The 72,089-nt window shown below is 30.2% G+C and overlaps 5 protein-coding genes across 5 annotated transcripts in view; 3 read left to right on the forward strand and 2 right to left on the reverse strand.

Annotated features, from left to right (window-relative positions):
• The window catches only part of LOC110650257 (peptidyl-prolyl cis-trans isomerase FKBP15-1), a 3,313-nt gene extending 1,500 nt beyond the window's left edge, over positions 1-1,813 (forward strand). Inside the window, exons 4-6 of the mRNA XM_021805143.2 lie at positions 171-261; positions 440-544; positions 1,507-1,813. Of these exons, the coding sequence (XP_021660835.2) occupies positions 171-261; positions 440-544; positions 1,507-1,595 (285 nt within the window). The 3' untranslated portion in view covers positions 1,596-1,813. The remainder of the gene's footprint in view (positions 1-170; positions 262-439; positions 545-1,506) is intronic.
• Positions 1,814-4,134: 2,321 nt separating this feature from the next.
• Positions 4,135-9,124, forward strand: LOC110650255 (peptidyl-prolyl cis-trans isomerase FKBP62). Its single transcript, XM_021805142.2, has 12 exons — positions 4,135-4,485; positions 4,615-4,701; positions 6,499-6,759; positions 6,857-6,931; positions 7,017-7,097; positions 7,186-7,380; positions 7,469-7,561; positions 7,663-7,961; positions 8,060-8,206; positions 8,300-8,427; positions 8,584-8,704; positions 8,917-9,124. The coding sequence occupies exons 1-12, from the start codon at positions 4,302-4,304 to the stop codon at positions 8,929-8,931; spliced, it is 1,686 nt and encodes a 561-aa protein (XP_021660834.2). The 5' UTR covers positions 4,135-4,301; the 3' UTR covers positions 8,932-9,124.
• Positions 9,125-25,111: 15,987 nt separating this feature from the next.
• LOC110651782 (40S ribosomal protein S8) lies at positions 25,112-27,697 on the forward strand. Its single transcript, XM_021807191.2, has 5 exons — positions 25,112-25,244; positions 25,339-25,411; positions 25,942-26,272; positions 26,996-27,168; positions 27,257-27,697. The coding sequence occupies exons 1-5, from the start codon at positions 25,241-25,243 to the stop codon at positions 27,336-27,338; spliced, it is 663 nt and encodes a 220-aa protein (XP_021662883.2). The 5' UTR covers positions 25,112-25,240; the 3' UTR covers positions 27,339-27,697.
• Positions 27,698-28,890: 1,193 nt separating this feature from the next.
• LOC110652308 (probable xyloglucan glycosyltransferase 6) lies at positions 28,891-37,269 on the reverse strand. The gene is made up of 5 exons (XM_021807874.2): positions 36,361-37,269; positions 33,885-34,193; positions 32,636-32,926; positions 32,006-32,119; positions 28,891-29,996 (listed from the first exon to the last, which is right to left on the reverse strand). Exons 1-5 carry the CDS (start codon positions 37,033-37,035, stop codon positions 29,361-29,363), a joined length of 2,025 nt encoding a protein of 674 aa, XP_021663566.2. The 5' UTR covers positions 37,036-37,269; the 3' UTR covers positions 28,891-29,360.
• Positions 37,270-50,598: 13,329 nt separating this feature from the next.
• Positions 50,599-53,875, reverse strand: LOC110652595 (transcription factor bHLH78). The gene is made up of 8 exons (XM_021808209.2): positions 52,364-53,875; positions 52,034-52,258; positions 51,865-51,930; positions 51,715-51,783; positions 51,534-51,605; positions 51,187-51,414; positions 50,992-51,082; positions 50,599-50,898 (listed from the first exon to the last, which is right to left on the reverse strand). Exons 1-8 carry the CDS (start codon positions 53,300-53,302, stop codon positions 50,861-50,863), a joined length of 1,728 nt encoding a protein of 575 aa, XP_021663901.1. The 5' UTR covers positions 53,303-53,875; the 3' UTR covers positions 50,599-50,860.
• Positions 53,876-72,089: the final 18,214 nt, after the last annotated feature.

Consider the following 72,089-nt stretch of genomic DNA (forward strand, 5'->3'; position numbering starts at 1 on the left):
ATTTGTTTGTTATACACTCAAGCGCAAATATTTCCTATCTTTGTACTTCATTTTCCTTTTTTTTATTCATTTTCATATCATAAACCCTATCTATATAATTCTTATTCTTGGTGTAAACAATTTTCATATCAATTTCTTGATTTACATGATAAATTGTTGTGTATTTACAGGGAAAACTCACAGATGGAACTGTTTTCGATTCCAGCTTTGAAAGGGGTGATCCAATTGAATTTGAGCTTGGCAGTGGTCAAGTTATCAAAGGTTTGTGGTGTACTAACAAGTAAACACTGTTCACTGCTTTCATGTATTCTTGATTTCTTTATCCATGCACAAGTATATTATTAATGAGATTTTTGGTAAAAGTCCACTACCCAGTTATGGTTCCTTCAAAGTGGTATCATGAAAGACTATTGACACTTGGAATATTTCCTTCTTGCAGGATGGGACCAAGGACTTTTAGGAATGTGTGTAGGCGAGAAGCGTAAGTTGAAAATACCTGCAAAACTTGGTTACGGGACTCAGGGTTCCCCACCTAAGATCCCAGGTAATACATTTCATGATAATATCATCTAAACTTATTAGGCAATGTAGTCAGTGTGTTACAGAGGTATCTTTATCAAATGTGATGATTAGATGACTCTCCATGATACTTGATAAGCGAAACAGTGTAGTCTTCATGTTTGAAGATTATATGTATTTGGTTCTACTCATTGTAAAGCAGCCACTGAATTGATGCTCACTTAAAATACTGAATTTCAGATCTTGGATTGGGTACTCGTTATATTATTGATTTGTGACACTGTCACTTGTATTTCTAGACTTAGATGGATGAAACTTGCCTAGTTTTAAATTATTATTGCTTTTAGATGCTAAATTATCTTGTATGTTATTCTAGTATCATAAATCTTACAGAAGCTGCATTGGAAATATATCAAGTTCCATTTAGTTGCTGACATTAGTTGTCTTATGAAATGGGTAATTATCACACGAGTATTTTCACAAGAGTCATTGAACTTTAATTTCTTTCATAAAACTCACTGAACTTTAATTTGATTTTATAAAGGTCACTGTGACCTGAAATTAAAGTTTTCAAACTAACCTGCTAATCTGTCAACTATTTTACAAATAAAATTACCTAATCAGTAGTTGCTGGAAGAAAAAAAATAGAGAAAGGAGAGGATTTGACGGCGAGAGGGTAGGTGGATGCCTTTTATGAATCCTATTTTCTTTTTTTTTTTTTTTACGAAACTAATAAAATAAAGTAATTTTATTTGTAAAATAATTGACAGGTTAGCAGGTTAACCTAGAAACCTTTAATTTTTGGTCACAATGATTTTTATGAAATAAAATTGAAATTTAGTGAGTTTTATAAAAGAAATTAAAATTCAGTGATTTTTATGAAAATAAATTACGTGTGATATTTACCCCTTATGAAATACAATCCTGTCTGGTGCATTAGAAACATATTTGTAATGAAAGTAACACATGGTTCTTAAACAATTTCAGGTGGAGCAACCCTAATATTTGACACACAGCTTGTTGCAGTGAATGGAAAAACATCAAGCGGAGGGAAAGCAAGTGATAGTGAGCTATAGTCACTAGACAGAGCAGCTGGTCCTTTTTGTTTTTCATATTTTTCCTGGTAGCTTTTTCTGATTGGTCAAAACATTGTCACTGATACTAAACAAGCCAGACAATAGTTGGATGTTTCATTGTTGAGATAACTACTTTTCTGGCCACATAACTAGGCTGTTGTTTTTTAATTAGAACCTTCATGCAGTTCAGAACTGAAGTGGTGATATTGGTTTTTTTACCTGGTTACCCTCTTGAAAAAGAATAAAAGATGTTCGAACCAACTGCCTGATATTAGAGAAAGGAAGTTGTTTTACGTAGGGGGTGGCAATTTTGGACACAACCCGCGAATACGATACGAACACGATACGAAAATATAGGGTTTGGATTAAGTTTATTCGTGTCGAATTCGTGTCGAATTCGTGTCGACTCATTTATAACACGGTTATAATCGTGTCGTGTCACGGGTTAACCCGTTAATCCGACTTAACACGTTTATGATATGATTTAATATTAATGTCACGTGTTGACCTGTGACCCACTAATCCATTTGACCATCTATGATCCATGAACCTACTTATGTAGCTTGTTAAATGGGTTAAGTCATGTCAAACACAAACCGTGTTAAATGGGTTATTTTGTGTTAAATGGATCGTGTCGTATTGAATACACATAATGCAATTTAATATTAATCGTGTCGTGTCATGTAACCCGTATAATAAAAGGGTTGTATTCGTATTTAAATTTTTGATACTATTTATTAATCGTGTCGTGTTCGTGTCGACTTTAATCGTATTCGTGTCGCGTGTTGACACGATACGAACACGTCTCATTAACCCGAATTGTCACCCCTAATTTTATGGTTAATCATTGCTAGGATCTGCTTGCATGTTCTTTTATTGGATACAAATTTACCAAAGTATAGGGTTTTTTTTTTTTTTAATGATAAATTCCATTAGAAAAAGGGATTAATATAAAGCTAACCCAACCTTGCAGCCCCTTGACAACTGAGTTGCAACACAGAAAGAGCTCCAACAATAACTAGCGCTTAACCAGACAAGTAGCCCATAGGCCCATAACCACACCCTAGAGCTAACAGAAGGAAGAAGTTGGATAAAGCATCTTAATTAGTGCTGCTAAAAGCAGGAGAAAGCCATTGCAAGCCATGGGGCCATTCTTCCAGAACAATAGCTAGGCCTCGGCCTCCACAAAACGATCTTGGACGGAATTCAGTAATTGGCGGAAAGAGTCAACCGGCGGAGCTCATCAGCATTTTCGCTTTTGACTCTTTTTTTTTTCTTTACTCAATGTGGAACTCCAACAACCCAAAATCCGGTAAACTTAACAGCTAAAAATGCCTACCAAATTTGCCTTGAGACAACATAAGCCATAACATGTGTTTACTTTTTTAAAATTTTGAATTAAAAAAAAAACTTAAATTTAAATTTGTATTTTCATTAAGATTATATTTAGCAGGAGTTAATAATTTTGTGGATTCTCTAAATTGAGTAAATGCGTCTGGATAAAAATTTTGATTTTTTTTAATAAAATAAAATTTGAATTTAAATAGAAAAACAACCAAATAAGTTAAATTCAAAAATTTTAAAATAATAATTTTTTATATTATTTTTAAAAATTCAAAATTAAGGACAATTTATCATTATCAAATTTAATTATATACTTTTTATTATTTCATTATTCCATCTTCCAATTTACATATATTATAAAATAACAAAAATTTAAAGTTTACAGTTTAAATAATTTATAGTGTTATAAATTTAAAAAAAATATTGCATTAAAGTAATTTTCTTTTTTTATTAAAATCAAATAATAACAAAATAAATTGTTTTCTTTAAAAAAAATCATAAATATATTATTTATTCAAGATAAATGAACATTATATTATTTAGTTATTTATAATTAATATATAAATCTTAAAATAAATGTAAAAAAAATTTGATAGAGATTATTTCATGAGTGGTTTACCAACTATGAAAAGTTGTATGATAATTTTCAATCAGACGTATAAGATGTAAATTGTTGTGTTGGATCAATCTAATGTCTAAGTGATAGAAAGTCAAATTCATACACATTTTCTTATAAGAACATCATATAAGATTGTATAAGAAGAATTATCAGAAGGTGTTGAAGATAGAACCTTTTGTAATTTTTTTTTTCATATTTACAATTCATCTTATGAAGAGTTGATTTTTAGAACAATTAAAAAAAAAATACATTTTCCACTGTGTCTCGGTGTATTTTATGATTATATTATACATTTTTTGTTTTATTTATTATTAATTTAAATTATATTTTATTAATTCATTAAATTAAATTTTACTTTATGAAGAATAAAATTATATAGAAACTCGAACTTTCATTAGAGTTGAGAATTTCATTTTACAATCACAGCCGTCCACTACGCGAATCCGTGATGAGAAACACCCAATCACGTACTCCCTCCACACGAACGTCGATGGAAGTAAAAAACACGCTCGCGGGTGCTCGTGTCTGTGGAAGCATCCTGACCCTTTAAACAGGACAAAGCCCTTAACCCTGGTGGAACTCTCTAGAACTTGGGCTCTTTCCCCTCTAACTAGCCCCATTATAAACTCCTCTCTTTTTCACTCCCTACCTCAAATCAGAACTTGTTCTCTCTCTAGATTCTTCCAAAGTCTTTTCTCCTTCCATCTGCTTAGATCGCTCTTGATTGTTTTACGAGCATCGACATGGAAGAGGATTTCGATCTTCCAGCCGGAGACGGGATGATGAACGAGGACATGGATCTTCCCGACGAGAGCCCCATTTTGAAGGTGGGCGAGGAGAAGGAGATTGGGAAGCAAGGATTGAAGAAGAAACTTCTCAAGGAAGGTGAAGGTTGGGACACTCCTGAAAACGGCGATGAGGTTGAAGGTAGCTGCAGCTCACTACTTTGATTCATTTTTGCTGATTAATTGTAAATGAGCTATTTCTTTTTTTTTTTTTTTTTTGGTTCCCGATTGTTTTCTGTTTTGATTGTGAAGAGAATTATTTGTGTTTCAGTTCATTACACGGGGACGTTGCTGGATGGGACTCAGTTCGATTCCAGTCGAGATAAAGGGACGCCATTCAAGTTTACTCTTGGTCAAGGTGAGGCAATTTTATCCTTTTGTGAGAAGATTTAGCGCTTGGGTTATATCTGGATATTTGAGCTGTTATGACTATTGATTGTTTCGAAGCTGACGTTTGTAGACTTTTAGTCAGTTATCAGTGTAGTGCTGTAGAATAGTATAGCTATCATTCTCTCTTACTCAGGATGTGTCAGTGCTCAGTTTATGGAAACCATGTGATTGTAATTAATGCAAACTCTAGGGATGGAAATATCGGGGTAGGTCTGCATCTTTGAATGGCATTTCATTTTCAATTGCGTTTTAGCTTTTGAACCATTTTATGATCTTTGAACGTATTCTTTCTGTTTAACCCTTTTTTTTTTTGGTTCCTACTTGTGTCTAAGAAGGGAAAATACACATTGGTCAACAGATCATTCAAAGTCTGGTCACTGAATTAATCCTAAAATGCACAATGTTGTCATTGATCTTATTCCATATGATGATTGAGTCCTTTTGTGCAATTGGATTGTGTTGCTGCTGTAGTTTTGGAATCTTTTGTGCCAATGCAGGAGAATGAATTTTGCTGGTGCATTTATGTCTAGAGATTGGGTTAGAATTGTTAAAAAAAAAAGAAGAAGAAGAAGAAGAAGAAAAGGAATACTGCATCTAATTACTCTGTTTATTTCTTTTTCTATTTATCAGTAATTTATTGCTTTGTTTCCATTATTTCATCATGTAGGCATAAAATGCATTAATACATCTAGATCCTGGATGCCTCAATAGTTACAGTGCCAATGTGCCATGTATACTTTATTTCATAAATTCACTTACAAATAACTATTAGAAGAGAGACTAAGGGCCTAATGACGTATAGAAAATTGTGATAGTTTCCTAAACAAGAAAACCGGAAAATAGAGTTTTGTGGAATTGTGTTTAAATGTGCTAGTATTCTGAATGAAGAATTGGAAAATAGTTTTTCAATTTTTCAAAATTTAACTGAGATTTGAAAAATAGTTTTAAGTTGTTTTTAACTGTTTTTCTTTGTAACAAAAATTCTATTGTTCTACTTTTTTCAAATAGAAAATAATGGATTTTCTGTAATTAAAATTATACTACAATTTTTCATAATTAAAATTGAATAATTATTTAGGAAAACATTTATTTATAATGATAAACATATTAAAAAAATTTTAGAAGTAAAATAAGTTGTTAAATGTGTTTTATAATGATTTATTTTTCAATCATGAAACATATGTATTTTTTAAAAATTTTTTGAATTAGAAAACTATTTTCTATTTTTGATTTTTAAACACTTTCCTCATAATTTTTCCTTTTTTTTTTTTTAGAAAATGAAAATTAGAAAATAGAAAACTGTTTTCCAAGCCTCTAAGTGTTGCATTTGGAATAATTTTGTACATATTGAAAGGATATTAGAGAATAACAAAGATAGTTTCGAAGGTGGCGCTTTTTTAATTTTTGGGATGGTTACACAGACAACTTTGAGGTTGGATGTAAATTTAAAATGAATTTACTAGGAAAGTGTAGTTGTAATCTTTGTAGGGGAGCAAAGACTAACTGAAATTGAAGATTTAAATTTAATGTGTATGGAAAATTGTCTCCCATTGATTTTTCAAACAATATAATATGTGAGATGCAGGGACCAATCTATGATTGTCATTTTTCCCTTTTGGCCTCTCCATTTTCAGCGTGAAAGGATGTGAAAGAGAAATATTTATGTGTATTTTGTCTTTTATATCAATGATGATGATGATGATGATATCATTAAGGTGGAGAATAATTTTACTTGGTATATTTATCTATTTGTCTACGACTGCAGGCCAAGTGATTAAAGGGTGGGACCAAGGTATTAAAACAATGAAGAAAGGGGAAAATGCTATTTTCACCATTCCACCTGAGCTGGCTTATGGTGCTTCTGGGTCACCACCTACCATTCCTCCCAATGCCACACTTCAGTTTGATGTTGAATTGCTGTCTTGGACTAGTGTCAAGGATATCTGCAAGGATGGTGGGATATTTAAGAAGATTCTTGTTGAAGGAGAGAAATGGGAGAATCCCAAGGATCTTGATGAAGTTACAGGTATTCTAGTTACTCAACTTTACATTTTTTTCACCAATGATGATAGTGACTTCATAAAACTAGTATATTAACTGCATTCCTTGCTTCATTAATGCAGTTAAATATGAAGCTCTGCTTGAGGATGGAACAGTTGTTGCCAAATCTGATGGAGTAGAGTTTACTGTCAAAGAGGGTTAGTATTACATGTTCTTGTCTAATGATGGTGTTAGAACTTGAGTTCTTTTAGGGTTTCTAAAATTTTTTTCATCAATATGCAGGTCATTTTTGTCCTGCATTGTCAAGGGCTGTCAAGACAATGAAGAAGGGAGAGAAGGTTCTTCTAACGGTGAAGCCTCAATGTAATGTATCTTGTCTTGTGGTTGGTTCTATTTAAGCAACATTGTTAATTTCACTCTTCTCATTTTATTGTTCATTTGCTTTATTCAGATGGGTTTGGGGAGAAGGGTAAGCCAGCATCTGCTGATGAAGGCGCTGTTCCACCCAATGCCACACTCCAAATAACACTGGAGTTGATTTCATGGAAGACAGTGTCAGAGGTGACTGATGACAAGAAGGTTATAAAGAAAATCCTGAAGGAGGGCGAGGGATATGAGCGTCCAAATGATGGAGCTGTTGTCAAGTGTGAGTGTTGAATCACATAGATGGAAATTTGTGTTTTTCCTTTGCAGATTATAAGTATCTAATGGGTTCTACTGCTTGCATCATGCAGTGAAATTGATTGGGAAGTTGCAAGATGGTACAGTATTTCTGAAGAAGGGCCATGATAATGAGGATGAAGTATTTGAGTTCAAGACAGATGAGGGTAAAAGATATGGTTTCTATTTCTGTTTCCCTTTTTTTAATTGGTTGAATCTGTTTTTAATGTTGGGGCTTTTTTTTTTTTTTTTTTTTCTCTCTTGACAGAGCAAGTAATTGAGGGGCTTGATAGAGCTGTGATGACAATGAAGAAGGGTGAGGTGGCACTGTTAACAATTGCAGCAGAGTATGCATTTGGTTCATCTGAATCACAGCAGGAGTTGGCTGTTGTTCCTCCCAACTCGACTGTATACTATGAGGTTGAGCTGGTGTCTTTTGTCAAAGAAAAGGAATCATGGGACATGAACACCCAAGAAAAAATTGAAGCTGCTGGTAAGAAGAAGGAAGAAGGCAATGTTTTGTTCAAAGCTGGAAAATATGCTAAAGCGTCTAAGAGATATGAGAAGGTCATTTTTGCATAGATCTTGCATTTTTACATTCATAGATCTGGCTTGTAATAGTTCTTTAAATGTACTTTTTTTTTTTTTTTTGGCTCTTTTAACAGGCAGTCAAATACATAGAATATGATTCTTCTTTTGGTGAGGAGGAAAAAAAGCAGGCCAAGGCATTAAAGGTTGCTTCTAACCTAAATAATGCTGCATGTAAATTAAAATTGAAGGATTACAAACAGGCAGAAAAGCTGTGCACGAAGGTGAGAACTGGGATTATTTTCCTGTACCTTGTTTGTTATTTAATGGCTCTATGCCATAGCACAAGTATAATCTGTGCTATTGGTTGTATGCAGGTGTTAGAGATGGAGAGTAGAAATGTGAAGGCTCTTTATAGGAGAGCTCAGGCATATATCCAGTTGGCAGATTTAGACGTGGCTGAGTTTGATGTTAAAAAGGCCCTTGAAATTGACCCTGAGAACAGGTATGTCATATCTGTTAGTCTTGGCCAACAGTTCATTATAGCTTTGAAACATGGAATAATAGGTTCTGAATGTTCGATAGAAAACCATTGAATTCTAGATTTTGTTGAAGATATGTAATATTTTGATCTTTTGAACCTTACGCATGATAAAAACAGGGATGTCAAGCTAGAGTATAAAACTTTGAAGGAAAAGATGAGGGAGTATAACAAGAAAGAAGCCAAGTTTTATGGCAACATGTTTTCAAAGATGAATAAACTGGGCCCTGTTGACTCTAATGTAAGTATTCCCTTGTTTATGGAGAACTAGGAAATCTTTAACCCAGGTAATCTCGTTTGCATGAACCAAGATTCAAGTGCTGGAGCATTCTTCCTAGGATATTTGTTGTCATAAGATTGTTTTAATAGTGTTTTTTTATCATATTTAAATAGTGTTTTTTTATCATATTTAACCTTTTATATTGATGTGCTGATTTGGTTTTTCATCTACAGAAATCCGTAAGCTGATAAGGCTAAGCCAATGAGCATAGAAAGCAGGGCATAATGGGGAGGAAAGTGGATGATCAACTAGAACACGAATGAGCAAAATCCCCTAGGTTTTTTTTTTTTTTTTAAAATGGATTTCTAGGATTTTTTTTGTGGTTTTGCATTATGTGATGAGAACTCCCAAATGGATTCTTCTAACAAAGAATTGGGTGAATGGATAGCAACATAAAGAAACTTATCACGAAGGTTTCCTTTCTGGCTTTGCATGCCATTATCCCTTTTGACGATTGTCTAGTTGAAATATTTATATTTACCAATTGTCACTTGCACATTTATGTTTTTGGTTAGTCCAATTCTTGGATATGGTTTGTTAGGACCAGGCTGGGAGTTCAAATGGACGGCCATAGGTCAAATTTAACCTTTTTTTAAAAAAAAAAAAAAAAAAAGAATAAACTGGAATTCATAAATGGAAGGGAAGCAGAATCTCTGCACAGATAACTGGATGAGAACTTCCTGTATCCTGAGGCTCTTAGAAACACGCGTGTGCCACGCTACACGAAGAAGGAAGCTAACGCTACATAAGTTTTGATTCTTCTCAACACTTCATTAAACGCTACAAGTTTTGTCTCGAATTTTCAGAGCCATAAATACGAAGTTTTTGTATATGCTGTGGGGGAAAAACTATTGTTTAGGTTCGACATAAGGGATATCACGAGACAATGTGTGTGAAAATCATCTAATTTTGGTCAAAAAATATTTTTTTTATTATTATTATTTCAAGTGAGTTCTTATAATTTATTTATCTCGAAGTGAGTCACACTAGTTTTCCTGCAAATAAAAAATCAGAATTAAGATCCATCTTTGTCAAACATGAAAAATATATATTTGATTATTATGGAGTTGCACGGTAATCTGTAGAACATTATGTTTTCACTTTATTTTTCTTTTTCTAATCGAACCAAAATAATAGTCCCCATGGATTCCCTCTTCCCATCAAAATCCAAACGAAAACTCACTTACACTAGTAGCAGTAAGCTTTTTTAAGATAAGTTTGTTTATGATTTTTGGATGGCGGCCTCTATTTCCTGTGAAGATCACAATCAATTTAATTAATAAAAATTATATAAACTATGGTATAATCTTACCGGTGGGCTTCCATTATTTTTTTTTTTTAGTTTTTTTAATTTTTATTATTTTAATTTCAGATTATTGATAGTGTGTCAAAACCTTCATAAACATGAGAGGAAATGTTTCTACTAGTGGAGGATTGATCATTTGCCGCCATAATTTTTTTTACCTTTTTATTATTTGTCTTAATAAAATTTGATAATTTTTTAAATTATTTATAATGATATAAACATATACTTTTGCTTTAAATTCATTGATATTTTTAATTTTTAACTTGTTTGATTTTATATTACTTTAAAAGATTGAAATTTAGTAATTATGATGTGATTCTAGATGCTATATGTGCTACAATTAGGTCAACAAATGCTCATTTTAAACCTACAATGAGATATATTAATTAATATAAAATTTTTTAGACACAACTCGTTAAAGTGAAAAATAAATTAACTAAAAAGAGAATTTATAGCACTTATGTACAAATTAACTAACCAAAATGAAATTACATACTTTTGAATTATAATAATAACAAACTGTAATTATTGGAGATAGCACTACAAAGTGAGTAAGTGGTTGAAATTACATAAAATTATGAAAACACGTTTTCCTGTTTATTTTATGAAAAATATTTTTCCGTAGTAAGTCTAACTATTCCTCAACCCATGATCAGACCCACAATTAAAGCCCAATATGCATATAAAATAATTAAATTTTGGGCCAATTTTAGCCCAGCAATTATCCGAAACTAAAATTAGTAGAGCCCAGCTCAACCCTGTTACATCATTTACAAACTATTCAAGACTCATAAAAAAATTTTTATTTGTTAATACAAAAACTTAAATTTGTGCAGTCCCTGATAGGATTAATGCTACTACTAGTACATGCGAAATTCTAAATTTCGAATTTAGATATTAATAATACAGTTAAGAAATTTTTATTTTCACAACCTGCGGGGAAAAGAACAGGTTATTCTGAAAAAGGTCTTCTCCTATAGTCTGAAAAAATATGGTGAACATGAGTGAGCGTTCGACTCAGAGAGTAAAATATCAATTTTAACCATAATCTCTATAACTATCTAAAGCTAATGCTGACTGTAAAGTGAAATATAACATCGTCAATATTTTCACATCATAACAGCAAAAAGATAATTTGGAACACTCACACACCCAACACTGTCAAACAATACATATATGGGAGCTGATCGCCTATACAGCTCTATTAATCCAACCTCTGCCAGCGAAGAACTCAAGCCGGACTTTCGCTTAATAAATCAATACGGGGTCCTAGCGAAGAACTCAAGCCGTGTCTACCCCGAAGGACCAGGTCCCAGCGAAGATCTCAAACCGTGTCTACCCGTCCTGTCCATATCCAACACTATACTATACGCACGCCAACGCACGCACACTGCTCCAAATTACCACAACAACATCCATGGCACTTCAACATTTATGAATGCAATGTAAAACGTGCCTATTGTTTAACTACATAGATACATACATATAAGTGATGCATGGACATGCTTGAATATATAATAATATCGAAATTACAATTAAAATTAATATTTTACTCACAGTACACCGAGGACTATTGTGGCTGCTGGATGGAGGAAAATAGCTGACATCGATCATCTAATAATTAAATTATAAATTTATTAGTACTAAGTCAAAATAAAACTCTAAAGAGGCAACAGACAGTCTAATTCATGCCGGAAATCTGGCAGAATTTTTCCTATACCTAGGACCTACTCAACCTGAAAAAGGCTTCAAAATACACTTCTATATCTGCCAATCACACAATCACAACTCAATCACATCATAAGGCCCCTCCTGGGCCCACCCAAACAATCAATAATCCACAATATGAAAAATTACAATTTACTCTCTATAACTAGTCCTTTTGCAAAAACTACTCAAATGAGCTCTAAAAATTCTAAAAATTTTTCTCGCGGTCCTTAATAATATTATAAGGCTATTGCAAAAAAAATTATAATTTTCTGATCATCCACGAATATTTTATGAAATTTTATTCTAAATCGGTATTAGCCGAAAATGAGCAACTTGAAATTCGGGTTTACCTATGTCAATTCTGACACCTGAAACGCGTCCAGAACGTTTGAAAATGCTAGTATTGACTATAATATCGACCACGTTCTGAGACGGGCAGCCGAGTAGCTGGATCTAGCTGAAAATGCGATCCCGACACCGGTGAACTATCCTCGATCCGATTGCACCTAAATTAAGTTCAAATTTTGTTAATAATTATTATAAAATTATTTTTAAATTTTGGGAATTGAAAAAGTTCAAAAATCTCACCAAACGATCTGGACCGTCCGATTATCGCTTTTTTCAAACGGTGTTCAATCGAAACGGGACCAATCTTATCTCAAAGATCTTGTCGTCCTGAGTTCATCGATGGCCTCAAATTTTCGATCCGATGATCGGATCGCTAGAAAAGTGACCGGAAACTGAGAAACCCATATAATTTTCTTTCAAATTTCCATCGCCGTTTCTCTTTCCTCCGGCCACCAAACGGGGTGTCACTGGTGGTCTCATCTGAAAGTTCATCATCTTGGGAGTCCGTGGCACTTGAAATCACCTGGAATGGCTGCCGGAGTCGACCGGGGTGACGCCGCAAAGTCGGGCCCCTGTCGCGCGCGCTCTCCTCTCTCCTTCTCTCTCTTTCTGCTGCCTCCTGCTCAATGTTGCCGTCGTCTGGTGGTTATTCCGACACGAAGGAAGGATGGCGGTACTTCGCTGGCACTAATGCTGGCCGGCCGGACGGAAATGGGGGAGGGAGAGAGTAGAGTCGGGGAGAGAGAGTGTGGAGGGGGGGGGGCTGCTGCGCTTTAAATTTTTGGGTTTTTTTTTTAACTTCTAATTACACTATTAGTCCCTCAAGTTTCATGAGTTATTCACTTAAGTCCAAATTTTTAATTCTTTGAAATTTTAGCTTTCAATTTAAAACAACAATGATAATAATAATAATAATAATATATGAAAAACAAAATGATAACTATTTAACAAAAATTACAATTGTGAAAATATTAATTTAAATTCATAAATAAAATATCAATAGATTATCAGGTCAATAAAAGAAAAATAAAATATATTTTATTAGAAAAATTGGATTGTTACAGAAAGTATATTGAAATTTAAAATATATATATATTATCAATCCACTCAATTTGGTGGGTTGAAAAATGAAAATTCTCCATAAAATATTTAGATATAATGGGATATAAAGTTTTTTTTTTTTTTTTTCAAAAGGATATATGAATATTAAAGCCTCCTCTCAAAATATAATTTTAGTTTCCTCTTCCGGTTGCTTCAATAGAATTTTCTTTGGTTCTATTTCAACAAAAATTCATTTAAATTTTCACTTGATTAGAATTGATTCGAGTTGTCAATGGTGCAACCCAACTTTTAATCCCCCATAATTCCCCACATCATGCTTCATAATTAATGACACAATTTATTAATCAACGCTAATTAATTTTGACATTATATAGGATCTAATAACAATTTATTCTAAAAAAATTATATTTTAATCATTAATATTTCACATATTCTCAAAATATAAAATTTCACGTTGATATTGTTTATTAAACTATGTTTTTTTTTTCTTTTTTGGAAATATGAAAATCTATACATATTTAAATAGCTTGTCGCGTGGAACTTACAAGATTAAAAATCATGGTGAAGATATAGATTTCTCACCAGAGACTCCGATAATTAGTCCAATGTAATGATAATTCAGTGATTAAACAACTCGTTTCAAAAAATTTCTTGTAAAAATCTTCTAAAGCTTTATGTAATATCAGAGGTTAATTAATTTCTCATATCCCCAACCAAATGACAATAGGGTTTAACCTTCCCCTCAGCATTATGGGGATTTAGAAATTGTTTCTCTTGCCTCCCTCAATCAATATTAATTAAGTTGATCACCCAAGATCTCTCTCTCTCTCTCTCTCTCTCTCTCTCTCTCTCTCTCTCTCTCTATATATATATATATATATATATATAAGTTAAGCTTTAAAAAGATTTTATAAGAATGTGCCACATAAACAAATAAAAATGCTTAAAGAATTATCATGTGGTATCTCTTTTTATATTTATTTTTAAATTTATATATAAAAATTAGCTTATTATATTAAATATTAATTTCTAACTAAATATTTAAATTTCAACTATTAAAACCTAAAATTCTACATATTTTAAGAATTTTAAAATTTTCTTAAGTTTACAAATTGAAACATTATAAAACTATACTTATCATATTATATATCCTTAAAATTAATTATTTTTTAATTAAATTTTTAATATATAAAAATTAATTATTTTTTAATTAAATTTTTAATTATATATTAAAAATTATTTAAAATATTTAAATATATATTTTTAAAAAAATTTATTATATTTAAAATATAAGAATTTTAATAGTGATACTTAAAAATTTTCAAGTGGTGTATATATATATATATTTTTTTATCCTTTTACTGGAATATATCAAATAATTTAAAAAATATTAAAAAGTAATCAATCTGTAACAACTCAAAAATTTAAAAATAATAATAATAAATAAATAAATTTAAAATTAAATTAAACATTTAAAAAAAACGAGAAATTTTCGCAGCATAAACACCCCCCCCCCCCCCATTTCACCTCCCTCACTCACTTTCTCTCACCTCTCCCTACCTCGTCCTTTTTTTTTCCAGCAAACCACCACTGCCGGCGACACCCACCAACACGGCACAACTCCGGCGACCCTCCAGCGGCGGCCAAAACCATCAGAAATGGCGGCAAGAGTCGGAGAAGAGAGAGAAAACACGCGCACAGTGGGCAGTGTTAGTAGTATGCCATAGAGCATATCATTTAGTATGTATCTTGTACATATTTTTATTAATAAAAGGCATTTCCACTTTTCCGTTTACATAATATATTTATGTGTAATAGAAAAGATCAATTGATATTTTGTTAGAAATATTATTCTTAAGTTGTTAAGAATATGAGTGACAATATTTTTAGCACAAAGTATCATAAATAGGTTCACAATCGAGGATACTTCATAATAAGGACATGACTTATCCAGAAAGATTGTATTCATATTTGTTCTCAAGTTATTTATATGAGATATAAATAAGATGGAATGGTGAGTCTCATGCCATATAACAAACATGATAGGCACTTATAAATGATAAGTAGGCCGAACCAGTGACACTTTTGACAAGCACATGGAGTTTACTCTTGTCAATGTTTTGTCATAAATTATATCAGTGCATATAATCTTTAGACCTGAGATAGCACAGTTATCTTGTATATAGGTAGTTTGAGTTTGATACTGCTTTCATACTTGTACTATGTATAGGTATATGGTCATGTGTTGGCTCCTACTAGTTATATATGGAGGTAGGTGTTGATCAAGATCGAATCTGTTCCTCTAAGTAAATAGAGATAAAATCCTATGTTCATTTAATTGTTCTTGATGTTTCAAGTTCCTAGCCAGGACAGATAGATTTATTCAGAAAAGAGTTTCTGATGAGAAAATCTTTTAATCAAGAACTGGAATTAAAAGAGAACGTAATATTCATAGCAAATGGAGTTTGACATAAACCATGACTCCAGTTGAGTTGGGATTTTGTAACAGAGAGATTCTAGTGCATGGTAACATATGATTATAGGTTCATTTAAGGTAAATCTTATTACTAATTGGGTGGCCATGGCATGCTATGCTAGGTGTTAACCATAGTCTATGAGGTGCATAAAATGATTTAGAGAAATCATTTATGGTAAGAAAGAGTTCTGATGATATTAAGAGTTGATATCATGTCTCATTGCCAATTAGTGATGAGCCTAGTAAGTCACACACATACACAAGTTATCACCTATTTAAATATGATTTAATTAATTAATTAATTAATTAAAGAGTTTAATCGATTAATTAAATAGGTTTGATTTGCAATTAAATTGCAAAGTCCCTAGCATGACTTGAAACCAAATCTAAATTATTGGATGTGTAGTATAAATTAAATTTATATTTAAAGTGTTTAAATATGAATTTAATAAATGAGAAATTAATTAATAGAGATTAATTAATTAATTTATATTTGATATAAATTAATTAGAAGAAGAAAAATAATTATTTTGGGTTAAGAACTCAAAATTAAGACACAGGGGCATTTTGGTCATTTCACAGTGTGACACGTGGCACCATGAGATGGTGACACATGGGATTACACATAAACTTGCCAAATGTTTTTTAATCATGTAAGATGATTAAAATCAAGATTAAATATAGGTTTGACACTTGGCACAATGTATTGGGTCACTTAAACCTAGAGCTAATCAAAGGGTGACATATGGCAAGGGTTTAATGTGTTAACCTAGCTATTTAAGTGTGGTCATAAAAAGAAAAATAACCAGCAGCCACTCCTCTCCTTTGTCACGTCACGTCACTTTGAGGTTTTTCATCTATTCTTCTTCATCTCTCATCAATTCAAAGAGATTAGCCATCAATCTCTTGAATTAAGAATACTAGAAATTGTTTCTAGTGTCCTGTTTACATCTCTAATCTCTTAAAAGGCTGAACTTGAATTTCTAATTAATAGAAAAAGCTTTAGAAGCTGTTCAAGGTATGCCATAGGTGTTCTTGGTGTGGACAAGCTAGAGAGACAATATCTGGTGTCCTGAAAACGAATCTCAAAGGCGCAGACACGCTGCAGTGCATCAAGAGGTTAGTGTAATCGTTCTTGATTTAATTTAGGGTTCTAAAATTAATCTGATTAATTTTAAAATCTTAAATGGCAAATACAGATCCAAAAACATATTAAAAGAGTTTTAATATGTTGTTTATCATTGAAATCAAATAGATAAAAATAAATCTTGCATGATGCATGTGACCCTAGGTGAAAATTTTTTAATTCAATGGTATAAACTTATGTTTTTCACGCTTCCGTTCCTTCAGGCAGCGGCTTTCCGGGCCGATTCCGGCTTCGTCCGACATCCGATCGAGGCGATTTAGGTGGCGTTGGAAAGCTTGTTTTAAGAGCTTTCTTTTGATACTAATTTTGCAGCAAATGGAGGTCGGATGAGTGAGATATGGAGGAGAGAAATTTCGGGTTTTTTAAGCTTTTTCGTCAGATCTAGGACGATCTGACCGTTGGATCGACGATTCGAGACCACCTATGGACTGAGGGAGAGGAGAGGAACATGATGGTATGATCATATCCAGCAAATGTCGCCGGCGGCCAGCCACCGTGCGTGGTGGTTCCGGCGGTGGCTCCGGTGGGCTATGGAGATGATTCAACTTTCAGAGGCTTCCTCATAAATTTTTTAAATTTTTGAGACAGATAAACTTCGGGTAAGACTATTTTCATTATTTCTCTGTCTGTGGAGCATAAATACAATGTTTCTTAAACAGGAAAAATTAGAGAAAAATTCTAAGAAAAATATATGATGAAAGTAAAATTATTTGGAGATATTCTATTGTGTTTGTTGAATTTTTGAGTGATTGTAGAATATTTTTGAAAAATATAGATAGATTTTAGTTAGATTTTTAGCATATAGGCATATAAGATTATTTGAAATTAAGATATTTAAATTTTATATGATTGGTTAAAGCTTGAGGATGGAGGTTTAAATATGTGAATATTGAATTGGGTTGAATTAAGAATATGTTAGCTGTTGGAAACTTATGGAATTGAGTAAAATTCTTGAATAAAATATTCATGGGTGATTAGAAAATTACAATTCATTTTGCAATAGCCTTATAATATTATTAAGGACCGCGGGGCAAAATTTTAGAATTTTTAGAGCTTGTTTGAGTAGATTTTTACAAAATGTCAATTATAGGGACTAAAACGTAATTTTTAAGGTTTTGAATATTGCTTGGTTTGGAGGGCCCATGAGGGGTCATATAATGATAATGAAATATGAGTTGAATTTAGAAGTGTTAGTTGAGCTTTTTTACAGGTTGGGTAGGTCTCAGGTATAGGGGAAACTCTATCAGATTTTCAGCATAAATTAGGCTATCTATTGCCTCTTTAGAGTTTTATTCTAACTTAGTACTAATAAATTTATAATTTAATTATTAGGTGATCGAGGTCAGCTATTTTCCTGCATCCAGCAGCCACAATAGTCATCGGTGTACTGTGAGTAAAATATTAATTTTAATTATAATTTTGATATTATTATATGTTCAAGCATGTCCATGCATCACTTATAAATATGTATCTATGTAGTTAAACACTATGCACGTTTTATGTTGCTTTCATAATTGTTAAAGTGCCATAGATATTATTGTGGTAATTTGGAGCAGTATGCGTGAGTTAGCGTGCGTGCGTGTGGTGTGGTGTTGGCTATAGACAGGACGGGTAGACACGGCTTGAGATCTTCGTTGGGACCCAGTTTGGATTAAGAGGGCTGTATAAGGGATCAGCTCCCATATATGTATTGTTTGACATTATCGGGTGTGTGAGTGCTCCAAATTACCTTTTTGCTGTTATGATGTGAAAATATTGCTGAAATTGCATTTCACTCTATAGGGTGCATTAGCTTTAGATAGTTATAGAGATTATGGTTAAAATTGATATTTAACTCTCTGAGTCGAACGCTCACACTTGTTCACCTATTTTTTCAGGCTACAGGAGGAGTTCTTTTACAGAGCAACATGCTTTCTTCCTTATAGGTTTAACGTCGGTTATTTAATTGTTTTATTATTTTTCTAAATTTGAAATCTAGAACTTCGCATGTGTTAGTAATAGTGTGGACCTTGCTAGAAATCGTGTTAATTTAAATTTTTGAGATTAATAAATGATTAAACAATTTGTAAGTTATGGTAACAGGGTTGAGCGGGGCTCCCCTGACTTCAATTTTTTATGGTTATCGGGTTGGGTTGTCCCGAATAAAAATATTTTAAATTATTTTATATGCATATTGGGCCTAAATTTTGGGACTTGGCTATGGATTTGAGAACAGTAGGCTTACTACGGGCCTCGGGGGCTTTAGGCTGGCTCAGGTCCTAGTGCCGGTCCGGCCCATAGGTTGAGTCGTGACAAAGTTGGTATCAGAGCTTAGGCTCTAGATTCATGGGAAATAATATAATTGGGAGTGTAAAAAGGAGTCTTGTTAGGATGTTACATGCGGAGTATAGGATTCTATTTTGTCTTTTTCTGTAATTCTTTGTTTCTAGATTCTACGTTATACCTCGGGAAATATAAGAGTACCTCAGTTAGTGTCTTGATTTTCGTGGAGTACATAGAAATGTGAAATAGATTTAGCAGACGTATTGAGGTCTACCATGGAAACGTGTACTCCAAGAAATATTATGTTTCTGTTAGTATGGGTTTAAGTGTCGTGCCTATATGGTTTAAGGCACGAGTACATAAAGGTGAGTCTTGAAAGTACAGTTGCCCTAGATAAGGATGAGGATACCACTGCTGGCAGTCATCAATGGATGACCTAGTCAGAGTAAGTTTATGATAATAGTAGATTCCAGAGAGATAAGAGATCAGGAGACCTAGTCGGTCAAGACGTATTGTAGTAACTATACAATGTTCTCGATGTCTGCTCTGTAAGCTACAGATTACAGTACCGACATGAGATTATTGTGTAGAGCTTCGTGCATCCCCGTGGTGCTCCATAATGAGGGTGTTTGCGGATTGCCTCTGTTTTGGTACAGTTATGCCAAAACAGAGTTCTATATCTGCAGAGTAGTTGGAAACTTCTGGTTAAGAGTCTAGAGTTAGAATATTAAAAGGTCACAGTTGGGTGATAACTAGAGTCAATGACTCGGTTACCCTAGCATGAGCTAAAATTACATCAAGAGTTACCATCAGACCAGAGGTTGTGGATTAGTTGCAAGTAAAGGTGACATCTATAGAGTGAGACCATCTGGTCTTTGGTATGGAATTTTGGATGGATTTTGTAATACGACAGACATTTTGCTTAGAGCTTAGTGAGAATAGTATACCTTGTGTGTATTAGCAAGGTGTAAAGTACAACCCTACTACCTAGAGAAGTTCGAAACTGTGAATTGATGATTTACAGAGCTATGATATGATAAGAGAGTCATTAATTTGACATGGTTTTGGCAAGGTGGTAAATGTAGTACATTTTTCACAGTCAATTATGATGTAAAGTGGTCTTATTTTTTCAAGAGGGATAGGGATTTATTACTAATATGGTGACCAACAAAATAGTACCCCAGATGGGACTGTAGAGTGTGGTAGAGAGTAGTTAGCTCGGGTATTCTAGAGATTGATACAAGTTCCATTATAGGAATCATATATAATCAGATCATGATGGATGTAAATCCTTTGAATGGGATGACGGGTTTGGGTGCTCGGTATCTTAAGTTTTGACTAATTGAGTAAACATAGAAAAAATAAAATAAAATAAAATAAAATAATAATAATAATAATAATAATAATAATAATAACAAATAAATAAAATTTCTGCAGAATCAGTTCTCGAGGTAGTAAGGGTATTATGTAAGCTAAAGGATAAGAATAGAGATCATACAATAAAAGTATGACTGTAATTTCCTGAGTTCCTTTCTGACTTCATATTATTCAAACAGTAGTATAATCTAATTATAATAGTGTTGAGAGTAATAAATTAGCGAAGATAAATCACAGAAGGCTAGTATATAGAGAAAGTGTAGAATGAAAATTTGGATAATTGATTGCAGATGCAATATAATCTAAATGCCAGTGGAAGTACTAGCTAGAGTGGTCAAAGGACCAAAGCTGAGTAGCACAGATATGTGATAACGTGGTAGAGACTTCGAAAGATATAGTTAGCAAGTACAGCTGTCATGTTAGGAAGAATAATGGAACCAGGGATAGAATAGTCAAGTTCTATTTTGGGTAAGACAAAAGAAATAAATGAAAGGACAGCCTGAAGGGCACATAATAAAAGGAACAAAGTTATAGGGTAGGCTAAGTGTTATTCTTAGCAAGGTAAATGACAAGGACAGAAAACCCAAAATGAGACCACATTAGTGAGAATAGTGATGGAGATATGGAATCTAGTAATGTGATACTCATAGCATGATGTAGTTGAGGTAGTGCCAGGGGCTAAAATATAGAGCTTGGAGTTACATGATCAGATCATACTTTATCTATTCCCTATTCCTAAAGTGAAGTGAATAGCAATGGGGCAAGATTCTTTTAACTTGTTAACAGTATCAAGAAGATTAGGCAAGAAATACAATAATAATGAGCAAAAGCTAAAAAGTGTGCGATGGTATTGCGGACTATCTAATTAGGCAAAGAAAAAGAAGTTAGTAAGTAGTAAGTTGAATAAAAATCAATCTAAGGGATCAAATAGGTATGATGAGTGAAAAGAATTATAGATAATGACACATAGGCTTTAGGTTAGACCTTTGAGATAGTGAGAAGGTAGTTAGAGGTTTGTTATGAATGTCAGGCAAACATTTTTTGTGTGATCAACATAATCACTTTGTAGTGAAGCAATAACGACAGAACAACAGTAGGGTTAGAACAAAAAGTGACAAGTCTGGGTGGTTATAAATCACTAGAACGTTCAAGGATCAAATTAATGACCATAGATAAGGGTGGAATTAGTGCTGGAAGAATCTATTAGTGAGAGAAATCTTTCAGGATTCAATAAAGGTTAAGGGCATAATATAAATGATGATTGATATGAATCATAGGTCGAGTATAAGTAAAGTTAATAAATTAAAAAGTATTATGTCAAGAAGGACAATGGTATGGTAAAGGGTTCATGCAGATGATACTTTATAGGTAGAGCACAATTGTGCTATGAGATGATGAAATTTGAAAAGAAAGACCAAGAAACATATGTTAAACGTTATTATATGGACAATCGGGCGTAGTTGAATATAAGAGGATATTTTTCTTTCTTTTCAAGTTTAGCTTGTGCTTTTGGTTCTAAAGGGTTATATAAGGAACAGAGACTAAATCAAGGAGACCTAGTTATTTGAGAGTTTGGTAGGCACCAATTCATACACAATTTCCTGATATGAGAATGACAGTAAGTGCATACCTAGTGTTAAGAATGAAAGGACGATCAGAGTAATGATAGGAGTTAAATTGAGTTAGCTACTAAGGCTTGCAATTGTTTTAAACTATGAGCTGGAGGAAATACTAATTGTGGATGAGTTTCAATAGATGAAATTGTTGCTGATGGGTAATTTGAGGTTGAAGTTTGGAAAGTTGTGGGTAGTATATGTGATTATATTAAGGAGAATAAACACGTGAAGTATCTTGTTTAGAATTAAGGCATGGCACACATTTCTCACAGCCATGTTAGTTCAGATGGAACTTATAGTTTCTGAAGCTCCTATCCATCTGGATGACCAATTTCCTACTAAGGCTGGTAGGGAATGATAATGTTCTGATAGGTAAGTTGGGAAAAGGAGATACAAAAAGAAATTTCTATGGGTAATTATAAGTGTTACATAAGGTGAAGAATATGCTGGTAGGAGTAAATTTTAATATTAGAATTCTCGAAGTAACGGAACTAGTAAATCAAGATAAGACTAAGAAATAAAAAGAAAATTAAAGTTGATGATATGATGGACATCCTTGAAGGAAAAAGGTGTAAGGGTGAAATAGGACTAAAATTAAGGAATAATTACAGCAAGTTGAAAAGATATCAACAATACCAGAAATTTAAAAAAAAAAAAAAGTGGATAAGATCCAAAGAACAGGAATAAAGCTCAGTAGAGCTAGTTAAAATGATGAGGATAAGAAGGAATAGGTATGCTAGGAACACATTAAGAGATGTTTGAAATCGGTTATTATGAGATGATTTATTAAAGGAGTAGTGGAGCCTTGATCTGAGTGCCAATATGTCAGAAGTAGGCCACATACTAAGAAGCTTTAGGAAGAAGTCTAGATATTCTCATTCCAGAGGAGGAGTGAGAATTGATAAAGTCACATGGATTGAGTTGTCAGAGAATATAAACACTTTTGTTATATAAGAGAAGAGACCCAGTTCACTTTCTAATATTGATAAATGGTACACTTAGCCCTTGGAGGGAACTCTACTTAACTAGTTACATAAGATGGGCAAAGGTTAGTCTAAAGACCTTAGTAATGACACAAAAGAGATTGAAAATTTTAAAGTATCATGGAAGTGAGAAGATTTATAGGTATTGACCACTGAGGTCATAAGAAGAGTGAAGATCTCGAACAAGATGCCTAGATTAGGTGCTACAGGAAAGCTACTCATAGGATGCCTTAGGATAAGGAACATAAGTCATGTTTTGGGGAAACGGAGATTATTGAAACAAAGAAATGAGGACTGAAACTACCAAGAGACACGTTAGGACGTAATAAAAGTGAGATAAGCACCAAAGTTAATTAAAGTTATCAGATATCAAGTTGAGAGTAGTGGAGGTATAGTGAATACTTGAGATGTCAGAAAAATGGTCAATGAATAGCCAAGAGATAAGAGCATCTCTAGAAAGAGATGATGACAAATAGGACACTATAGTAGAATCAGAGAGCAGTAGAATGTCATATATAATATACGAGGAGTTTGAAGAATAAATGTTTTACCAATCTCTGCATAGCCGAAGGAGTAATAATTGTACTTGTTCTAATAATCTTCTTTTCCTTATCTCTTGTTTATTCGAAAATTTGAGGACGAATTTTTCTTAAGGGATGAAGAATATAACAACCCAAAAATTTAATAATAATAATAATAATAATAATAATAAATAAATAAATAAATAAATAAATAAATAAATTTAAAATTAAATTAAACATTTAAAAAAAAAACCAGAAATTTTCGCAAGCATAAACACCCCCCCCCCCCATTTCACCTCCCTCACTCACTTTCTCTCACCTCTCCCTACCTCTTCCTTTTTTTTCCGGCAAACCACCATTGCTGGCGACACCCACTAACACGGCACAACTCTGGCGACCCTCCAGCGGCGGTCAGAACCACCAGAAACGGCGGCAAGAGAGGGAGAAGAGAGAGAAAACGCGCGCACAGTGTGCAGCGGCTTTCCGGGCCGATTCCGTCTAAATTTTCATTTTTTTATACAAAATATATTAATATTAAATTTAATTTCATAAAAGTTATTGTGATAAAAAAATTGAAAGTTTTAATATTAATTTATTGCATTGTAAACTATTTTATAAATAAATTATTTTATTTTATTAATTTTTTAAAAAATAAAAAAATATAATATAAAGTACACGTAGCTACCTTAATATAACTAATTAGATATTTTTATTTATAAAATAATTAATAGGTTAACAGATTAACTTAAAAATTTTAAATTTTTGATAACAACAACTTTTTATAAAATTAAATTAAAATTTAATAAATTTTATAAAAAAAATTAAAATTAAAGAAGTTTTATAAAAATATTTATGAAATTAAGTGATTGTGTGACTATTACCCAATAAAATCTATAGATTAATTCCTATATCTTTAAAACCCACATATTTAGTCACTAACATTTAAATAAAGATACAGATTAGTTCCTGTCAAAATACATATGATGGAAAAATGTCCATATTATTTTTAAATTTTTTTATTAATTATAAAATAATATAATAATAAATTTTCTATTTAAATTCTTTTCGTTCAATATATAATAAACTTAAATATTAATAAAATAATTTGATAATACTATCGCTAAAATAATAAATATTATAAAATACAGAAATTATTTTATAATATAATTTATAATATTATTTTATTATAAATAAAATAATAAATTAAATTTAAAAGACTATTTTATTTATTAAATTAAAATTTAAAAATTAAATTGTTTTATATCAAAAATAAAATTAAGAGTATTTTAATTATTTTAATATAGTTAATAATAAATCAGATGAAATATTAAATAAAGAAATTAATTTATAAAATTTATTAAATATTATAATACAAAAATTAAATAAATAAATTTTAAAAATATAAAAATTAATATATAAATATCACTAAATATCAGAGAAAAATTTACAATTAGCGCTGTCAAAAAATTTTCAGAATATACTTGAAAAATGCATGAAAAAAAAAAAACGGAAGATAGGAAAAATTAAAAATTAAAAAAAAAATTACAATACTAAATACAGAAGGACGTGATAGTAAATTCTGACTTTCTGAAGGGCACAATAGTGGCACAATATAATATATAGGTATAAATAAACGATATAGGGATTTTAGGAGCCGGACAGTGGGAGGAACTCCGCCGCTCAGCCAACATGGGTAACCATTCCTTCCCAATCTCCATGATTACGCCTTGATTTAGCGTTAACTGTTATCTCTGATCTTTGAAATGGATTTATGTGGTTTTCATCAGGTATCTCCAGGGACTCCATGCACAAGAGGCGTGCTACTGGCGGCAAGAAGAAGGCTTGGAGGAAGAAGAGAAAGTATGTCTGGCCCCCTCCTCCCTCTCTTTCTTTGTTTATGGTTATGCAATTGTGTTAATATAACAATTTTAGCTGAGTTTTTACAGTTCAATTTTTTTGGTGTCTTAATGTGACTAGTGTTAAACGACTGGAAAAAGAGATGGATCTCATCTTTTATCATTGTTCATGGTTTGAAACTCGCACAAATTTGCTCTGGGTTATAGTTGACTGAACTTTTCTTGCTACTAATTAGCATTTGAAGCTGTCTCAATCTTTCAATTTGTTTTTCCATTTATATTATAAACGGCATATGTTTTTGTTGCCTTCTTCTATGCACCGTCTCTGCCACACTAAAAGTTGTGATTTTGCTATACTACTAAAGGTTATCTTTGGCCCATTAACTAACATTAAAATATGGTTAAAGAATGTAACTGGAATGAAAAGGGAACATGGAGCGTGTTCTGTATTATTTGTGCAACATTCTGAGATGTGATTGCCTGATTGGAAATATTTGGAAGTGATTAAGCCTTTTTTTTGGCTGGTGTAACAAGGTATGAGCTTGGTCGTCAGCCTGCAAATACTAAACTATCAAGCAACAAAACAGTCAGGAGAGTTCGAGTTAGAGGAGGCAATGTTAAGTGGAGAGCCCTGAGATTGGACACAGGAAATTATTCTTGGGGTAGTGAGGCTGTCACCCGCAAGACTCGAATTCTTGATGTGGTTTATAATGCCTCAAACAATGAGCTTGTTAGGACGCAAACTCTGGTGAAGAGTGCAATTGTTCAAGTGGATGCTGCTCCATTTAAGCAATGGTATCTTCAACACTATGGTGTTGACATTGGCAGGAAGAAGAAGACTGTTGTTAAGAAGGAAACTAGTGAGGTGATTTCAGTTTGAGAATAACTTTAACCTTCATTGCTTATTAACTTCATTTGGATTCTATTGTCATTGTTGTTCTTGATTTGATATTGTTTTGAAAAATATCTATGTGGGGTTTGGTTTGGACAATGCTGTTATTAGTTGGTTAGATAAGCTTTGAGAAGAAATTCATTATGTGCAATTTTGATAATTGCAGGCACTCACTTGTGAAAAAAATTGAACCTATTGTAGGATTTAAATGCAATTGTTAGCCCATTTGACAGTCCAAATTTTTTTTATAGATACTTGAGAAAACTGGTATCCATAATCCAATCTGGTATGCTCTACTACATTATCACGTTGTTACATTTGATCTGAGTGGAATGAGATGGAATTTAATATCAAGGGTTGTGCTTTCCCCTTGCTATTCTATTTGGCTTTCCTAGCATCTCATTTGAGATGTATGGATGGATGTTTGATATGGATGTTATACATCTATGCAATGACTTGTTAATGCTATAGTATCACTGTGGATAGGAGTAGTTGCATCATAACTATGAATATGATTCCAGTTTATGTAATTTCACATGTTGTGGTTGATTCTGTGGTGCCCTACGTCGAATCAATGAACCATAAGCGCATGTATTTTCAACCGGGAAAATTCTACAACTGTTCACTAGGTTCTCCCGCGTCCAGCTCTCATATGACTTTAAAATAAATTACATTTTTGTTTGTGGGTAATGACAGGAAGTAGAAGGTGCTGCTGCAGAGGAAACTAAAAAGAGCAACCATGTTCAAAGGAAGCTTGAGAAACGCCAGAAAGATCGCAAGCTTGATCCCCATATAGAAGATCAGTTTGGTGGTGGTAGATTGTTGGCTTGCATCTCATCCCGTCCTGGTCAATGTGGCAGAGCTGACGGGTGAGCTTAAATAGATAAAAAAAAAAATAGCAATTTTTATTTATCTTTCCAGTGTCTTACTTTCATTAACAATAATTCCTGTTATTAGGTACATATTGGAAGGTAAGGAGCTGGAGTTCTATATGAAGAAGATCCAGAGGAAGAAGGGCAAGGGTGCTGGGGCGGCATAAATATAAAGTTTGTGAAGTTTTGCTGTCCACTGTTTGGGTTATTTTAGTTTTGGTTCCATGAGTTTTAGAATGTGATTTGATACCAATTCGTAGCCTGCCCAAATGATGCACATTCTGGTTGAGGGTCGTTAGTGTCATCTTTTCACTTTTTCTTTTACTTCCTATAATTTCTTTGTTTTGCTTTAAATTTTGTCGCATTGGCTTTTCACTTACGTGTGCTTTTGTTAGGAATGTGGCTCCTTTGGTTTCGAGGATTAAAGGTTATTCTAATTATATTTCATGATTAGTGATTAAAATGTAATGAGACGATTTATGATTTTACAAGTAAGAATTAAATAAGAAATGTATTTAAGAATAAATGTTTAAATTTTATAAATAATATTGAAAAATCAAAATTTATTAAAAATTAATGAGTATAAGAAAACTTAAGCATCCTAGAGTAATTGACCTTTTTTTAACAAAAATTTAACTTAAATGTATAAAATGATTAGTTGAGTTTTGTAATATTTAAAATTATAAGAATTTTTAAAATTTTTTAACCAATGTATTAAAAAGCATTTTAGATAATTTAGATGAAATTTTAATAATTAAAATGTGAAATGATTTATATAACACTTGATGTTTGATACGGTAAATTAAACTTTTTTATATAAAAATGTAAAATATAAAAAAAAAAAAGAGGTTTTACTGCCTGATGATTTTTTAATTATTTTTTTTTTGAGTTAAGTGTATTATTCTCATAAAATATTTTAAAGTTTAGTTTATATATATGTATGACGGGAACATTTTTGAGAATTGGAATGGAAATGTGGGCAAAATTGGAAATTTTGTAGAGATCGGTTGAGTACGTATCTTTAGCAAGTAAAGGAATATATATATATATATATATATATATATAATTTTTTTTTTTTTTGGATCAAGTAAAGGAATATTGGATGCATTATATATTCAAATTTTAATTTTGGCCACGGTTAGGGTTCTTTTCTCTATTCTCGCTATAATCCTGGTCTCCTGTACTCGTATCCCCTTTATCGTGGTACGCTTGTATGTATAAATTGCAGGATGAAAAATCAAAATCTAAAGCATGGGATTGATTTAAAGGCTTTTGAGGCTAGGAGAAGGATGTGCTTTCAATTCTCTTTAATCACTGCATTTTGTCCGTCCTTGTCTTGTAAATTTTGAAAATATTTTTAGACAAATCCTTCAATATTTCTCCTGTTTTTTCTCTACTATCACAAAAATGGAACTAATCTTCCCTTCTCATGGAAATAATGCTTGACTTGTTATCAGGATGCTTTTCTCGAACTCGATGCCTCACAATCTTAAACCTGACGAAAACTCCAGTAATACAGGGTTTAATAATTTTTCTTTAATTTGAAAATATCTTGTTCCATCGCACAGAGCACAAATTGTGGGAGAAGCAGAGCAGGGCTATAGTTTCGCATATCACAGTGTCACAAAGTTTACAACTGAGTTTTTCCATTTTATTACTCAGGAGCTATTTTCTTTATCCCATCGGATCAACGCTAAACAAAAGCAAGAAGAATGCATGTAGGCTGACAAATGTTGGAACATTCGATCACTGAACTAATTAGGGTTTTACAATGCTTGTAAACAATCTGTGGAAAAAGAATGAACATATTTATGATCTAATAGTGCTTTAACCCTACAAATCGGATAAGAAAATCAATCAATGTATTGTTCAGCATCAATTTTGGATATTTCTCTAACCTCCACCAACATTCGGACACAACTTTAACTAACCAACATGTGGACTGACCACCACAATGATACAATGGTCCCTTCTCCTTCACCCAGTAAGTGAATAAATAGCACAAATGAATCAAATTTTGCTCCAGTCCAGAGCTGAGAACCAATGAACAAGTTCCAATGGTGAGGGCTCTACTTTACAAATTTTTGGGTGTATATAAGGGGTCGTCGTCGTCACTATAGCGAATGCATACAGGCCAAATCCCTCCATAGAGGTTTGGCCAAGAATTCTGGAATATTGGAATCCTGTATTTAACTAACCTGTTCTCCAATCAAATCAAGACCAACAACTAGGAAACTGATCCCTTGAAATAGTAGGAAGTAAAAGTGAATTCCTTGAGCAGACAACAAGCTTCTCACTGATGCAGTTAACAGTATCAATGCCAGAGCAAGTTCCTTCCTGTACAAACGATTCTTTCTCTTGTTCGCTGCTTTCTTGTTCTCCAGCTTGCTCAGCTCATTCAAACCTGAATCTGAGGAAGACCTGTCAAGACTACTAGTTTTGATTATTGAATCTGATTCCTTTTCAGCAAAGGCAATTAAGTCTGCCTCTGATGATCTCCCTAACTTCTTTGTAACTATCCACTCATAAGAACTTCCAAATCGAAATAATCCTGATATCATGGCATTGAATTTGGTTACAGACATGGTGTTTTCAAATAAAAGGTAAGGAACTATAAATGGGAATGATCGAGGTGATGGAAGGATATTCAAGATAGACATGATCCCAGGGACATAACAAACAACCCAGGCTGGTAACTGAGCTTCTGGTAGGAACATGGTTAGCGGTAGGATGATGCAGAAGAGAGTGAAGGAATAAAAAGGAAGGATAAGCTTCCGTAGAAGGAAGAAAAGAAATATCAAATTTGCTTTCTTGCCCAAGCTCACCTGGAAGTTTGAAGGAAAAAAAAAAAGTATATCAATACAAATTTCATGCACACTAAAAAGCTGACCAATTAATGTTTATAAATGAAGTCAAAACACCATGATAATCAACTAAGGGGAAAAAAGCTCTTACAATTTGTTTGTATGACAGGCAGTTGTATTTTATTATCATCCCTTTCTTAACATAGGTGTCTTAGGAAATTCAATTCATGGAAAAGTAGCTCAATATACTTCAATGTTTTACTACATGATTTGCTAACTTCAATGTTGGCAGTAAGCCATTTTTCCATTTACTTTTGATAAACCTAGACACCAGTACAATCCTCGTTATTTGCATTCTCTCCTTTGTCATGACATCATGCATAAATAAGAGAATTCTATGAATTCTCTTTTCCATACAAATGGGTAAATTTACTTTAATATTCTCACATAAAAACATCACTCTCCTCTCTCTCTCTCTCTCTCTCTCTCTCTCTCTCTCTTATCCAACCCTTTTTCTCTCTCATCCCTTCATCTTCCTTCCCTTCCACTTCTTCACCTCTCTCATCTTGGTTAGGAATCATCAGCGGATCTACCTTCAAAAAAGAAATTGGCCCATTTTTATTAAAATATTCCATGCATATACATGTATATGTTTAAATTGACCCTTCATAAATTTAATTATATATTGAACCCTCTTTTTGGTAAAACATTAAAATAGATTGCTTTTTTGTATAACTTACTTAAATCTAGTAACTCTTCTTTTCACATAAAAATGTTAGTTAAATTGGGTTGACCCCAGAAAAAATTTACTAGATCCACCACAGGTAGGAATCCATGGTAAAATGGAATAACAGCTTTGCAAATTTCCACCAACGCCACACACGCACAAACAAACATGCAAATGCAGATATTTGTTTTCTCTGTGTAGGAGTTTTAGATGTTTCTCTCACCCATGGTCATTTAATTTAGTACTTGTTTGAGAAATCGTACCAAAGTGTAATTTCATTTCAACAATATCAATGGAGGCACAATCCAGTCAGAAACACATAGGAACTCTGACATTGCAGTCTAATAACTACCATCTTAAATCAAGAGATGCAAGAATGGATCATTTAAATCTAAATCTGTTTTCCTTCTCCTCCCTCCTCCAAATTGGGGAATTAGGTAGATTATCAGTAAGATGCCATGTCAGATTTCTGCCAACTATTGACTGAGATATCCCACAAAATGAACTTATTCAAACCAAGTCTTCTATTGCAATAAATTGTAGTTTGCCTACCACACTTGATTTTGAGAGAGAAGTTGAATGCTACGGGTGAAATTACCTGAGCAACTCACATATTAAAATCTCATTTACTCCAACCATGTTCTAACTCCACAGTTATAAAGTAAGAAGATAGGATAGTTAGGAGCAAATGCATTCTGGTAAACAAAATGTAGAAGTGCCGGATGTAGACTTCCTATCTTGTTTTAACATAAGAGAAACTTCACACTACAATTATATGGCTGAAGAGTCAATTTTCACCATGAGGACACATGAAGATCAGAGTAGATCATTTGAATAGGAAATTTCTCAGATCTATCATGATATATTGGCAAGCACAGGCTTGCAACGAGGCACTAAAATATAGTTTTGACTCGCTACTCTAAGGGCACTATTTAATATTATGTAGCCATGTTCAGAAGGCCCACTTTCTCATGAAGCTTACTAAATTACAGGTTGAATCCCTGACAATCTAAACAATAGAAATGATTATATGAACAAATAATTGTGGTCCACAGTAAATTTTAAACCCAAATTCTCTGCCATTTTAGAGCATCAGAAACTACCGGCATACAAACTAATCTTTTTAATTTTGAATGTTCAGATAAATGCTTTTCGATGCTTTATGCTTTGTCAAAAGAATTAAGTACTGTACTTAGCCTCTTGGAAAGAGTTATTACACCTTTCTACAGTATCTCAAGTAACATTCTACTGTAATCTTTTAATTTCACAGAACAAAGCAATTGTTTAAAACTTCATTCATTACCTTTGAGCGAAGTACATCAAGGAAGCACAAGCGGAACAACTGCATTGGACCTGAATGCCAGCGGTGCTGCTGTTTCTTGTATGCCTCATAGGACTCTGGAAGTTCACAAAGGCACTAAAAAAATAGGACTAAATTAGTTTTACCACGCTTCCTGTACGATATATTTAGAGGGTGTTTAATTTGGCAAACCTACTTATAAGTAGAAAGTAATAAGTAGATTAATGTTTGATTTGACTTATAAGTTAAAAAACCTACTTAAAATAAGTTAAAAGTCAGAAGTCATAAGTAAAGCACTCCTTACTTATTACTTATATACTTATCTTAAAACTACTTTTTGACCAAGTAAAAAACTATATTATTCTAATAATTTTTAAAAATATCAACATTATCCTCATTTTAACAACCACAATACTCAAGTACATATCCTTTTTTGTCATTTTAACATATCAAGTTACTTTTAAATACTTTTTAACCAATCATTTAAATTATTTAAAAATTTTTACCAAACAATTAACTACTTATTTTTAAATTGACTTACAAGTTAAAAAATACATTATAAGTCAAAAGTTAAAAGTAATCAAACCATTCACCCTCCTAGATACTTTACAAATGGTGAATACCACTACGCACCTTAACATCATTCAGATAGATAAACTTCCATCCACAAAGGTGAGCACGAACAGCAATATCCATGTCTTCAACAGTTGTCCGTTCCATCCAACCACCACAATCCTCAAGGGCCTTAGTCCTCCATACACCAGCAGTTCCATTAAAACCAAAGAAGTTCAAGAAGACACCATTGACTTGCTGCTCAACCTCAAAGTGGAATGATAAGTTTATGTTCTGCAGTCTTGTAAGCAAGTTCTCATCCTTGTTTACAAAGGCCCACCTTGTTTGGACCAATGCTAGGTCATCATTCCCCTTCAAAAATGAAAAGGAAAAAGAAAAACAATTTCTTATCAGAAAAGAAAATAGCGGTGGATCCAAAATCTAATAATGGACTTGTATAAAAACAAGAGAGATCTCTCTCATGCGCACACACTCAATGTTCCCTCTCCTCCCCCACCCACCCCCCCCACCCCACCACCGAAAAAAAAAAAGAGAGAGAGAAAGAGAGAGCGAGAGAGAGAGAGAGAGAGAGAGAGAGAGAGAGAGAGAGAGAGAGAATAGCCCCCTTTCTTCCATTTGCAATGTTAATCTGTGTGAGACAATAGCTCAATAGGTTTTAAGTGAAGTGGAGCGGCCAAATCATGTGGTATTCCATAATTCTTTACAAATAAACAGAGGCCCATAGTTTACCATACCCCTAGTTGCAAATACAGCTAATGATATTTTGGTACTTCATATAATGAAACATTTCCTTCACCTGACAAATTTGTTGCAAAAGGGAAAAGAATGTTTGAAAAATGAAAGTGGAAGCAGTGGGCTTCCCGTGTAAAAATGACATCATAGCTAAATTCATTTGCAACATTCATGCATGCGATTATAGGCCACTGTTCACAGCAAATTGCAAAGAGGTCAGATTGGCTACATTGTATCTGCCGGTTATAAACCATCTAAGTACCATCTTCCATTTTGAACAATTAGCATATTATCTTTTTTTAAGCATTTATATAATCATCTTTAACAAAGTAGATCATTCTCTAAGGAGATACGCAATCGATAGTTTAGAAATAAACCACTTTCAAATGTTCTGCACAAACATTTATTGGGAAGCTCCAGCTTGTGCACATCAAAACCAAAAAACCAATTAACAGACTTCGTTTGCAGCAAAATCTATGCACTCACGCAAAATATCTCCTTCAAGTCTATACCTGACACAAATTTTAATTTTTGGACAGGCTCAAACCAAAAGAATCTTATATGGATGTGAAGCTACCTTGAAGTAAGGAATAGTTTTCTTCAAGAAATCAGGTCCTGGCTGAAAATCTGCATCAAATATTGCCACAAATTCATAATCTTTTACATAATCACAGCTCATTGCAGATTTGAGGTTGCCAGCCTTGTAGCCGGTGCGTATAAGACGATGTCTATACATTATGTGTACACCCCTTTGTTGCCATTTCTGCACTTCTGCCTTGATAAGGAGTTGGACATCTAACTCATCAGAATCATCCAAAACCTGTATAAGCATTCTCTCCTTTGGCCAGTCCTGGATACAAACCGCTGCAATAGATTGTTGGTAAACCTGTATGGCACCCAAACCGTGTTAATAACCGCAAGGAGTGAGGTCATAATGTAAAATCAACACAAATAAAATGTTCCAACAGTGAAGCTCAAATAGGAATTACCTTGAGCAAAGGAATTTGGTAAAAGGAGAAACATTAAGCAAATATTTTCAACTAAATATTTTATTACACTTTCTTCTTTCTATTTGTTTATTTATATATGGATTCTACTTGTTTTGCCAGGTTGCAAATCTGCTATGAAACATAATAAATTGAATCAACCGTAGAAAGAAGCTAATTTGCTAACTGCTCCTTCCTTTATTTAGAATTACTTTCACAAAACAAAAATACTGCAAGAAGAGACATGAAAAGCACTCATCATGGAGTAACACAATAATTAGCAGTCTAACATATAAAATACCAAATACAATAAAGAAATGCCTGGAAATTTATAATGACATTGTTATAATGTTTATAATTAGGATATTGGAAAGGATTTGCTAAGAACAAAAATCAATATTAGTGGAAATTAACTTGCACATAGAAAATATTTTATAAGAAAAATCATTTTTGAGAAAATAACTTATTTTCTATTGTTTGGTTAGAAGATGTTAAAATCAGTTGGAAAATATTATATGGAGTTCGGATTATATCAAAAAAGGTTAATTTTCCTTCAATACACAAGATTAAAACTATTTAGACACATAAAAACTTGTATTTTTCTATTTACTACTGAATACGACAAAAATAGTAAAATTATTGTTGCAGTAAATAATAATTGGTAAACTAATGGCTATGTCATATGTGTTTATATGGCTCCATTATAGGTTTTTCCGCCCACCTTTCAAGGAATTTGTCAGATTTTCCTCTTTAAAAAAGGACAGCATTGTCCTATAAAATGGTAGAAATTGAATTTTCTCTTTGCGCAGGAAAATATCTTCCAATAACCAATTTTCATAAGCGCCCTAAATGCCAGAAAATGTTTTCTACAAAAATATTTTCCACAAAACGATCAGGCCTAAATAACAAAAGCTGCTACAATCAGGTCATTCAAGTCAGTAACTAAGATATGAAACACAGCATTCAACAGAAAAAAGAGGCAAACATCAATCAACGCACCTTGAACTAACATTAAAATCACAAGAAGTTCATTACAAAAACCTAGCTACTTCCTGCAATTTTAAACTTTAAATAGCTAATCAAATTACATGACCTCATTTATGTCCCACTAACTCAAATCTCTTTCATGCTCTAGCACTAATTAATATCTTAAATTACTAATTCCCTAAGAAACAATCAAGAAAGGCTAAGAAGTAAAAATAGATTAGATCAATAGCAGGCATATGCTAAGAGGGTGTAAAATAGAATCCTTAGTCGCAAACAGTAATTCGATTGATGATAAAGAAAGAGAATTCTTGATTCAGCTCTCCACCTTAACGACAGAATAAAAAGATTGATCAAATTCTATTGAGTATGACTCATAGTGATCATTTATCAAATAATGACTCTGTCATAACTTGTAAACTGGTCAATCCAGTTTATAAGTTCTAAAAATAAGCTTATATGTTTGTTTCATATAATTTTTGGACTTATAAGCAAACAATAATAATAATAAGCCGAGAGAAACCTTCTTTTCATTTTGATGCTTATAAGCCCTATTCTTATAAGCTAATTTGACTAACTATTTTATCATATTATTCTCTTCTAATTTTTGAAATTTCACCACATATCTTGCTTAATATACTTTTTAGTAATTTTAACAATAAATGTGCTATTTTTTTACCAAACATGATAATCACTTTAACCAATACATAGTGCTTATAAACTTGCATAAGCTTATAAATATTGAGCTCATTTTTATGAGCTAAATACTAACCTTAATTATGAGCTAAATACTAACCTTAACTAATCCTAAGAGCAAAGCTAAACCAGGGTACAATACAAATATCCTAATTATGACAATAAGGTAAGATTTTCAACAAAAGACGTGTTACGTCAAAACACCTTTATAAGCTTAGCATAACAGACACAAAACAATTTTTCCAATTAAATCTCTACTTAATCAAATTGTAATATCTCCTTATGCACATGTCCAAAAAAAAAAAAAGGTTAATGTACTAAAAAAACCAAAGCCACTAATTGCAATTAAGCAAAAAAGAGAGGGATTATAAACCTACATCTGCTTACCTCCCTCTCATTGCACATAGGGATCTGCACCAACACCATGGGATACGCCTCCACACTCTCTCCATCCACATTTCCATACTCCACAGCCGCTACCGGCTTCAATTTCCTAACCTTGATCCAAAAACACCCCAACACCAAAAGCGCACGATCCACCGACTGTATCAAGAACAAAACAATGCACACATTGGTCAAGCTCTGCAGCGGCGGCGCTAAGTAATTCGCTCTGATTTCCAACCATGTGGCATACACTCTCTCCACCATGGCCTCGGCGGACTCCACCGACGGCGGGCTGAAATGCCATCCCTTAAAATACGCAACTAACTCGAAGCAGAGTAACAAAATGACCAGAATCAAGAACACTCTAATGATCCTATACAGGCGCGAGGAGGATGAATCGGAGAGTGAGTCTGGGCTAGCGATCCTACGGTTGGCAGTACGGAGGATATAAAACAAGGCGTTTGTGAACCAAGCGAGGGAGCTAGCGAGTTGCTGGAATTTGAGAAGCCAAAGCCAGGAGAGCTGGCGGGCACTGCGAGTATGGCCTTTGTCGACGGTGTTATCGGGTGTAGTGGGGCTGCGGATCTCGACAGTGAGCAAAGCGTCGTCGGATTGGTATAGAAACTGGCGTTGTTTGTTCCACCATTCTTGAAACTCGCGGTGTTGCGCTGGATTCATAGAAATGTAAGATAGCCGATTACGATTTTTTATATTTTTTTTTCTCTCTTTTTTTTTTTTTCCCCCTCAGATCTCTCTGCTTGCGTTTTGCTTGGCAGATTAGCGTGTGATAGGAAGGGGACGACAGGGCCTAGCTAAATTTAGGTTCTCCTCTCTTGTTCGTCTTTCCATCTACAGTTTAATTCATTCCAAGCCGGTGAGCTCGTCTCTGTGAAACCGTCGGATGCAATTGTTCACTGTATTGATGTTGGTCAAAGGCTTTGTGAATGCTGTGCACGAATGCAACGAATCATTTTGTTGTTAGAATTACACTCGATTGGGTTAGCTCTTTTTTGTGCTCCATGAATATATAAACATCATATACAATAACTTTAATAATTTTCTTAATTATATATTCTTTTTAGTTTGCTATACTATGTATGATGAATAGTGGTAAATCTGTATTGTAAATTAAATATATGTATAGCAAATTATTTATATAATAAATATAAAATTTATTGATTATGAAAAATAATTTATATATGAAAAATATTTTTTTTAAAAATAATTTTTATAAAAATATTTTTAATTATTTAATTATAATATTAAATTAATGATATATATTTATATTATACATGTGTAAATATTTTTTATACTTTAATAAGATTGTTAAAATTTAAAAAATAATTTTATTTTTTTTAAGAAAAAAAAATATTTTTTTTAAATAATTTAATTTTTTGTTGGCCCGGTTTCTGTAAAATAAATGAAATCTAAATCAATTAATTTTTGAAATTATAAATTTTCATTTTATTTGCATATAAATTTAGTAAAAATTTTGAATTATCATCTCAATTATCATAAGAATAAGTTAATATTTTGCCCAAGGCATCTTATAATATATATATATATTCAATAATATTTTCACTCCAATTCTTTTATTTCATCCACTAGTACCATGAAAGTTTGATGAAAGTTATAAGACGGTTTTTTTTATACTTTAATGATAATACTATATTAAATATTACTAATTTAATATATAGATTTTATTCTTGTAAAGAAATAAAAAAAAAACTAGTCAATTGAAACAAATAAAATTAATAAATATTTTTATATTAAAATGCTATAAATATTAAAACTGTTAAATTTAAAGAGAGTGTTATTTGTTGTCCCAAAAATAGTCTAAAAGGGGGGTGAATTGGACTTTAACAATTTTTCGATCATTTCTTGTAGCCTAATGAAAAATTGTGGCTTTGTTAAACTAGGTGCTCCTTTATATGTAATGAAAGTGATATGTGTTTCAATAATGTGTCCCTAAATTGCAATTCAAGCTTTAATCAATATTCATAGCAATCTTTAACATAATATGCACCTCAATATATTCAACTAATTTCTCAACTTACTCAATATATCCTCAAGTATATCAACTCAATCTATTCAATCAACATTCAATATCATGTATAAAAATTAAATTGCACAAAAGTAAAGAGGTCAAGGTTAGAGAGATCAAACACAATGATTTTTATAGTGGTTCGGCTTAACTAGCCTACATCCACTCTCTCAAAGAACCCTCTTTGAGTCTTCTCTCCACTATTTGCTCTTTTAAAGGCAAGAGACCAAAAGCCCTTTGCAACTTTTCAACACCAAGCTTTTACCAAGGTAGCTTGAACCCTTGACAAGTGCTATCTCACACACTTACACTCTCAAGCTTCAATACATGCTTGTACAATCTCTCTTAAATGCAACTTTATGTTTTAACACTCACTCTTACTCAATACAAATCAAACTATAAAAAAGAGATGAGTTGATTTGCCAATGGTAGCTCAAAGACTTTAAAGTTCTTGAATGAAAGCAATAAATGAAAAATCAAGGTTGGAGTTCAAATGTAAGCTTTTATCAAGTGTAAAATGAAATAAAGAAAGTGTATTTATGGTCCCAAATCATTTTAAACCGTTTGAAATCTTTTTGAAACTTTATACACTCTGTTCTATGCGAAATAACAGTTATTTTATCTTTTTCTGCGAATATAAGCAACTCTAATCATTTAGCAAACTAATGAAATTTTGGCAACAGTAGTAAACTAGTTAGTAAACTAATGTTTTAGCAAACAGGTTAGCACACTAATTTACCAGATGCCTGTTTTAAATTTTAATCTTAAACAAATGATTTTAGACCTTAAGAAATATATATATATGTATATATACTCCAATAGTAATATCAAATGTCATGATGAGAGAAAAATTTATAAAATAATTAAAAAATAAAATTTCATTTTTGAGCTCCATTCGACTAAACTTTCATCTATTCTTTTTATAAGTCTTAAGACTCAATTTCTAACCATATGACTTTCATACCTTTACTTTGAGTTTTGACTTACATAATCTTGTTATTTCTCATATTGAATTTGTCTTGAGATGCCTTTGAATATTCTTCCTCCTTAGATGCAACTTCAAAAATTCTTTATAAATAAGAGAAATAATATACACATCACTTTAAAGTTGGGTTAGATCGATTATGTTTGAGTTTTGCTATCATCAAAATCAATGCTCATTTTGAGCTATATGGGGTCAACAGTGTTGAATAAATTAAATTTTAATTTATCTTAATATAAACTTTTATAAATAACTAAAATACTTTACACATCAAAATAACTACTCAAATTAATATTATAGCTCTACTATTTATATACTACTTTTTTATTTCGTATTTTTTTAATAAATAATTAAAAATATTTTAAAAGAAAATAATAATAATCTATAATTTATAGGAAAAAGTATGAATGACAGAATAACTTGTGAATGAATAAAAATATACTTATATTATATATAATTCTTATTATATTATAATTTTTGCAGATTTGATAAAAATATTAAAAATAAATTTAATTTCAACTCTACTATAATTCACATTGCAAATTAATTTATTCCTATTTGAATATTCCTTAAACAAATTAAGGAATTTCTATATAAAAATTGTACTTCTATACTCTGTGTAATTCCTATTATGCTATAATCTTTGCATATTTAACAAAATTATTAAAAATAATTTTAATTTCAATCCTATTATAATTCACATTACAAAATTAATTTATTCTCATTTGAATACGAGTAAAACTTTATTTATTTTCATACATATATTATTTGAATATTACTATACTAATAAGGTAACACATATCTATATAAATTACTTTTTCCCTGACATAAATTATTTTAAGATTTATAATTCATGTGTGAAAAAAAAAAAAACCTATTGGTTTATTTTACCATAATTTTTGTAAGTTTTATTTTTCAAAATATAATATATGGCATAATAATAATAATAATAATAATAATAATAATAATAATATTATTATTATTATTATTATTATTATTATTATTATTATTATTATTATTATTATTATTATTATTATTATTATTATTACTATTATTAATTCACAAATCATAACTAAGGAAATTTACTCCTCTTTTATTTTTCAATCAAAATATGTGATGAATTAAGGTATACATTTTTTAGCTTTGATAGATATGATTTTTTTTTTTAATAATGTTTGATAAATTTTATAGTAATTTATTTTATTTTTGCATTCCAATTCTCTTTTATAATTTTTATATATATAATTTTTATATCGTTTGATCAAAGAAAAATTAATTCACACACTGACGATTAAAATTTATATCACAAAATTATATATATATATACTCAATGGGATACGAGTACTATATAAATTAATAAAAAATATATAATTAAATCTATATATTTATGAAAATTTTAAAATCATGATATTATATTTTATTTATAAAATCAATAAATCTCACTTTTGCTTTTTACTGTAAGTTAATAATTTCTTATTTAATTTATTTATTCTCACCTTTTTAAAAATATTTACAATATTATATTCCTAATTTTATAAATAATTCTTATAAAATTTATTTATATAATAATTTTTAATTTTGCAAATTTTCAGTGCACAAAAATATTCATTAGTTTTAGACTATTGAAAAAATAAAATGCAAAACAAATCAAACTTGTTTTACTTAAGAAAAAAAAAAGATTTTAGATGATTCTAATTAGAATAATTATGATATATTTTATTCATTCTTTGACACACACACACACACATATATATGTATCTTTTTTTTTTTTTTTTACACAAGAATTCTAGAGAAAGACCGTTCAATGAATGTTATTATCGTAGGTTTGATGTTTTATTGCCTTTGCAAGACTTATTCACTTGAAACCAAATGAAAGAGAAGTGCAGAGGTAATATTTCACTAGCTTGGCGATATTGTATGTTGTTTCCAAGCGGTCAAAGAATCAAGATTGAGGATATCTTGTTCAATCTGCATCATCGAAGACGACTAGAGGAAGATTTTCTCAGAATACCATCATCAAGTAGGCTTAGCAGCAGCAGCTATGTGATTGTGAAGCGTTCCTACTGTTCCTATGAGCTTGCACTGATAAACAAGGAAGGCCCGGGTTTGCAAGACACTTCTGTCCAGAATCAAGAGGAATGGGCCCAAGTATCTTATGGCGGACTTGCTTATTTTGTTTGTGAGCACCCATAATTGTTCCATTGATCGAGTGAGAAAATAATAATTAGACAGTAGGTCTGTTGATATTTTCAATCTTATAAGCTTTCCTCGAAAGAAGAAAAGAAGGCCTCATAGGCCATTTCATTGTTGGGGCACAAACCCATGCCAAGGTGTTGAATATCTCATATATATATATATATATATATATATATATATATATATTTTATCATTAGGTAGAGGGGGATTAGGAAGCCAGGCCTCAAATTGACTTTGCAAGATTGAGTATCATGCCTTACAGGATGAAGTTAGGCTAAACAATTAAAACCCTAAAAACATGCTCTTTTGGTGTCCAGCCATGGCAACACCAATATAATACATTGACTAGGGAAGTTTCATCATGCATGGATGATGAAGAAATTGGAAATCAAATACTTGCTAAGATTTTCCTCTAGAGAATAACACATAAAGGTAAGGCCTAGCTAGGATGGCTATGGTATGCAGTAGCCATACAAAAATCTACATATATAACAGAATCTTGGAGCCCCTAGAAATCAAAAAGTCTGAACATTTCCTTGAGAAGAACAACCTAGCTGGTTGAAATATCAATATTCCTTGTTAGATTTTCATTTTTGACTTGGCAACCATTTCTTTCTCGGCTCAATGGCTAACCTAGTTTGTCTCTTAGGGGGAATCATCGTGAATGGAACATTGCTATTGAACTACATTTAAGATAAAATATATATATTTTTTAAATATATTAATCAAATTAAATTAAATATTTTAATTATAATAATTTTGAAATAATTAAATAATTTTGGCCATTATTATTTTATGAAATTTTAAATGTGTTTATAATGGTTATTTTGTTTTGAGAAAAAAAGTCAAAATTAAATTACTTTTCTTGTAGCCATTGTTGAAGGTGGTAATAAGACAAAGGGAATATTAGGTTCGGACATTCCTTTTTACTGGTGAATGTTGAAAACTTAACGAGGTTCGTGTTAAGAAAAAAAAAAAAAAAAAACTCCAATCGAAGGGTTTAGATTCCAAGCTACTAATGGTAGGTGCGGTCCAGATACCGTATCTCACGTGTTAAAAAGCTCGCGCGCAAAAAGTTTTTTCTTTTTTTTCCTGTGTTTCCTAAAAAATATTTATTATTATTATTTTTTAATCTCATGCAAAAATATTATTTTATATATTATTAAAAAAAATAATTTAAAACTTTAAATTTTTTATTTTTATTTTATACGTCATTTACTCTCTCCTAAAAAAAATTTGAGCTCTAATATCACTTAAATCTTTGAGCATAATCTAAAAACTAACTTATGAATTAAAAATACTTGTTTAGTATATAAGTTATGAGATTTTTACTATATACACCCTAATTAAAATTTATTAAATTTAATTTTAAATTATTTTTTAATACCCTCTAACTAATATATTTAAAAAAATAATTTTCTTAATAATAATTTTAAAGAAATATCAAATAGATTCTAAAATATGAATGCCACTCATTTTGTTCTATTGTAATAGGCATACAAATCATTTATAATTAAAATAAAAAAATAAAAAATATATATATAAAATTTATATAATTTAATCATAAAATTTATAAAAAGTTCTACTCTAATAAAAAAACAATAATATACAATCACCCCCATACCACTCAAGAGGAAGAAACAATGCAGGGGTCGGTGAAGGAAATGATTATTTGTGGGCTTTCTTTCTCCACAGGGCCGTGTTTTCTCCTACATAAAGGAAAACACCAGCAACTCAAGGAGGTTAAAGGCACAACCAACAAAAGAGGAAGAACGAAGGAAAAGGGCTTATCTCTTCTTATGGGTTAAAAAATTAAAAAAAAAAAAATGGAGTGATTGAATAGTGACAGCTTATTAGTAAGAGGACACCAACCCTAATGATCACAATAATACCCTACAAAACAACCCAAGTCTTTTGAAATCTCTCCTACTCATTCTTTAATTGTGTAGGGCCTTCATCTGCTGGTAATATCTCATTCTGATTCGCGGAGACTCCAAGCTTTTCCTTCCATTAAGTGGATTTCAGTATTTGATTTTGACAATTCACCTTATTATTATAAGAGAGAATAAATACTTTAGTACTGGTGCCCCTCACCATATATCAAGCGCATGTATTTATTGAAAATATACAATTTAATTCATTTTTTTATTAACTCCAAAATTTTAATTTAAATTTAATTTTGCTTAAAAATTTTAATTTTTATATTAAAATTTCTGATTTATTGATTTAGACAAAAAAAATTAAGAATTCAATTTTTTTATGCTAAATTTCTTGATTTAGCATTAAATTGAATTAAAATTAAAACTTCTAAATTAATTTAAACAAAATATTAAAAATTGAATAAATTAAATATTTTTAATAAGTATATAAGCGAAATTGAGCATTAAACCGAATATTAAAACAAAAAATTCATTCTATACCTTTTTTTTTTGTCAGTAAATAGATACACATGACTTAGTGATGAGAATGAATATTTGTTAAAATTATGACAATTTTAATAAAGTCATTATTTTCAAATAAGTCACACACGTACACTATCAATAACACATATAAAATCTCAAAGGATCAACCACTAAATATGTCCGACTCACTCATGAATCTCGAACACTCAACCTTACCTTTTATTTTCACTCAATGACACTTTTTTTTTATCAATAAATAGATACGCACACTCTCAATGACGCCTTTCTTATGTATATATCATCACCAAATGTTAAATCAAATTAAAGAATTTTGATATTTATGTGAATTTGTATAAAATTATCGTTCTCCGTTTCATACAAAAGATTTTAACTGATCAAAAGGCTCATGTCTTTAATTAGTTATAAAATTTATATACATTTATACGTGGAATAAGTTTTTTGTTGTTAATTCATATATATATATATATATATATATATATATATATATATATATATATATATATATATATATAAATAAATAATGATATGTATGTGTTGAACAACTTTTGAAAATGAAAAAAAAAGGTAAATTAATTAATACTTTTGATGTTGTTATTTTAAACATTTTTAATAAAGATTATATACGAAAAGCAAATTTCTTATAATTCACAAATCCATACTTAAATGTGTTCCAAATATTAAAGAGATATATTTAAAATTTAATATTTTAAATTTCACAAAATTTATTATACATAAGCAAAATCCCATTGAATTGACAGAATTTAAAAATATTATTTATCAAAAAATAAATTTTAAATTTTTTAATAATGGCTTTATTTCATTTTAAGTTTATTAATGTATATAAATATATTAAAAAAATTTTATCTGAATACTACTTCAGTTTAAGCGTCAAAAAATGTTATGTATTTAAATAAAAAAATTATATAAAAATCATAAATATGAGAATTTATTTATAATACATTATATTATGAATTTTATCTGCAAATAAAATGAAATTACATTTATTTAATTAGTTCTAAAGGAAAAACAATCATTATTCTTCTACTTTCATTTTAGGCGTCATTTCAAACGTATGAAAAGTGCCAACATATTGTTAGGACCCATTTGAGTGATTTTGAAACAAACTATATAAAAATTTAAGAAAAAAAAAAACAGATAAAATATAAATTTTCTTAAAATGTAAGCAGAGAAACTGAAATGAAAGTTTTTTTTTTCTAATTTTATTTAATACCTAAAGTTGTATTTTTTGAAAATGTGGGGTGATTTTTATAGTGTATCCTTAAATTTCGTGTTTTATTTATATCCCTAAATTTTAATTTGTTATTAAAAAAATTTTAAACTTTATTTTTTTTTTATAAAAATCACTATAGTAAATATATAAATTAAAAACAATAGTTATTATTTTTTACACTCAAATACATACTGACCATTTTAACTACTATTTAGACTTAATACAACAATACCAACACTATAACAATAATTTGATTCATAGAAAGGTAGAAAATTTACTATTTATTGAAAAATTGTTAAAATTGTATTTTTAGACGTCACACTATAATTTAAAGGGAATTTTTAATATGAATACCTATAAGATTTTTTATGAAATAAATTTAAAATTTATAAATTTTTTAATAATAAATTAAAGTTAAGTAATAGAAGTGAGATATTGAAACAAAATTCAGGGATGAACTATAAAATTTTTCCAAGTGTGAAGCCTATAATATGTTAACTCACCAATCACTTTCTATGTTATTTAGTAGCAATTATTTCTGAAATTGCACTTCAATGGATGTCTTATAAATGGATAAATTTCCCTTTTGTTAATTATTTTATTTAAGTCATTATATTTTAATTTATTTTAATGAAATCACTTATTTTTTTATATTTTTTTACTAACAAATACTCTAATTAAAAAAGATAAAATTTTCGGTAAAATTTATATATGGTGTGTTTTATATGATTTTAGATCATAAAAACTTTATTTCCTCACCGGATTACATTAAAAAATAAAAAAAAAATTTATTTCGATGCTATTTAGTATATTTACTAATTCTTATTTTAGACTCTTAAAATATATATATTTTAAGATAACATGATAAAGATATAAATTCGTTTATGATTTAAAGCCACACATAAGATAAGTTTTAATTCGAAAATAAAAATAAAATAAAATATAATAACTCAAATGTAATAATTAAAAAAAATAAAAAATAAAAAAATAAAAAATATAACAATAAAAAAAATGAAATATAATAACTAAAATGAAATAATTAATAAACACTAATTGCAGTGCTCACAATTGAATTTGTAACTACGTGATATATTATCTATTTTATAATACAAAAAATTAAAAATTCAAATCTTAATATTTTTCTTCTTTTTGAAAATTTATAAATCATAAAAAGTTAAACTAATTAACAATGATTTATTATTTAATATATATCATGTTACTCATGAACTAAATTAAATGAATTTATATTAAAATAATAATAAATAAAAACGTAATTAAATCATCTTAAATTACAAATGATATAACATAATTTTATTAATTTATTGATTTAGTGTATATGGAAATGGAAATTTAATTTGGCAAAGATTATATATTCAAGTCATACTAGAGAAATGTGTTAAAACAATCACACGTGCTGCATAAATTCATTGAATTTAGATAAAACCAGCTAGTATAAAACGCGAAACGTTTCTTTTAATATATGAAATTAAATAAAAATTCTTTTATATTATTCAAATTAAAAAAATTATTTTATATTCTTATATAGTTAAGGGTGAGCATTTAATTAATTTAATCAAAATTTATAGGATTTTTTTTTTGAATACAATCTCTTTGATATTTAAGTCAGTAATTTAAACTAAAATAAATTAATTAGAGAAAACATCATACTTAATTATGGAGGCTTAATCTCTTTATATAAGTATAGAAAAAACTCATATTTAGAGTAGAATTTAATATTAAGGTAAAACTCTTGTTTTAAAGGATGTCGAGTAAGATTAAAAAATTCTTAATAAAGTGAGATGCTTATCTTTAATAGATAACATTAATATTTTGAAGTGTTACATTAATAATTAATATAAATTATTAATAATCTTGAAATAATAATCCAACCTAACAAAATTTTAAGTAGAAATTGAACAAAATCAATTCAAAATATTTGATTGATTATTTAATTATTATCAAAATAATAAAAAAATTTATAATTTTTAAATTTATATTATTAAATTATAATTTAGTCCATATAATAAATAAATTAAAACCTTTATTCAGAGTTTTAATTGTTATAAAAATTTGTAACTTTATTAATTTTTTTCTTAAACTTTAAAATTTTTAACAGTTTGGTCAGTTGTATAAAAAATTGTTTAAATTGAATTGGCTTTCTTAATTCATAAAAATATTTTTTTAATAAAAATATGATTCTTATTAATAAAATATAATTTTTTTATTTTAGTCTATATAATATGAAAATTATGACTAAATTAATAAAATTCAAAAATTTTTGCTAAAATTAAAATTATGTGCCAGAGATTTTTTTTTCTTCACATATTAGTTCTAAAAACTATACATAAAAATATAATTATATGTGAAAATTAATAATAGAAAATAAAATAATTATGTATAATTAATAATATATTTATTTATTTATTTATTTATTTATTTGGTGGACAGAATACATATATAGTAATAAAATATATTATTAATTAAATTTTATTTTTTTATTAGCTTAATTATATTTAAAAAAAATAAGTGAATTAATATTTAAAAATAAAAAAATTAAAATTTATTTATTTAATTTAAAATTTTGAATTACAATTAAATATTACACACCCATATTCTCAAAGTTACAAATAATGAGTCCATAATAATAAGCCTTTGTTTACCAATAATTAATTAATTAATTAATTATAATATTTAAAGCAGAAATTATAGCAGCAGTTGGGCAATTATAGATCTGGCATCTCATCCATCACCAATCATTATCAGCCAGCAAATTGTTAATCCTTTGGCCTAAATAATATCATTTTTCCCCTAATTCCCCCAGCTTGTTTGGAATATAGTACAGATTCTAATTCCTTCAATTTTTTATTTTCTAATTATGACAATAAATAATTTTTCAAAAATTATATTCAAATAATGTCTTTTTTTAATAATAATAATTCTAAAATTTAAACTCTCGATGTTACAGGTAAAGCTTGTCCAGAGATCAACTCTAAACTACCAATCCAACTAACTATTTGTTGATAATGACATTCTAATTCCTTTATTAAGATAAAAAAAAATTGTTTTATTATTATTTTTTTTTTTAAAAGGAAGAATTAAACAATATTAGAAAGTTGAGGAAAGTCAATCCCCAGACACGGACGCGTCATTATTTATATATTTATTTGGGTACATAGGAAAGAAAGACACGTCCTATTTTGATTGGATGTTTTGAAACTTTAAGGGCACAGCACTGTCACGTGAACATTTCTATAAATTATAATCACTAATGTATGTGTGCAGTACTATAAACAAGTTCTGTAACAGACCGCCACCACCACATTCATAGCATCTTTTGTGTTGATTTAATTAATTAATTAATTAATTACACTAATCTGCAGACCAATAAGGGACCTCTCAATGATAATATTTATGAACAAAAAAATTGATGGTAAAAAAATATATACATTTTAAAAAACTTTTGTAATTATATATTTTTTTTTAATTTTAGTAATTTTACCTAAATTTTAAAAATTAATTTAAAAAATTATTCATCTAATATGTACGCATTCATAATTTTAATTATTGAATAAATTTATTATCATTTTTTTAAAATTAAAAAAATGTAAATTTATTTATTTAAATTACTTTGATTAAGGCTGCAAAATAGTAATGTTTTGCGAAACCCCAGAAACTGGATATTTCCCCACCAAGAAAGGTCTATTTTCAAAGGGTATCTTTCCACTACATTAACCCTTTTCTTTAAAAAAATTATAATTGATAGATATATTTTTAAAAAGTGGATCAGATAATAAAGCTCTATGATTCATTGGCTCTAGTCAGAATATCACCGCTGCCAACCTGGGATTCTTTTCATGCTGCTAATTATTGTTTTAATCAATAATAATAATTATTATTGTTACAATTTTAAATTAAGAGTAGTTCCAACCTCCAATCTTTGGTTGATTGGTTTTTTTTCCTCTACTGTAAAAAGGGTACAGCACGAAGCTTCTGTTATTATTTTTAGAGTAGATCAAGATAATAGAGATTTAAGTATGAATTTACCTTATTTTTAATCATTGAATTAAATTAAATGGGTATGTCAAAAGTAGAGGTAATTATGGTTTAAAAATTGCCTATTACGATTCTTCAATTATCAATTTAAGTTTGCTGAAATCATAAATATAAATTAAATTTTTATATAATAGTTTGAGAGATGGTTCCTAAATTATCAATTTTAGTTTAAAATAGTTGAAAGGTAATTTTAAAAAAGACTATTTTAGACAGTTTGAAGAGCGATTTGAGAGTGATTCAGAGCAATCTAAGGGTAGTTTGGAAAAAGAAAATAGAGAAAAATTTTATTAATTGGAATTAAGTTATATTTTTTTAAATATTTTAATTTTTCTTAAAATTTTTTTAATTAAAATAAAATAATGAAATTAATTTATATTTAAGAAAAATTTAATAAGAAAATACTGAAACTTAATTAGAGATGAAATTAATTTTTAAAAAAAAATTAAAAAAATGCATAAATTTAATTTTGCTCACTTATCCTCCAGAAATTTAGAGGAATCAAAATGTCAAATTCCATTGTTTGCTCTTTTTCTTAAAAATTATATGATAAAATTTAATAATTAAAAAAAATATAAAAGAAAAAAAGTGAGCATTAAAAATTTTATTGAATATGTAAAATAATATAATAATAATTAAGATAACATTAAAATTTTAATAAGTGTATAATATAATAAAATAGAAAAATTTAAAGAGTATTGAAAATTAAAGAATACAGAAAATAATTATATAGAGAATTTGATATTTATATATATAAATTAAGGGTGAGGTGAGGTATTTATTGAGTTTTTTTTTATTTAAACAATTGATTTGATATAATTTAAAACTCTCGATTCAATTCGATTTAAAATTATTAATTTATAATTTATAAAAAATATGAATATGAATATGAATTAAGTAAGAGAAGAACAATTTTAGTCTAATTTAAAATTAATTTTAATTTTAATGAAACTAATTTTAATTTAATTTTAATTTAAAAACTGCTAGTCGAAAGCTTCAGTTTGTGGTTAATCAAAATGAAAATACAGGTGCCTCAGTGTGTGCCAGAAATCATGCAAAGCTGACCACCACCACCACCACCACCTTCTCAAAGATAAAACCTTGTCTTAATCACTCAAATTAGACTTTTGGAGAAAGTACCCAACAAACACAGCTGGTTACAACGCCAGAAAGAATCAAATCCTTAAGATTACGCGATCTACCATTGCTTAATTGATGTGACCCTTGTGGAAATTTAACCCCTACAAAAATAAATTTAAGATAATTATTCTTAATTCTGAAAATTTTGTTGCTCATTTCACATCATGGCCCTATCTTAATAGAAAAATTCTTCATTTAATTGGCATTATATCTTACATGTGGTGCCCTGCTACAATACTTCTCACCTCTAGAATTTTACAGTGGATACTTGCAAGTAAACTCCACAAGAAAGAAAAAAAAAAAAAAATCTGCTGCATCAACCTAATTGATAAATGAGTTTTAGTAGTTCTTTTGCTGGTCCAAAAATAAATTTCTTATATATACAGCAGCCTGTTTCTCTCAATCTGGACCTTCAATTTGGGACCAAAGAATAGTAATTAGAGCTCAGTTTTCATCTGGGGGAATTGACTTGGACCTGCATTAAGCATTAATTCAATACTTTGTTATCAACAAAAATTTGATAGAGTTTAGATGGTGATTAAGGATTTGTTTGATTAATTTTTCTTACCGGTAAAGTTGTGTGTTGATTCCCTGTTCAGATTCTGGCCAAAACCCATCTGAACAATGGTTTGGAGGTCATCCTCACAGAATAATGAATACTGGACATAATTAGAGAAGCAAATTCAGGTAAACAAATAAGGAAAATGATTAGGGAATGGAAATATTAAAGCTTGGTTAATTATGGATAATTAATTTTAATTACCTGAGGACCACTATGGTTAAATCCTTCAAGTGGGGGTAACTGCATATTAAGGCTTTGGCATAGTCCAGTATCTAATGCGTCAGCAGAGCATTGGGTCATTGTCCCACTAGAAATGTTGCTATGTAGTGCTGGAGTTTGCTGGGGTTGGTGTTGGTGGCCAAAAATGGCTGATGCCGAGGAATCTAATGGGAATATTGGATGTGGCAATTGGTTGGTTGATTGAAATATCTAAAAATGCAAAAATCCAAATTTAGATAACAAAGAAAGAAAGAAAAAGAAATTGAAATCCATGTAGAAAAGGGTAGGCCATTGATTAAAGAATTAAAAAAAAAAAAAAAAAAACTTACATCTTTTGAAATGAGAGTATCCATGTTGAAATCCAGCCTGGTGTTCACAGAAGCCAGCTTCATGGAGAGAAACTGCTCCAAAATTAAATAAAAATAAATAATTAAAGTACAATCATTAGGCCTGACAACTTTAGTCTGCAAACATGATTATGGGTGTTGATTAGTGAAAATATTAATTTACCTCCACTTGGCGTTGCAATGACTGCACATAGTTTATAATTTCATCAAGCATAAGAGCTTTGCCTGTGACCTGAAATTGGAAGCACAAAAATGTCAAGTTTCTTTACCTAAAAGCTTAAAAACACATCTAGATTCTGCAAATTTCGCACACCTTATTGCAACCTGGTACAAGATCTTGGAGAAGCTTCATTCTTTCACTGATTTTCTCTCTTCGAACCTGATTATATATGATAAATATTACCAATGTTAATCTAAAAGTTACGACGCATAACTTGATTCGATGATTTTTCAAGGAAAAAAAATTGGGTGAGAATTCTCACTCTTTCAGCTAAGCTGTGACTATCTGTGGCTTGACCCCTTCTTGCTCTGACATGAATGTAGTCCTTAGGGGGCTCAGGAGGCTTTGTGTTGTTATTCTGGTTTTGTTTCTCATCCCCACCACTTCCCTTCTGTTCTTCCTCTGCTTTAACAGCACTTTTTTCATTTCCATTCCCTTCATTTGTCTTGCTTCGCTTTGTGTTTGAATTATCATCAGTTTCTGCATCCTGAGAAGAGAAAATTTCCCAGTTTTTACCAACAATTGCTTTGTTAATTCAAAATGGGGAAATGGGTAAACTATGACTTGTTAAATAATCCACAGGTTTATATACCTTAGCTGCACAATTGGCTGGTGGGGTTGATCCTGGCTGTGATTCTTTTGCTTTTGCCTTGGAAACTGCTTTTCTTTTCTTGGAATTCAACTCACTGGTCGACTTCAAAGCAGCTTCCCCATTTGGGGTTTGTTCAGATACGGAGGACTCCTCCTGTGAAGAATTGGCCAATTCGGATCGATCTTGCAATGGAGAACTCTTGTACCCTTTTTGAGATCCAATTACCTTGAGAGAGGGACTGCTTGAAACCCGAGGTAGCTTGCCATTTCCCATTAATGGATTGCATTTATATGCAAAATCTGCATTGTTTAGCCCCATCTGGCTGCTTCTACCATTGAAACTCCTGCTGCCAAAGCAAGAGAACCTTGCAGCTCTCTCGGCGAATCCAGGATCAGCTGTGAATTCTGCTACACTAGAATTCAAACCCAGAGGTTTCCCCAAACTGGGAAATTTCAAATTTTCCTTGGAAAATTGATCTAATGGAGGCAAATCCAGCTTTGGCGGTGAATTCAAAGGAGTACTATAACAGGAAGTGTTGGCGCTGTTATTTCCAGGGGTAATATATGAAGCCGCCAACATAGGCCGGGAATGCGGGGAGATCTCGCCAGAATTGTTGTTGGTGCTGCCAATGTTTCCTAATTTTCCTATGAGTTCTCTGATCACAAAGCTCTCGCCGGATATGTTAGAATTGGAGGCCGCTGGCGAGGACACCATTGAACTCAGAGCAGAGTCAAAGTGGAGACCTTGATCCGTTGACTTTTCCCAGTTAGGAGTGAAGAAACAATCAGGTGACTGCTCAGTGGAGCAATTGAGTTCATTAGCTTGCATTTCCATGGCCGAAGAGAGTGAATGCCAAATGGGCATTGCAGATGTTGAAGTTGGCTCAAAGTGCAATGGCGGCGGAGGGATTTGCGCATTCAGAAAGAACTCACCCTCCATAATCAATTGTTACCTATAGAATTCTATAATCGGAGAAAACAACAAAAACCCAGTTAAAGATTCAGCAAAAAGACTCTAAAAGAGTTGCAGAAAAACCTAGTATTCTTAAAATCCAAGTGAAATGAGCATACAGAAAGAGAAAAAAAAAAGGAAGAAAACAAAGGAGAAGGGGGTTGGGTGGAATAGCTGAATGGTGAGTTCAAATTGATTGCATTAATAATGGAAAAACAGAGAGAAGTTTGGTATGAGAAAGGGAAAAAATGTTTGGTGAACAGAGGGAAAGAGCAGGGAAGGGAAACGAGAGAGAGAGAGAGAGAAAAAGAGGGAGAAACGGTAGAGTTGTAATGGGGTTTTATAGAAGAAAAAAAGATTAAAAATTTATTTGACCCATATTTAATTCTAACAAGAAAATTAAAATTCAGGTTTCTCTTTCCCCGCGAAAGGCGGAGAAGGGGGGTGTTGCCGGGCCTTGGACGTCACAGCACCTAAAATGTAGTTCATTTTTTCTAGTATTGAAAACGCTAGTCTCTTCTTTCTTGGCCGAGAACAAAGGACAATTTTTCACCTCTTCAAAGGTATGGTCTCAGACAGGAAACTATGTCTATCTATCATCCACCCACGGTATTTGGATTCGTTGGATGGCCAGATAGGCCATAGGACACTCTTATTTATTAGCTTCGGTTTAACATTGAATCACCTTCTTCATGTTAATATAATAGGTTAAAAGCGAGCGCACCTATCAACTCCTTTTGACTCCCATAGTTAAAAAGCTACTGTGTTCAAGGCAAGGCCAAACTTGTCATTTCCTTGCCTAAAACGACATATTGGATAGAATTTCCCCAGTTAGTTGCTATATTCCTTCCCTATATTCTTTATTGATAATTTAACTTTTCTACAAATTGAAATAACTCTCACCAAAATTAGAACAAAAAACAGGTTGAACTCAGTAACAACTCAGCCCGAACATAATAAATTCAGACCCTAGCCCAATTGGCCTTCATCAAGAACGATCGAACTCAGCACACCAAGAAGAGATCGCTCCTCAAGCTTGTCATTAGCCTGGTCAGAGATGACATGAATTTAAAGGCAATTTAATTAATGCGAAAAATGTTATTCTCGACATAAATTATGGAATTGCATTTGCAAGAATTGCAAATACCCAATAAAGAAATCCGAGAATCCACAATAGTATCACAAAACAATTGAATGTAAGCTAATTGTTAAACCAGCTCAAGAAAGTGGTGCATATATGAATTCACAGTAATTAGTTTGTGTAGATAAATAAATGCATTTGCTCTTATTATTTTCATTCCATCTTATATACTGTAAAAATATAAATAAACACTTAGGCTATAAATGAAATTGCGATTACATTATATGGCTCATTATTTTTTTTTTTTTTTGGTTATGAAGAAAAAAAAATTAATGTAATAAAATAAGGGTAACATTATGTAATTAATTATATTTTGATTAACATGATTATCATTATATACAAAAATATATGTGATCATGATTATTTATTTTAATTATTATCTAATTCTAGTTAGCCTTAATCCTTAAACTAAAATTAGAGATTCTAGCATGAAATTGGCTTTGTTAAACTGTCAATTAGGTATAATCTCAATCAAGAGATGATTCTGGGTCAAAATTGGCAATTTCGGTCTCTAGAGGGAATGAACCTAAAGTGCACCATAGGGTCCGATTTGGTCGTAGTTTGGTTTCTAATGATTTTGATTTTGGTTTGATATAGTTGAGAAAATTAAACGGTTGAAAATTTTTCAACCTTTAAAGAAAAATGGTTTAAACTAGATTGTTGCAATTCACTAATTTCATTTTGATGTTATTCTTGATCATAAAAGAGAACAGAGTCTAACCCTTGGTATTATTGATTTCAGCTCGGTTTGAGCTCCTGAACCATTGACTGCCACATCCACTATCTGATGATCACCACCGTGACTATTACTACCATCTAGCTACCATCACTACTATCATTGACTATTCACCATCACCTATTCGAGATTAGATCGCAAGTTCCTCTGATTCACTTTTAGATCGAAGTTAATCCAATTCAATTGGAGAATATTTTCAAAATTTTTTAAACAAAATTTACGATTTTAATTAGACAAAAGCAACTTTAATTTCAAGTTACATCACTCCTACTTCAGGTTTCAACTAGATCATTGTCAGGTCCATTATTGTTACTCCCTTATTATCACTAAAATAAATAAAATATTAAAATAAAAAATATTATTATATTATATTACTTATATTTTATTTTAAAAATTTATTTTAGGTTACAATTCTATTTAATGGTGCAATATTACATTTTTATAAGCTTAAAATCTAGAAATAAATTTCAACTTTGGCGCTTATAATAATTTCTACCAATTCTTTTAATTAGGGTCATAATTTGTTTCCCATAATTATTGACTTTAATAGTATTCTGTCAAAATTACTATTAAAATGTTGACGTAGCAATATAGTATCACATAACTTTATAAGAGGGGCTCACAACTAATTAATGGATTAAAATTCTAATACACTTCAATAAATTTCAAAGGAGAAATTAAAGAAATATTACATTTGCAAAATTTTTTAAGTATGAATTTATAATTTGATTTGTGATAAACATTTACTCTATATTACACCATTATCAAAAAAGGAAAAAAAATCTTAATACCATTAAAAAATAAGACAAAATATATATTAAAAAAAGTAAATTATTTTTATCAATTAATTAATATATATGTCCACTGATATTTATAAATCAATAGTTCCGTTCCTATATTTTAACTCTATTAAATTAAATATTCATTTATCTAATTTTTCTTTAATTATTTTAGAAATGACCGAAATACCTTTAAAAATATATTACGTTTTCATCCTTAAATTACGTCAAAATTAATACGTATATTTTTTAACTTTTTAAAAATTAATAATTTAATCTCTATATTTTGACTATGTTAAACTGAAAAAAAAAAAACTATTTTCAAACATGAATAAATAAATAAACCTTTAGTTTAATAGAGTCAAAATATATAAATTAAACCATTAATTTTTAAAAATTAAGAAAAATATATATTAATTGTGACATAATTCAAATACGAAAAAATAATTTACCCTATAAGAAAAGTGTCATATGGTATAATTCCTTTTTAAATATGAATATAGATTTGTTTTTATTCAATTTAATTTATTTTTAAAATTAGCAATTAAATTGATAAAAAAATGAACTGAATAAAAAATAATATTTCAATTAAATTTTTAAATAATTGAATCAAATAAATTAGTAATATTTAACAATCTTAAAAAAATCAAAGAATATTCATTAGACTTATTAAAAATTATTTTCTTTTTCCTAATAAGTGATTAGGTCAATAGTGTGAAGTTATTCCTAAGCAAACCTTGCTTACAAAGTTAAGGATTTGAATTCCAGAGCCCTCATTATTTGAAAAGTTTTACTTGAATATCACTATCGATCCAAATGTGAGAAACCACATGCTCGAAATTATATATATATCTTAAGTTTTCTCTACAATTACAAATGTAAAAATTGACACCACTATTATAATAAAGAAAATGCATCTAACCCCTAATTTATAAAGTTAAAAGAATTAGTCAAAATCAATAAAAGCAGAAAAGTTAATATTTTTTTTTTCATTTTAGAATTTAAACTTTAATCTCATATACATATATATAGAATATTATAGTAATTTATTTATTATCAATTTTCATATTTAGAAACTTTATAAGTAAAAGAATTTAATTATTTTTAACTTAAAAAATATATTTTAAAAGAAATAGAAATCAAACAAAAAATAACATATAATTGTGTAAATATTAAATTAATTTTTTTTATAAATGATTTTTTTAAACAAAGCTTAATAATTATTATTCTAATTGAAAAGAAAAAGATAAAATTTGTAATTAACAAATGAATTAATTTTTTATTTTATTGGTTAAGAGTCGAACATTTTAAATCTAAGATCATCATTTGTTTTCCCATTGAAGATTTGTGTTTCGCAGAAATAATTGGAAAATATACAAAATATGTTGGAAAATATAGTATCGATTAATTGGGCATGCAACAAATTTAATTATACATATAAATAAATGGAAGTGGGTGTCGGAGAGAGAATGGCGTGCACATAACAAGATAGAGCCAATGGTGCGATTCTAGATACGGATCTTGATCTGATTGTATAGGCTTGTCAATGAGCAAGTCTGAAACTCTGGAAATGGAAGGAAGAAGGTTCATTGTTCAACGTACCCAACATTTATCATTCAATTATCATTACCTAATTAATTACTCTCTTCTCTCTGCTACCTCTCTGAAACTTCAGTGCTTCTGCTTCTCACCCCTTTGTTGACTAAAGCTTCTCCTCACTTTTCATTTATTGATTCAGCCATTTTATATGTCACCGACTACATCCACTGGTAGAATCCATAATATTTTTAGTCAAATTTTATAATTTGGAGTTGAGTAGTACTCAATGCCGTTCATGAAATTTTTTTTTGTTAGAATAGACCTACAAAATAATAGAAAAAACATTGAATAAATTGATTAGAGTAACCTGTACAACACTTGAGTTAATATTGTATTTGAAAAAGAAAGAATAAAATGAAAGATTATATACCACGTCGGTTATTCTATGTAAGATAATTTACATGAAATGATAAATTAATAATAAATAAATATATATGATGGGTCTCAAAAAATTATAATCATAATGTAGTTTTTTTTTTTAATTTTAATAATTATATTACTCTATCATTTCATGTGAAATACTTATATGGTATCACCATTTCATTATATAATTTTTTGAATGAAACTAACCGATAGAATTGAAAATCCTATAAGAATAGGGATTATTATCTTTGATCAAAATTCTTTTATTTTGGGATGAGTCTTATAATGGCTGAATCATGTGTTTGAATGAACCATGTATATTTAGATGAGCCATCTCGCCAAATCATGTTTAACAAAATTATGTGTGATTGAATTATGTTGAACCATCTTTTGATCGAATTATCTTTTAGTCAAATAATGTGTCGCAGAATTATATCGAATCTAGCCTAGCTGAACTTGCCAAATCATATTTTATTAAAAGAAATTAATTTTTTTTTAAAAAGATTTAAAATTCAGATTTAAGGACTAAGAGATCTCATATTATATTTCTACTGATCTTATTAAATTATTATTTTTAATCAAACTCCTTATTAAATTAAAAATAAAAGTACAAGAATCAAAATAATTGACGTAGTTCATATAAGGTGAACTTTTTTTTTTTTTTTTTTATTTTTTTTAAAGGCGACTAAAAATACAAAATTTATATTATATTCAATTTATAATTAGACAAAATAAAAATTATATTTGTATAAGATAAACAATCTAAATAATCAACCAAAATAACTAGAATATTGATTTAAATCCTAATTAACGTCTCATTCTTATTTAAAAGTTTGGATGTAAGAAAAACAAAAATATATTTCTATTAATTCGCCCCAAATTTTCATTGATTGGGTGATAAACAAGAAACCTAACTTCATTAAAAATGGCAATGATTGGAGTCTACAATCAGGGTTTTTGATCTTTTGGTGGGGTTTAAAAGTCAAAGTAAATAAAATAAGATTATTTTTTTTATTGGGTTGTTAATTCCCATTATTTTATCTATGATATTAAAATTAAAAAAAAAGAAAAATTATGTATATATTAACTAACGTGCTTCGGCATAGTCAATCATTGCATTAAATTGCCATACGACCGGTTAACCCGGCTTTGGTCGGGTTCACATAACAGACCGACTGCCCTGCAATTACTCAGCTCACCTTCTAAGAAACGCAAGAGAGATCTTACCAATGTATAAAAATAAATAAAATTAAAAAAAAAGTAAATAATGTTTTTTTTTAATTATAGTTATTTTTTTTTTATTATCTGTTGGCATTTTCTTTTTCTAAAAAAATTATTTGGAAAATTTCTCAAGTTTATGCAAAGCAGGAAACATATATAAAAGAAGGAATATTAGTCCTTTTGTGTAAAATCAATTAATATTTTATATCTTAGGCTTCATGAGTTTCTAACGTTTAGAATATTCAAAAGAATGGAACAATAGGAAATATTAAGTTATTTTTAAAATAAAATAATTTTTTTATATTTTAATAATTTTATTAAAATATAAAAATATTTATATATACATAAAATAAATATATATTATTAATTTAATATTAAAAAAACTAATAAAAATATATTTTAAAAAAATTTCATAAAAATTATTTTAAAAAAAATTTCATTATAAATATTTTTTATATATAAATTATTTTTTCAAAATGAATGGGGCTTAAACAATTAAATGATTAAAGTTTTTTTTTTTCCTCAATAAAGAAAGGCATAAAAATGATGAGACTTTAACTACTCTCACTTTGTCTACCAACCACAAATTAATACTTTGTGAAATGAGTTTGGAAACTTTAAATTTATGAAAGTGTAAAAAATTAATTTATTTAATGGAGAGTAAATATTCACTTTTAAAAAAATATAATATTATTTTTCTCCATTTTATAATAAGTAAGTTACTCTAAATTAGGTAATTTATTTCATACAAAGTAGAGTTTCTAAAAAATAGTTTATTTGAACCAAATAAGACCTAAGAAATAGATTAATATGAAATATTATAATATTACAATCTGTGCATTCATAGCCCAACCGCTCCGGTCAATTCAATCAAAAAAATTAGTAATCAATCGGTTCAATTTATTCTCAAATTCATTATTTTTATAATATCTGTTGAAAACTCTTTAAATTAAATAAATAAAATAAAATTGCCATTGCTAGGATTTGAACTGTGAATCTATGGTGAGGCTTAAAGCTACCATTTAGAGTATATTAAAATTTTTAATTTTTTTGGTTCGGAATATATATAGTTTAAAATTTAAAACCCAACTAAAAATAAATATATATTAAACTACTAATTATCATAGTATATTATTATAGTTTTTAAAAGACAACATCTATTCATGTGGTATAAGGAATCGAACTTGAGAACTTAATTAATTTGTAAGTCAAATATTATTTAAATTAAAGAAAAATTTAATAATTTAAAAATAAGTATTTATATTTTATTTATTAAATAATATACTTTGATAAAAAAAAATATACCGATTGAGTATTAAATCTTTGAGTTTCTATCCTCATCGATTCAAAAGCTGAATCAAATTTGAAAACTTTGCTTATAAGCTATAAAATATTATTTATTGCTAGTTAAGGCTCTGTTTATTTTATAAAATATATTTTCTTAACTTTTGAAGCGCTCAGTAAAATAAGTTAATGAAAAATATTTTTATAATTAAAGAAAAAATTAAATTATTTTTAAAAAAATAAAAAAATGACTTTATTTTTTTAAAAGAGAAAATCATTTTTCTTTTTCTAAACTTTGATAATTTTATTAAAATATAAAAATACTTATATATATACGTTATATAAATACATATCACTAATTTAACATTATAATCCAATAACCAAAAATATTCTCATTAAAAATATTCTTTTAAAAAACAATTTTTATTTGTAAGTTTTGTTTCGCAAAATAAATGGAGTCTAAATGTATGAAAAATTGTCATTGAAATAGTAAATCAATGATTCATTATTTAGGCTCCTTTCACTAAGAAAAATAAGTTAACAAAAAGTATTTTCTCAATCAAAAGAAAAACTAAACAATTTAAAAATAAATAAATAAAATGACTTTTCTTTTCAAAAAAGTCATTTTTCTAAATTTTGATAATATTATTAAAAATTGAAAATATTTATATATGTGTTAAATAAACATATACCATTATTTTAACAACCAAACAACAAAAAAATATTTTCTTAAAAAATACTAAAAAAATATTTTCTTGAAAAATACTTTTTAAAAAAATATTTTTATATACAAATTAATTTCATAAAATAGATAAAACTTTATTTTTCTTAAAAAAAAAATCAGTACTTATTTGCTATATTGATTGATTAGGCTTATCAACATGCTATTTTTTCTTTTCCATGAAAGATGAAGGCTCTCTGGGCATGATGATAATAGACCCCTTAGACTCGAGGCCTGAGGTCATCAGTTGACATCCTCTATTTAACTCAACCCTATGGACAACTTAACGAGGCGAATTATTAGACAATTTGTTGCCGCCTTCAACTGAACTCCTAAGCAGAGATAATAGTTAGTCATTATATTAGTGCAGGGAGTCGAATCGGGATAGAATAAGGCTATCTCATAAGGTTAAACACCAGTCTATCACGCTTATGCTATTGAATCAAGCAGGACAGGGGAATTAAAATCTTAACCAACTACAAAATTGATTACGAATTGTAATACATCATATATGGATGTCCCCTAGTCCTAAAGCATATATGGAAAAAAATTATAGAAAATCATTTATTATTATTTCTATTATTTTAAATAAATAAAAAATTTAACTGTTAGATATAATTAATAATTATTACTGTTAATCAATGACGTTGATAATTAATTATATTAAATATTTGGCAAATTAATATCTACATATTACTTTTGATATGTTAAATGGGGCATGTATCGCATAATTTATTTAAGTATTAATATATATATATATATATATATATATATATATATATATATATATATATATAATTATTGATTTAATATGTAGTTGATTTTATTATTAAAATAAATAAATAATCTATAAATAATGCATTAATTATTATTAACAAAGAAAAAATTTTATAATTTAGAATTTTTGAACTAAAATTGTAATTTTTCATAATAAATAAATATTTTATATCATTAATAAAATAAAATTTGTTTTAATAATTTACAATATACTTATGGTGATGTGATTACATTTTAAAATGTAGAAGAAATGAAACACGGCATCAATAATATTATTTTTGAGCTAATTAGGCTAAATTATTTTTTATTAGAATTAAGGTTATTTTTGTTAAAAAATAAAAAAAAATAAAATTCTTTTTATAGAGCTGATGCAAAATGTAGCATTTATCAGTTACCAACTACTTTTTCTTTTTAAGGTTTTTTAAATATATTAATTTAATTATTTAGATATTTATTAGCTATAACTATTTTTAACAGCTGAATCAAATACGGGTTATCTCTTTGTTGATTTAAAAATCAGATAATTTTCTTATTTATTATATTGTTAATTTCAATACTATTGTCTCTTTGGCACTATAGTTGGAAAGTCAAAACTAATTTTCAGAAAAAAAAAATTTGAATGCTGTTAAAATAAATTATTTTAAAAAAATTATTCTATTATTTTAATATTTTATTACTAAAATTTATTAAATTTAATTTTAAATAATTTTTAATACTATTTTATTAATATATTTATAAAGTATTTTTTTAACCATAATTTTAATAGGAATAGCAAACAAATCTTAATCTATCTTAATAAAATGAATTTAATAAGGTGTGTAAAAATTAAACCGCGAGAATTTTTTTTAATTTAATATAAAAAATGAAATTATTATTATTATTATTATTAGGTTGAAAGTGAATAATGCAAAAATTATGATTAGTATAATTAAAAGCTGGGTTTTGCTTAGCATGGAATATTGCAATTAATGATACCATCCAATCAAATCAGTTTTCAAATTAGAAGCCTTTAATTAGCACAATTATAAAAATAATTTGTTTATTATTTAGCCTCATAACAAAGCAAAACTATAATGACTAGCAATATCCGACACGGTAAATCATAATTAAGGGCCCTTGGTTATATCTTATCCATAATTAAGGACCCTTAGTTATATCTTATCCCCAATAGATTCTAGGTTAATCATAAGCGATTGTTACTTCAAGTAGCAGGCGACTTTTTTCCCTTTCCTTAATCATCATCATTCATTACAAAGGTGCACAATTAATAGGCTATATAATTTATCAATCATATTAGCTCAGTGATTTTGGAGTATTCTCCAAAATTATAAGGTTTTAAGATTAAATTTTAAATAGTGTTTGATATAAATAAATTCTGTAAAATTTTGTGAAATTCATTTCTAAATCTAAAATTTTAGTGTTTAGTTTAAATGAAAGTTTATTTGATATTCTTAATAATCAATTCCATAAAATTTATTATAACTAAACTAAATTTCATCAAAATTGATAAAATTTATAAATAAATTTCAAATTTAAAATCATATATATTTCAATCGATAAAGTTATTCTTTTATTATATATTATTTTATTTATTTTAAATACAAAGTTCATTTCATTTGAAACGAATTTCACATTTAATATAAAATATACAAAATAAAAAAATTTATTTGTAAATGAATTCTATCATATAATTCATTGACAAATAAAATAAATTTTATCATAAATTTGAATCAAATAGGGTCTTAGAAAATGTATAAAGAAAAAGTTTATTAATAAAAAAAAGTCAAATAACAATTTTATCCAATCATTTTAACTTTGGCTAAAGAGGCTAAAATTTCAAAATGTATCAAAATTTTATTCAATATTTATTCAATATTTTTAGCATATTATTTCACTTTATTTTCTAGCTAACTCAATCTTACCAACATCATCGTCTACTTCCAATTTTCATTTTAATATCTATTATGCATATTTTTAGTTATTAAATTAAATTAGATTGTTTTATTAATGCATTATCTCTTCTCACTATCATCGAATCTCATCACTATTTGATACTCAATAGTTATCAAAATAAAATTGTGAAAGGCTTGATGAATAGGTTAATGTTGGATTTTCAACAATAACTACAAACAAGTTAAAAAAATAACAAAATTTGATTGATAAAAATTGGATGAATAAAAAATTTGATTATTTTGTCAAGATTTAGACATTTGAATTAGCAAAAGGTGTTTTTTTTTTTTAATAATTACACTAAAAAAATAGGATAAACATATGATAATTTTTATCATTTTTACTGTATTAATTAGTTTTGAAAGTTATCCGCTCAAAAGCATTAAACTCCCATTGTGTTGTTTATTAATAAGAATTAAAAACGAATATCTATGTACCAAAAAAAATTTAAACTGTTGGGTTGAATAAAGTGAAGAGGTTCAAGATTTTATTTTCTTTATTCTTGTTTCATATATCAATGTAATTTTTCCTTGATTAGACTTTTAACCATTAAATTAAATCGATCATAGTCAAATGTCCTCCTGCATTATTAACCACTTATATATAGATGTTGCTTTCCCCAAAAAGAAAATTCCAATGTTCACATTCCCTCAAAATTCATTCTCTTGAATGACAAGAATGATTCAAGAATAGAGTTAAATTGAAGGCACTAGAGAAGAACAAATTATGATGCACATATTGCAAATTTGGGAATAATTTAACATGTTATAAACAAATCGCGGGTGACAACACTTTAGTTTGTATAAAGGATGAAACGCCGTTCAAAATGCTCCATTTTCTGATAAATATACTTTTCAAGAAATACACTTTTTTGGGAGTATGTTATAAACGTATTCGGTGTATAAATAAACTTTTATATTACAAATATTTTTGGTGTACAAATTAACTTTATAAGAATTAATTTATTTTTAAATTTTAAAAAATAATAATATCTATAATATAGTTTAAAATGCAATAAATTAAAAAACATATTGGTGATATTGCCGTGAGCTTTAAGGGTTCAGTCTTATTGTTACGTAGACTGATGTGTCCCTACCGCAAGTGCACGCGTCGTACAAGTAGTATAGAAAAATTATCGTTCCCACGAGGAGTTGTGTTAATGATTGAATTTTTGATATAAAAAGTTGACTAAATTGAACTATCTTTGAAATTAAAGTAACAAATTGATGGGTATTTGAGTATGAAATCTATATGTGCAAAATTAATAATCTATCCAACAATGTATTAATTAAACTAAAATTGCATCAAATTGAAATAAGCAAGTTGAAATATGGCAAAATTTAAAATGGCAAGCAATTAAATTTGATTAGAAATTAACAATTATAAAAAGGCGATTCCGGAGTTCGGGATTTCATATTCGAGCTATTTTGGGATTTTTAAATTGGTTATCCAATCTTGTGGAACTTACGGGTTTTAAGGAGATTAATTCTTAAATCCTTTGAATACCCTTTCGAGTGGGACAAAGAGTGCCTTAATCAATCTAATCCTACTTTCGTGGAGTTAGAGTTAATTAAGACCCATTAGGTTCTTTAATTAATCTGTGAATCCTCTTAATCCTTAGCCTATTTCTAGGTCTAAGTTAATTAAGTCCAATTCCTTGATTATCTATCACAGGGCCTTCTCCTTTCGGTGCCTCAACCATGGATTAAGAACATCACTTAATGGGATCCTACACTAAGCATGTCATTAAGCACACAAGAAATGAATAAAACTCATTAAGACCACAAAATATGGATTACCCAATCAAAATCCACAAAATATCTCAAATAATATAACTCTTACTCCAGAATCAAAGAGGTAAACTACTCACTACCCATAATGCTTTCAAGATATATTGAGTTTAAATGGAAATAAAGCTTTAATCTAAGCTAGAAATGTAAGGAAAGAAAGAAAATCTGCAAATCTTGGTTGAAAATGGTGTGGAAGGTGAAAATGACTCTTCAGCTGCTGCCTCCCTCTTCCTTTCCTTTTCTGCTCCTTTCTTCTCCTCTTTGTCCCCCTTCTCAAATGGGAAAATGGGACCATTTCTAGCATTTTCTGACATGGAGCCCTAAAATGGTGTGTTTGAGGAGGGATTTTCTGAGAGAATCTTCTGCCAGCTCATTAATGAACTCTTTATGGGACTGCATAAGTGGATTGCATAAGTCATGCAGTCCCTTATGCAGTTTTCGGCTTGTTTCTGGTTCACTTATGTGAAACTACATGACTTGGTGCATAGGTTATGCACAATTCCGTGAAAGTGCATAAGGGAGGCGTGAATGTGCATAAGCTATGCAGTCTCCTTATGCACATTTCGGCAGGTATTGGAACAGTGATTTTTCTCCTTATGCAGATCTGCATAGCTTATGCGGCAAGTTATGCACAATTTGGTCAATGCATATTTCAGCTTGAAAACTTGTTTTTGACATCTTTGGTTGTAGAAGTCACTCCTCAATGGCAAAAATTCTCTTCAGTCCTTCAAAAACACAATTTTTTCTACAAAACAAAGTAAAAATTACAAATTAATGCAAAATTGACAACTATGAAAAACTAACTAAATAACTAATGAAATTGGCTAAAAATGACTAATAATAAAATAAAATGGCTATGAAATTGGACCTAAATGACTATGCAAAATGTATGCATCAAATACCCCCAAACTCAAGCTTTTGCTTGTCCTCAAGCAAACTTTAAAATGTGATGCAAAGTTTTTAGGGGTGCCTTATCCAAAGAGCTATGAAAATTACCTATTAAAGTAACTTAACACACCTTCAGCCATACCAGCAATCCATATACCCATCCTTCAAAATGCAAAGAATCTAATGCTTATCCAAGCTTTCACCGCTTAGCCATCAAGTCAATTATCGTTCAAAATCCCCAAACCAACCAATCAAAAGAGAGAGTCATGCTCAAAAGGAATTCTAGGACAATCAATAACCAAAGTGTCTCTATATAGAGTGATGGAATTAAATGAATGAATGGATAATTTTCCAATCCCATAGGCAAATTCCCTACCCCTATCTCCACTAATGTAGCTAGTACTATCAAGAGATCAAAGGTCTTTTTAGGGATGTAATGAGGCCATGGGGTTCAAAATGAGGCTAAGAAGAAAAATGGGTAAAAAGGATTCAAAGCATGAGAATATTTTCAATTTTGAAACATAAGGTACACTTCTTATTTTATTATATATATATATTTTTTTCTTTTTCTCTTTTTTTTTATTAATTTTTTTTATATGGGAGAGAGAGAAATACACAATGAGGATTGTCAAGTGCTAGCATATTTTACAAAACACATAAAATGGAGGGACATTTTGATACTTTAGACTTGTATCTTGCATTTTCTTTTGATGATTGTCCCTAAAATTTGCCACCCCCAAACTCATTTCTTTTAATACTTTGGGTGGATTTCTTTCATTTTGAATGACAATGGTAAAAAGCACATATACTAGCACATTTTTTTACAAGATGACAAGCATTTCTTCTCCCTTTTATTGTATTTTTTCTTTTCTCTTTTTTTTTATGTACCTAATATTATGAATAGTTATTCTCATGAAAAGGGTTGGAGTGTTTGGTTCATTGGCTAGGTAGTAATAAGGATTTCAAGAAAAAATTAGGGATAAAAAGGCTCAAAGGGGTTTGCAAGGGTAAATTTTAATTGGGAAAAAGGGCCAAAGGTTTTAAAATGAGAAGGTTTAAATCAAAGAATGCCTAATCATCTCTCTTTTCAAGTACAAGCTGGTATTTCGCCTTGAAAGGTTTAGAAAATTTGTTCTAGGATTGGTGAGACATCATTTGACTACCTTATATCCAATAACTCCCTCTAAACACTTCCATCTCCAAATGACTAGTTGGATAGCTTTTTGGCTAAGAAGATATAGGCAAGGGATAGACACTTCAAAACTTTGCACCTCTTAGGAAACTTTCAATCCACAAACCCAACTAAAGGGTGAGTCAAATCACTCTCTTGAGCAACTTTTCAATACTCAAGGGATTTGGCAAAAGATTTTAATGCATGATGTATGATTCCTAAAAATGAGTGATGCATTAACTAAATGGAGGAAATCTATTTGTCTATTTGTGTGCAATGTGTACAATTTCTAAGTGATGTATAATGTGTGTGTAAATGTGTAATGTATATGTATGTAAGGATGTATATGTAAAATATTTACAGTATATGTAAATGGAATGGGATGAGATGCTCTATACTCAAAATGTGAAAACTGAAGCAAAAATCAAAATGTACACCCCCAAACTCAAAATTAGACATTGTCCTCAATGTCTCAAGCAATGCAATATCAAAACTCAAAGTTACCAGGAATTGTGAGATTTAAGAGCAAAAAGAAGGAGTTACCTGGTATAGAGCAGATGAGAATTCAAGATATAAAGGGATGCATAAGAAGCTGCACAGGTTATGCAGAGCAAAGTGCTGTCCAAAACATGTGCATAAGTAGGGTGCATAAGCCGTGTGGTTCTGCATAAGTGGCAATAAGGGCTGCACAGGCTATGCAGGACATCTGCATAAGGGAATTACAGCCTGTGCAGTTCTGCATAATTGGCATAAAAGGGTTGCACAGGCTATGCAAAATATTTGCATAAGGGAATTCACAGCCTGTGCAGTATATTCAAAAGCTGCTGCATGATGCTGAGCAAGGACAAATGTGCAACCACCAGTAGAAGCATGCAAATATAGACAGAGTATGGACAAATATGCACAAAAAGGGCAATAAAAGCAATGGAAATCAATGGAAAACTAATGTAATGGCCATCCAATAGAACTTTAAGAAACAAACTAATTCAAAACAAACTAACAGAATTCAAAACAAACTATAATTGTTTGAAAGTTTGAACTAAAGTAAAACAAAAACTAATCTAGTTCTATTGTTTTGCCCTTGTCCATTGATGTTGCTAAGGGGCTGGTTGCATCTGGCTGCTGTCGAAATGATGGTGCTGGAGGAGGTGATGGAGGTGGAGGTGGCATTCCCAGAAAAATCATGAGTTTCTTCATCATCTCCTTCAATTCTTTCTGCTTGTCCCTGGTTTCTATGACAAAGTCAAATAGGTGATCATGACGATCCTTGAGGGTATCAAGACCAGTGTCAAACTTCCTATCCACAAAGTATATATCATCACTAAGCCTTTCAAGATAGGTGAATAAGGCTTTAGTGTTGAATGCAGGAGGGGCTGTGGATGAGGAAGGTTCAGCTGTAGGAGGGGGTGGGGTAGGTTCGTGAGAGTCTTTGTGGGACTGATGGGACAGGTTGGGCTTCTGGTTGTGCAGTGGGTTCAGTTTCTGCTGCTGGTTGTGCAATGTCAGAATGTGGCAAACTGAACCCTGTTTTGGATAAGTGTGCAGCATCAAAATATAAGGTGTCCACAAGTGCTGGTATTGGGTGCTCTTCAGGATTAGAACCAAAATGCTTGGCTATGACAGTTATGAGCCCACCCAAGACAATGTCACCTATGGATTTGGTGGCAATATGCAGCACATGCTCACAAAAGAAATAACCAGGAGAAACCTTGACCTTGTGAAATGCACACCATAACATAAATAATTCAGATTTCCCCACAGCACCAAAACTAGTCCCTTTGTCCAAAATAGTGCTAGCAATCAGCCTATGAATAAACCTAAGTGCAGGGTCTAGTATTTGAGAGGTTTTTGATCTGCCAGCAGAAAAAGTCTGAGGTTGGTTGGTGATAATTCTCCAAAATTGAGCAGCATTCCAAATACCCTTGTTTGCTACCTCTACCCCTGTATATGGCACTCTAAATAGCCCATCAATTGCAAAACCAAGAATGCTATGAAATTGATCCAATGATAACTCTCTACTTTGCCCCAAACATCTAAATTTCATAGTTGGCTTAAAATCTACATCATGCAATTTCAGGGTGGCAGAGAATGAGGAAATAAATTCCAAAACTAAAGCTGGATAAACAATTTCTTGCTTGTGCACAAATTCCATCCAACTCATACCATCAAGATAGGCAACTACATTGTCAAATAAACCAAGTGACTGGAGAGAGTCCACAGAAATATACCTAGTGGGTTGCACCTTCCTTTCCTTAAGTCATTTAAATGTTGCTTTGTGAGTTGCATCAGGAAGGGACCAAGGTAGTTTTGAGACCTGTAAGGTTACTGACAATTGCTTTTTGCTGGAAGAGGGTGTGGAGGTTGAAATTTTTGGCTTTTTGGGTGGAGGCTCTGACCTTGGGGTGGTGGGTGGTTCTTTGCGTTTTGAGAGAGGAGGTGCAGAGGCCATGGGACGGGTGGATTTTGACCTGATTTTTCGTTTATACGTGGCTGTGGAGGGTGGTGGGGGTGTCTCTTGTGGAGGGGAATTAGGGTTAGGAGGTCGCATTGACAATGGCGAGACCTCGAGAGGAGAAGCTGGAGGAGAGTGAGGAGGCGACTCCATAGTTCCTGATGGTGAAGATGGAGAAGAAAAATGCAAGAAGAGATTAGGGTTATGGCGGCGAAAATAAGCGTGGAGAAGAAGGGAAAGAGGAAAAATGTCGGGAGAAATGGAGGTGAACGGACGGTAATGAACAGAGAAGTCGGGAGGTGGGAAAAATGGGAGTCGAAGAAAATTTTGTATTTGGTTGTGTAAGACTGCATAAGGGGATTAATGGGTGTGCATAACTTATGCACCCTGCTTATGCATGTTTCAACTTGTTTTGAACTTCAGAAAAATAGCTCATGCACAAGTGCATAAGTCATGCACTGTCCTTATGCACTATTCGGCAAGTTTTGACTTTCAGGGAGAGTGGTCATGCGGAAGTGCATAAGCTATGCACTCTGCTTATGCACTTTTCGGCATGTTTTGGTTTTTGGAAAATGTGGTCATGCAGTTGTGCATAAGCTATGCACTCTGCTTATGCACTTTGCGGTGGGTTTTGATTTTCAGGGTTTGTGGTTATGCAGAAGTGCATAAGTCATGCACTCTGCTTATGCACCTCTCGGCAAGTTTTGGAATTTGGGGTTGGTGGTTATGCAGTTGTGCATAAGTCATGCACTCTGCTTATGCACCTCTCGGCAGATTTTGGATTTCAGAGTTTCTGGTTATGCGGAAGTGCATAAGTCATGCACCCTCCTTATGCAGACTTCGGCAGAGAGAGAAAATGTAGGATTTGAAGTCATGCAAATGTGCATAAGTCATGCACACACTTATGCAAGTCTCGGTAGGTATGAAATTTGACAAAAATGTGGCTATGCAGAGTTGCATAAGCTATATACTACCTTATGCAGTTTGCAACAGAGATGAAAATGACAAGAATTGTGGTTATGCAGGATTGCATAAGCTATGCAGTTGCTTATGCACAATTCAACAAGATTGAGATTGCAATGGAAAATGATTTGCAAGTGTGAAAAATACCCTAGAATGAAGAAATATAATTCTATTAAGCATAAATCATGAGAAATTATCACCAAAAACACATCAATATATACAAAATCCATCAAAATTACATCACACATGCTTGTAAAAGTGAATCCTGCATAAAAGGCATTTGTGACCCATGCCATTTTGACTCAAATTCTGCAAATCAACATTTAGCACATTAAAACTCAATAAAATCTGCATAAAGTTGCATTTATCTACAAATGATGAACTCCCCAAGTCATGCCAAGAAAATGCAGCATGTCCATCTTAAATCTCACACCCCAAATAAACTCAAAACTACAAAGATGACCCACTTACCACCATATTAACATAAAAAGCACATATACTTAAAAGTTACACACCCAACCTCACCAAGAACATAAGTCATCTGTTGCAGACACCCTCTTTGCTGCAGAATTTCTTCTTCCTCTCTGCATAAACTAGGTAGCAGACCTGCACAGGTTATGCAGCAAGAATCAATCAATTTTTGGGAGTGTTGAAGAATAAAATATCAGTTAAGGGTTACTCCCCAGCAGTTCACCAGCCTTTCTTCATTGAAATACATCTACAAGGGACAAAATTCAACAATGTCAAAAATTGAATTTGGGGAGATTTAAGATAAAAACAAAAGCAATGAAAGTAAAAGTAAATCAGCAAAAGCAAAATAAAAGGACTTGGGATGCCTCCCAAGAGGGCTAATTTATAGTCCTTAGCTGGACTCTTTTCATGTTTCATGGTGGTTGAAATTGGAATTTATTGCCTCTATTTCCAATAGGTGCTTCAATGA

This window comes from Hevea brasiliensis, chromosome 7 (assembly GCF_030052815.1).
Source record: "Hevea brasiliensis isolate MT/VB/25A 57/8 chromosome 7, ASM3005281v1, whole genome shotgun sequence".
In the NCBI taxonomy this organism is placed as follows: Eukaryota; Viridiplantae; Streptophyta; class Magnoliopsida; order Malpighiales; family Euphorbiaceae; genus Hevea; species Hevea brasiliensis.

Bases quoted from the DNA above. Each gene is read 5' to 3' on its own strand.
- LOC110650255 (XM_021805142.2), top strand. From the start codon at position 4,302: ATGGAAGAGGATTTCGATCTTCCAGCCGGAGACGGGATGATGAACGAG. The intron at 7,962-8,059 runs GTCATTTTTGCA...CTCTTTTAACAG, and splicing joins CGTCTAAGAGATATGAGAAG to GCAGTCAAATACATAGAATA. The intron at 8,428-8,583 runs GTATGTCATATC...TGATAAAAACAG, and splicing joins GAAATTGACCCTGAGAACAG to GGATGTCAAGCTAGAGTATA.
- LOC110651782 (XM_021807191.2), top strand. The intron at 26,273-26,995 runs GTGATTTCAGTT...GGGTAATGACAG, and splicing joins TTAAGAAGGAAACTAGTGAG to GAAGTAGAAGGTGCTGCTGC. The intron at 27,169-27,256 runs GTGAGCTTAAAT...TCCTGTTATTAG, and splicing joins CAATGTGGCAGAGCTGACGG to GTACATATTGGAAGGTAAGG.
- LOC110652308 (XM_021807874.2), bottom strand. From the start codon at position 37,035: ATGAATCCAGCGCAACACCGCGAGTTTCAAGAATGGTGGAACAAACAA. The intron at 32,927-33,884 runs GTAGCTTCACAT...TCATTTTTGAAG, and splicing joins AAACTATTCCTTACTTCAAG to GGGAATGATGACCTAGCATT. The intron at 29,997-32,005 runs GTAATGAATGAA...TCAAACTTCCAG, and splicing joins TTGATGTACTTCGCTCAAAG to GTGAGCTTGGGCAAGAAAGC.
- LOC110652595 (XM_021808209.2), bottom strand. From the start codon at position 53,302: ATGGAGGGTGAGTTCTTTCTGAATGCGCAAATCCCTCCGCCGCCATTG. The intron at 51,415-51,533 runs GTAAGTTTTTTT...TTGCATTTTTAG, and splicing joins ATACTCTCATTTCAAAAGAT to ATATTTCAATCAACCAACCA. The intron at 51,083-51,186 runs GTAATTAAAATT...AATTATGTCCAG, and splicing joins TTAACCATAGTGGTCCTCAG to TATTCATTATTCTGTGAGGA.